Here is a 72,089-nt window from a genome sequence, read left to right as displayed (position 1 = left end):
GACTTGCTCCGTAATCAAAACTTACTATGGAAAATGAATTTCAACTGTAATTTTATGTATTTTATTTTTCATCTCACACCATGCAACAAATACAAAAAATTGTTTAGGCTCTCCTCCTCTTAACTAATTTCTTTATCTACTGCACTTTTTCACAGGAAAGAGATTAATAACCATGTTTTCAAAGTGACGATGCCCACTATAAAATGTATTCCCCTGCCACCTCTAAAAAAATGCATGCCACAGAAAAGTATTTGCCTGGCTTATAGTTCAATCAGAAAATACTATTCGGACACTGTAATTCTTGCCTGTGAAACAGAAGAGGATATAAAGGACTGAGTTGGAGTGCACACACTCTCTCTTTCTCTCCCCTTCTCCTTTCCCCTCCCTTTCCTTTCTCTCCCTTCCCTATCACTACTTTTCATCTGTTAATACTATGCATTAACAGTATCAGTAAAATTTGATCAGTAAAATATAATTACTGCATCCAAAATGCACTTATGATGAAAACTCCAAAAGCTGATTCTATTCTAAGCAACATAAAAATGCAACTGAATAATGAATATTAATTTGAGGCACAAAGTTATATGTCTCAAAGAATTTTCAAGGTATAATATTTAACATCTAACAACTGTGTTATAAAGAAGAGCATGGGTGGATGAGGAGAACATTATGCTAAAAGAAATTTGCCAGTCAGAGAAAGACAAGTACCATATAATTTCACTCATATGTGGAATTTAATGATCAAACTGAACTACCAAGGAAAATAGAGATAGATAGGGAGTAGGCTGGGGAAGTGGAGAGGTGGAGGGGTTGAGCAAAAAAGAAAAAGAAAGAGTGAGAGAGCTTATTGACATGGACAACAATGTGGTGATTGGAGTGGGGAGGTGGAAGGCTGGAGGAGGGATGTGAAAGAGGGCATAGAGGAGATAAAAGGTGATGGAAAAATTAATTTTAAAAATAATTTGATATTGTGAACTTCTACTCATAGTTCAAGGAACAGAAAATAAACTAATATACTTTTAAGATCATTTTAAGTGTACAGAAATTGTTATTTTCCTGAAAAGAAAAGGTTACAAAGAGAAGAATACTTCAGTATAGTGACTGAAAATGTTTTTCTTCATTCAAAGAGAACAACATTGGAACACATCCATTTTCTCCCGCATGGCTCGAGGGAGTAAGGCTTCCCTGGCCTAGAAATGTCTGTAATTAACTTAGACAATAAATCCGTGATTTTTTAATTCCTTTAGAATGTCTCAGAGTTTTATTCTTGGGAATATTTTGGGAAGGAAAGATCAGAAATATGGTGAGATTTATTTATCTTTCTTAGAGGGAAGACAGGAGAGGGTGGGTGGGAGGTAATCAACCAAAGACCTTGTATGCATATATACATAACCCATGGACACAGACAATAGGGTGGTGAAGGCCTGATTTGGGGAGGGGGTGTGGCACAGGCTGGAGGGGGTCCAGGGGGAAACAAAGAGGACATATGTAATACTTTAAACAATGAAGATTTTTTAAAAACAGATTTATTTTAAAATCAGCAATCAGAATGGCAATGCCAGCACCCCATCGCACATGCTCATTCTGGCAGCCCTGATTGCACAGGCAGACTCGTAGACCCTTGAGCAAAATCAAAGCGGTTTACTGATTGTTCAATGACTTTATCACTGGTCCCTTTGAATACTTCTCCTTGACACTCTCATGCCTTTGGCTCTTGATTTTCCTTCAATTACTTAGATCTACTTCTCCTTTTGGTTCCTTGCATATTTTTCTGGTTTTCAACTCTTAGCTTAAGAATTTCTGATTTCTAGAGAGAGTAGAAGTGAGGGAGAGAAAAGGTAAGGATAGGGAAGGGAGAGAGAGGAAAGGGAAGGGGAAAACAAGAAGAAGAAGAAGAAGAAGAAGAAGAAGAAGAAGGAGGAGGAGGAGGAGGAGGAGGAGGAGGAGGAGGAGGAGGAGGAGGAGGAGGAGGAGGAGGAGGAGGAGGAGGAGGAGGGGGAGGAGGAGGAGGAGAGAGAAAAAACAGTTTCTCCCACACATGCCCCCACCAGGGCTGGGGGACATATAACTGAGATCTGTGCCCTTGACCGGGAATCAAACCTGGAACCCTCTGAGAAAAATTGGCCAAGGCCAGAATAATTTGTTTTTAACTGCACACTTTGGGTTCTAATTATTCTACCCTTTTAAACTTCTTATCTGCTTTGATTCTATCTTTATAGTATATATTTAGATTTTTCTTTCCCACCCACCTTTCAGTGGGGAACATAACAAATACAACATGAGATCACTCTCTTGTAGATAGACCTCTGGGGCAGAGATCACAGGGCTAGCTGTTTCAGCATTCTAAGCCAGTGTCGTTTCACTTTCTAGATTGCAATTGTTGCGAGAGTGGCAAAAAAATATTTTCCAAAACACAGGCTGACATTGGGGACAATAGTAAGCCCCTGTTTTAGAATTCTGTAGAATCAGCAAGTTAATGCCAGTTTGCCTCAGAAAGACTTGCAAAAGTCAAAGATTTCTCTAAAGAAGTAATACCCAATTTTCCTGTTTTATTTTTTTACTTTTTTTTTTTTAATTTTCCTGTTTTAATATAACACCAAACAAGATGTAATTTTAAAAAAATTTTCCACACTAAATAAGTGTAAATGGTTTGAGGTTGTATTTAATTATTGTAAAAAAAACAAAATGGCCTTAAGGCCTGCATTTACCTTTGAATTTATAAAAGTTTAATTATGGGCAGTAGTAAAAATAAAAAATAAAAAAGATGGCTTTTATTTTCTCCTTAGTCATTGTAAGGGGTTCTTTAATGAGCAAAAGACAGTTCCAGTATTAGGAGATATTGTAGGCTGACTGAGGTGGTGATTTTGTGACCCACTCATCTTGAAAGAAAATAAAATATACTCTTTAAAAGTTGTAATGCTTTACCGAGATGCCTTCAATCTTTGTAACATATTTTCAGGCTCAAGTTGTTATATTTAAAGTAATACCCTGGAAAGTATACCCTACAAATCTATAATTCATACCCAGTATATCCCTCTTCAAATTTCAAAGTTCAATGCTGAAAACAAGCAAAGTGCAAAATATTATAAAGGGCATAGCAATCTCCAAATGCTGAGTATCTCATGGGCTACCTTAAGGAAATGGCCACGTTGTGATGGCCATTACCTGTATGCAGGCCTTTTTGTGTAATTGTTTCCTTGATCCCTCATTGGGTCGGGGTGCCAGCAAGAAGCTGGTGGCATGTACAAACTGAGTGCCGTGAAGTACATTGTAAAACCATCTATTTGAAAAGGTGTGTTCAGGTAACAGGGATCACTAATAGTGGAGCTACTAAAGGAAGGCTGACATCACACCTAAATAGGAACAAGGACTGCATTTGCCAGAACCTGGAAACAGAGAGAGGTGGGTAGAGAGATGGTGGCCTGCCAGGCACCAAGACCTTTAGCCAAGAGACACAGCCAGCCCGTGACATAGGGAGCTCATGGATAAATAAAATGGCCTCATTCTTCTTTCTTCCTCTAATCACTTGCTATGCTCTCTGTTGGCTGAAAGAGCCTGGAGCTCCAACTCAGAATAGCGTGTAGAGGAAAAAGGGCCACATGATAACCTGACAAGCTCAGGGAAGGCCTGCATGGCAGTCTTGCAAACACAAAGACCTAAAGTCACCACAAAGGATGGTCTGAAATGAAAACCTTTAAGGAAAGGCAGTTTGTAGTGGGTAGTCACGTCCTAGGCCAGTATCTTCCCTGACAAAGGTCAATCTTTACCTTAAATGAGCCTATTGTCTTTTTGCATCTAAGATAACAAACCTCTGAAATGTCAGGGTTACTTATAACCTCCTATTTTTGCGCACCCCTCAGGGCACAACCAAAAATGCTTGGGCACCAGGGCAGACTCCACAAATTCCTTCATTGTTATTGTTATCATGTTAATTGTTGACTGTTACTATTTTGCACCCAACTAAGTAAAAGAAGTACTTGTCTATCATTTTACTCTTTACCCAATCCCAAAGGTCCCCACCGCCCTTTGTATTTTCCCCCGCCTGCCTAATCTATCACCAGTGGATATCATGTAACCCACTTGCATCTCCTTCTTTGATTACAATATATAAAACAAGGTGAAAAACTGTCATTCTCTGGAGCATTACCCAATCTATCGAGATTCTCAGCAATTGTCAACAGCTGGGCTCAAATAAACTCACAAAAATTCTTTACAGGTTTGAATGTTCTTACGTTACTGGGTGTAGTGCAGTTGGATTCAAAGAAGCTCACCCAGGAACTTCGGCAGACTCAGATCCGCTGGTTCCCTGCCAATTGGATGAACATGGGTGAGTTGTCTCTTAGATCCAGGATCTTCCCTGGCTTTTGGTAGACTTGCAGATGCTTTCCAAGTTTGAATATTTTTACGTTAACAAGTGGGAAATAGATATGGAGGTGCATAAAGATACTCAAACACATATTCCAATCTAAAAATGCCATGATTCCCATTATCTAGAAGAAGCATGTCAAACTCAAAGGCTAACACAGGCCAAATAAGTAGGCATGCAGCCTGTGGGCCACGAGTTTGACATGCTTGATCTAGATTTTAACTGTGGAAATAGAGTAAATATGACTGAAGAACAGTTGTGTGTGTTGTTTTTTTCCCCTCCCAGTTCAGAAATTCTTAATTATATCCTATAATGTATAATAAACATAACAATTTTTAAGTATCTTACCCTTCCTTTCTCACTCAGTCTAGCACCCCCTTTATTTTCAACCATTTTAGCTTTCAAGTCATCTTTTCTATCATTGCCTTATTCAATGACATGTACTGAGCACATTCTGTGTTTGAGGTCCTGTGTTAGGGCTGGATGAGGGGATGACTGAAGCAGGCTTTGCCACTGTACTGTCTGGTAGATAAGATGAATATATAGATGAAATTCCCCAGTATTAAAGAGTAACATGAAAGATATGAACAAAGATTCATTGGCCTGCATCTGTAGAGTGCCTATTTATAGCCATGTTTCATAGAACACAAAAAGGTTGAAGTCTACTTTCAAGGCAATTTGTTTCTCTTTATTTAAATTTATAAAAATGGCAAACTCATTATGATTAGGCTTCTTCCATGAGTCTGCAGATGATCAATGCAGGAGCTGCCAAGCTGTGGTGACTTGGCAACAGCAGTTCTTGGGTGCCTGATTCTGGGGTGCATCACCCAAGAACTACCATCTTGCAATATGGGGACCCCTGGGGGAAGTTGGAGAGCTGGTTTTGGCCCATTCCTGCAGGCCAGGCCCAAGGACCCCACCTGCTGGAGAGACCCACTCACTCTGCAGACGCCCTTTGGGCCATGGCACTGCCCCACGGGAGGTTGGCTCCAGGGCATGTCTGGCCCATTTCACCCAGTCCTGACCCACTGGCCACCTTCTAATTTTTTTCCTTTCAATGTGCTTGAATCCGTGCACCAAGGCACTAATATATATATATATATATATATATATATATATATATATATATATAGTCACTAAGTGACTGCCTAACCTTCCCACCAACTGGTAGTTATGATTCTCACTGACCACCAGGGGGCAGATGCTCAATGAAGGAGCTGCCAAGCTGTGGTGACTTAGCAGAGGCTGTTCTTAATTGATGCACCCCAGAGAGCAAGGAGCCTGATTCCTCATAGGGCTGCATAATTCCACCTTCGGCCATGGGTCATGTTGTTGCTGGGGCACTGTTGGCTCTGAATCTGGTTTACTGCACACTTGCATTTGCATTCCACACCCTGTATGAAAACAACTGTGTAGAGTGCCTTCTCGAATTCCAGGACCCCTCGGGGGATGTTGGAAAGCCAGTTTTGGCCTGATCCCCACAGGCCAGGCCGAAGGACCCTACCTGCCAGAGAAACCCTGCTCACTCTGCAGATGCCCTTCCAGCCACAGGGCCGCCTCAGGTGCGGCTGGCCAGGGAAGGACCGCAGGAGGTTAGCTTCAAGGCATGTCCAGCCTGTTTTGTTCAGTCCTGCCTTGCTGGCCCCTTCTAATTACTTTCCTTTCAGTGTGCATAAATTTGTGCACAGGACAACTAGTGCTATAATAAAAGGCTAATATGCAAATAGACTGAATGGTGGAAGACTGGTAGCTATGACATGCCCTGACCACCAGGGAGCAAATGCAGTGTCAGTGGCAGGAGCAGACCTAAGGCACAGTGAGACATCCTTCAAGGGCTCCTGGACTGCTAAAGGGCACAGGCCAGGCTGAGGGGACCTGCTCTCCCCAAAGTGCATGAATGTCATGCACTGGGCCTCTGGTAATGTTATAAGCATCCATGAAAGAGGCATAGGGGAGTTATCAAATTATAGAATGTGTGTGGGTGTAAGAGAAAATGAGAGGGAATAGGGAGATATTATTAGTACTAGATATGTGATAGACTTGTCAAATTTTATGAAATAACTACATAAATTATAAATGACAAATCAGAAGTCAGTGTATTTTGTAGCAATATGAGATTAAAATTATTCACAGATAAAAATTAAAAAAAAAACTGTGAGCAATGAGAGAATTTGGATGGGAATCACTGTATTCAAACACTTAAAAGTACTATCCTGCAAATGAAAACTATCAGGACCATGAAGAATAGGATGCATACCTTAAATCATCTCACCGTCTACATGCCTAGGATTAGGTTCTGTTCCTGGTTCTATTTCTAATCCTGTAATCAAACGGATATTTCTTTCCCTCAGAACCAAAAGATTTCATCTCTAAGATAATAAAAGTGAATTTTCAAACCTATTTTTAGCACGTTTAGCATTCTTTATTTTCTTGTACAGAAGTTCACTATTAGGGTGACTGCTTTTATTTTCACTATTAGGGTGAATGCTTTTATTTGAACGGTGGTGCAGGAACAAATCTAGTCTAATTACCTCCACTCTCTTGTTCCTGCCCTCGAGGCCTCGGAGACACATCCAAAGTACACAGTTTGCAAATCACTGAGCCAATGACATAAGAGATTCTTTTCACTTGTAACAATCTTGAAATCAAAACAGGAAAGCTTAATTGAATATGAAGCATGCCTCCAGTCCCGATGAGATAAAGAAGCCCACCCTCCTCTTTTGTATATTTTTTAAAATAGTATTCTGTCAGTCTTGTAAATTACCACCCACACTTGTGAAAGGGAAATAGCTGGACCTCTTTCTTACAAAGAGCCAACCGTACTTAATTTGCTAAATATCAATACATGTCACTTGCTCTGAGCAGGTTGGCGTCTGGGTCAGACAGGTTCTCTTGCAGTACTAGAGAGGATGGAAACTTTTTAGCTGAACTGTCCGCACATATTTCTGTGTAAATCTTAACTACATCTGTTTATACATCTCTTACACACAGTCATAGCATGTCAATGACTCGAATTAAAGTACCAGAGACAGGAGCCATACCTGAATTTTCCATTTAAAACAGATAAGCCCACATCACCATTTGCTTTAAGCACACTTATTTTTGCTGTGGTTGTTGCTGCCTTGAGCCCACTTTGTTTGAATGCTTCAAAACATCAGCTTTCCACAGAGCAATGCCTTAATGTAGGAATTTACCCAAAGTGCATATAGTATTTACATAGCACATTAATTTTTAAAGTACACATTTTCAAAGATGTGGCGCAGAACTACAGCTAGTCCTGGAACATAGCTGATACCCAAGATGTGAATTCACACCAAGCCATGACTATGCAAAGGCATTCCTAAACACAGCCAGTTTCAGCTAGTTATATGCTTCCAAATTCTCCAAACACTCCAAATTTGAATGTTCCAGGAAGTGGACTTTTTATTCCCTTAGGAATTAGTTTGATATGGAAGAGGATGGGAGGTATTGCATTCTCTTTTAATGATTTTAGGTGACAGTAGTTATCCTCTGGAAAACTACTTAATTACTTCTTTGTCTTATCCCCAGACTCCTTCTGAAACAGAATCAATATAAGTTAGATTGGAACTCGATAAGTGACTAGAATGATAATGAAGAACGCATTAGGAAGAGTTATAAATGGGATGTGGATGCCCCCCATTCAGTCTGACGGGGCCTCTCTGTGCCACCTTCAGACATTTGAAGGCTCTAGAATACCTTCTTTTAAAAGACAAGCTGGCCATTAAAGCAGCTTGTCTTTTAAAAGAAGCAGCAGAGATTAGCACAGCTCACCAAATGCCTGAAGTAAGTGACTATGATGATGTGTACTTTTTGCAAATTTGGTACCAAATAGTAAAGTAGAGCTAAAAATATTGGGACAAGATGATTTTCATTTTGAAAGGAAGAAAAAAAATATCCTTTTACCTGCTATGTTTGGGTAATTATTTCTATTCCAGAAGTAAATTAGGCATTATATTTTACCAGTGTGTAGGTGCGTTGGCAGGAAATACTAGGAAAGAAATTACTTTGGGCTGAGGCATGTCTTTTCTGCTAGCAGACACTGGAGAGGTAATGGTGAAATTTCATTTGACGATATGTCTAGTGATTGAGGCTTGCAGGAATGCCCAAAGTTCATTTGTCCAAAGTGTGGTGTTGACCTACTTATTTTTTCTTAATCTATTTTAGGGAAAAAATAATTATTATTTTTATTGGAATATTTTTAACATAGTTGGAATTAAAAGCATATTAGTTGACATAATTATTGACCTGTATTATCTTTACATTTATAGCTATGAATAGTCCAAGTTTTAAATTTCATTTTCCAATCAACCTCAGTTTTGAAAGGCACATGACTTGATGAGTAAGCTGCATGTTTTTCTTATGGAAAAATGCTCAGCAAAACAAAGCAAAGCTCAAACTTAGCTATTTTATAGTTGAATTTATTTTATTTTTTAAAACTTTATTGTGGAAAGTATCATGTAAGTCCACTTTCCTCCTGCTTGAACTCTTCTGACCTCCTATTTATTTAAATTGATCTTTGAACAAAATAGATCCAGAGACATAGAAAGATTCACCTCCCTTTCGGAGACTGACATGGAACTTAGTTCTCAATGGAGGGAACTTTTGCTTCACAGCTACCCGTTTACCCCATTGGGGGAGAGATGAAAAAATTTATTATTTTTTATTGCTTTTGCATATTTTTTTAATAAAATGTTTTGCATGTTATCAACTAGCCAGAAAAAACATTAAGATAATGTTAGATTGCCTCTTTGGAATAATTGCTGGCAGTTTTCAAAGTACCTTCATATAGGATAGAGGAGATAATCTTTTTAAAGTTTGAGATTTTATTTATGCAATCACTTTGCTAGCAGAGTACTAGGGTGCTATTCAGTGGAAAATGATTATGATATTTTGGATTGTGGAAAACATATAGCATTATTCACAATAGATATGTGTATATATACATATATTTGAGATGTATGTCTTTGAAATATATGTATTTAAGATACATATACATGTATAAGATGCAAGCCAAATAATGATATTTAAAGAAAAATAATGAAGTCTATTCTTCAATTCAGATAGAAGAGTCTTAAACTGATATCCTTGTCAATTGAATTTAATTCCAGTCCTGGCTTTTGTACTGACGATCTAAATTCTTTACCTTAGAAAAATCATCCAGTTTCCTTTACTCCGGTGCTCTCATCTATAAAGTGAGATTATGTGAATAAACAATGCTTGCTAACCTGTGGACTACAGCTCCCTGAGAGTTGCAGGGTTAGTTTAAAAGGTCTTAATTCCAAAAAGGAATTTCAAGTTTTACTTATAAATGGTTTAATGAGTTATTCACCTAAGCAAAATACATTTAAGTGTATTTAACAAACGTTTTCCAGAAGCAGTCCTTAATTGATCGTAGCTATTTGATGTAATGTAAATTTTCAATTAATTGAAACTATCCACATCTACATATCATAATGTTTTTCATTTTGATCTTAGAAAGGGGTCTTCATATGGGAACAGGTTTGGTAATCACTTGAAGAGATGATATTTTTTACATATGGGACTCTGCACCAATTTGCATGTCATCCTTGCAGAGGGGCCCTGATACTCTTCTTTGTATCATTCCAATTTTAGTATATGTGCTGCCGAAGTGAGCACAAGAGATGATCTTTAAAGTCACTTCCAACATAGTATTCTATGATTTCAGGATAATTTCATCATGTCTACCATGGCATGATTCAAATGAAAAGTAAATTTGGCAAGATGAGCTCTATTTTATGGAATAGTTTTGTAACATATATTCTGAGATTTAAAATGTGACCTTTTCTTTCTATTACAGGAATGGCCATGTTAGACAGTCCTTTGGTCTATTACATTTATAATGTTTGACATAAAAAAAAAGACAGAGAAGCTCATATGTAAATTATGGGTAGGGCTGGTCAACTGTACGTAGAATTGCTTATTTTAGACTCACCAGGGCCTCATCAGAAATGCTTTGAGAATTTTAAAAATCCTTTTTATTGCCATACATTCTAGCTTTATGATTTTTACATCTAAGAACATCATTTATACTGTCTAGAAAATCCAGTGAAATACTCCAAGCCTACATTTCTGGACATTCACCTTCCAAGACATCAGGTTATCAGGATTATTCATCCCTCCTGTGCTCACCTGCACTACAGAATTGCCAAATACCTACTAGGGCTACGGGACAGAGATTTAACGACTTCCCCCTCCTCCAATTAGATAGATGCTGCCGGAAATGCTTACAGTACAAGTTGTAGTCTATATGTGGTAATGGAAACAGAGTCTACTCAATTTAGATTCAAATATATCGATCATCTATTGTGAGTTGAGTACTACGTGAGCACTTTTCTATAAATTGTGAATGCCAACCCTTTCAAGAACCCAGTGAATTAGATCTCCCGTTCTTTTTTCTAAAGAGGTTACACAGCTGGTGAGTAGCCACCTGTAGCCACCTGGGATTTGAAACTCAGAGTCCTTGATACTCTTTGCAGGTGTGATTCAGAGGGAAGATCCTGGCCAGCAAGGGGTGAACTGCTTGAGGGTCTAATTAGGAGGCCCTCTTAACTTAAAAGATCACTTTCTAATCCCAGTATATTAGGCAGTTTCTTTGCCACTCAAGCTCACACTTTGGTTTTCTTTCTCCAAGCACTCTCTGTCTTACCACTTTGTCTTTTGGGAAGAGAGTAGGAGTACCACACATAAAAGTATGCTACTTCAGTAATTTGAGCCTGGACAAGAGCAGATTTGTCAGGAATATACAATTTAGCACAAAGCAAATGTTCCTTAGTGAGTGAGGATGTATAAGAATGACTTGGAGAAAACAGGAGTGATAATCTGGCCAGTTTAGAGATCATGTAGTACAGCCTTTCCATTTCCCCCATGAGAAAAACAAAGCCCAAGGAAGGGTAATGAACACCCTAAAGGCCTTGAGCTAAACAATGACAGCTCAAGGACTCAAAACAAGGTCTCTTGAAGCTTCTGACCCTACTTGGCACTTCACTTCGTATAAGTGGATCCCTGGGAGTATGTTGACTGTTCTATTTAAAACCATGGATACGGCCGGGACCGGTTTGGCTCAGTGGGTAGAGCGTCGGCTTGGGGACTGAAGGGTCCCGGGTTCGATCCCGGTCAAGGGCATGTACCTTGGTTGCGGGCATATCCCCTGTAGGAGGTGTGCAAGAGGCAGCTGATCGATGACTCTCTCATTGATGTTTCTGACTCTCTATCTCTCTCCCTTCCTCTCTGTATAAAATCAATAAAAATATATTTTAAAAAATAATAATAAAAAAAATAAAACCATGGATACGTACCGATATTTTCAGGCAATTATTTCTCTAAGTCATATAAGTCTAAAATACAGATAAGAAATTACTGCTGCATCAGCATAAAGTCGATGAATAATATGTTGAGATCCTTTCCTAAGACCTCCCCTAAACTCCCAGCCTTTAAAACTCTCAAGACCAAGGACCCACTTTGCACTTTCCCCTTTGGAAGCAGGCCTGTGCCTTTCTGGTCCCTCCCTTCCTGCCCCCAGGAGCCTTATCCTTGCTATTCCCTCTCTTAAGCTGCAAGGGTCCTTCTTTTGCTTCTGTAACTTGTTTCCTGAGTCCACCAACCCAGCTGGCTCACTTCTACTACCTCTCTTTCTAAATAAACTTTCAATTACAATAATAATAAAAGGAGAAATGACTGGATAATACAATTTTCTGTAATCACAGTTGGAGGAAAAATTAAAACCGTATCTTAAAAAGTGGATTAGAGGAACCCAAAAGCATTGTCCGGTTCTTGGTGTAGAGGTTTGGGCATAAACTTCAGCATTAATTGGTCAAAATTCTCAGTTCACTTTTCCCATCAGCCTCAGCATTTGCTTTGTGTTTGATTTTTCAGATGGCATAGTCCTTTCCAACCTAGCTCATTCTCAGGGCTTAGCATGGAAGCCGGAGTCCCTTTGAACACTGACTGTCAGTTGCACACTACATTACATCATTGCTGTAGTCACATGTAGCCCGTTCTCCAACATCTAAAGAACTGGCCAGCGGAGAGCCTGGGCAGCGTTGGCCAATGCGCTTTATGTGAAGCCAAGGATAACGTAATTCTGCTACTGTGCAAGAGGAGATTTGTACTTCCCTAAGCAAATTGCCTAGAAAGGAACCATTGTGGTCTCCTCTAATAGGGCGCCTGACTTCTTCAGCAGCACTGCTGTATCTCTTAGCTTTTTGAACAGAAGTTTCTTCTAAATCCTGGCAATGCAGGTAATTAGAAAACTGCCTGTGGGATTTGGAGAAAACCCTTGCAGAGCCTTCTTTCCTTTTTCCAATTTTCAATGTGGGGTCCCTCTAGGCCAGAGATCGGCAAACTCATTAGTCAACAGAGCCAAATATCAGCAGTACAACAATTTAAACTTTTCTTTTTCTTTTTTAAATATATATATTTTTATTGATTTTTTACAGAGAGAGATAAAGAGTTAGAAACATCGATGAGAGAGAAACATCGATCAGCTGCCTCCTGCACACCCCACTGGGTCTGTGCCCGCAACCAACATACATGCCTTTGACCAGAATTGAATCTGGAACCTTTCATTCCACAGGCTGATGCTCTATACACTGAGCCAAACTGGTTTCAGATGAAATTTCTTTTGAGACCCAAATTGTTTTAAACTTAAACTTCTTTTAATGCCACTTCTTCAAAATAGACTCACCCAGGCCATGGTATTTTGTGGAAGAGCCACACTCAAGGGGCCAAAGAGTTGCATGTGGCTCGTGAGCCACAGTTTGCCGACCACGGCTCTAGGGAACCTTTCTAGGGGTTCAAATTATTCCACTTTTTTCTAGGAATGTAGTGAAACAATCCACCCCTTTATTATTCTAATACATTCTGCAAATATTTAACAAACCCAAACTATGTGTTGGGTGCATCAACTAGAACAACAGCAAATAAGGCATTTCCTTGCCTTCTGGCATTTACGCTAGTGCTTTTCAGTGGCGTGTCAGAGCTTCACCTTGTTTTTGAAGCCTTTTTAGCTTCTTTGCCTGGGGGATTCTTTCTGGAACTTTAAGAATTTATTTGGCCTGCTGGGCAGGAATAATTAAATGTAAATAAAACAATAATTTAAGAAAAGATGCCAGTAGAAATCATAATTGCTCTTGTTTCATTTTATTTTAACAGAAAATTTAAATATATATATTCTCTATTCGCTTAAAATCCATTACATCACAATGGAAATAATATTTTAAATTTCAGTCAAACTCCATATATGATCTGACTGGGAAAACAGGAGATGTGAAAGTGATACTATTATAATAATCTGGTTAGTATTTAACAGAAAAGGAGTGAAGGGAAGACTAGGTAATATAGGCATGCCATTTACACAGCTTTGCTAATTTAACACTCTGCAAGTCTGTCCCTACTTTTTGATGGGGGAAGGGACTGGACATAGGTACTTGAACACATACCCAATAAGGTCTGAGTGATGTGGGAAGGTGCTTACCTGTCTGTCAATCACACCTGGGCGCAGGTAATGGGACAGAATAGGTATGATCCCTGCAAGGGCTTGAAACCTGAATATGTAAATTTCTGAACAAAGGAAGTTCTCTCTCTTGGCTCTCTGCAGACTTCTGCTGCAAGGGGCACACTCTCCTGCATTTGCCCACATGGCTCTGAGCCATGTGGACTCCACATAATGGACTAATGGGCTTTAATAAACCTGATGCTTAGCCAGCCCAGCCCCAATACTGAACAGAAGCTTTGATTGCTGGTTTGCTTTTGGCTTTGCTGAATCCACAGCTGCCCCTCTTTCAGGCCTGGCTTAAGGGACATAAGACTTTGTAACCGGAAGGATGTAACTCTAAACAAATAAAGCCTTTTAGCATATCTCATTCTCCCAGGCAAATCTTAGAAAATTCATTTTCGAAAGGTATCTTAAGAACCTCACTCCCATGAGGGATGGAGAAGTACACCTCCCTGTAACAAAAGAGACTCTCGCGCGGACACCATCAAAGGCAGTTTTATGCTAGGCTATTCTGAGTTTGCAGTGTGGCTACTTATATTTACTCTTTCAGACAGTTGATTTTTTTTTTTTTTTGAACCACAGATCAACAGATGAGTAGGTGAAAACTGACGCTTGATACGTTTGAAGTTAAGTTTCACCTAAATATTGAATTGTATAACATTTGACAGAAGCTAAAAGGATATACCACTTCATTCTTTCAAAGAGCTTGAAGCCATTATTTAATTCCCACTGAATCGCTTTGAGGCTCAGAATTTTCATCTCCATTTCACAGATAAATAGGAGAAGAAACCATGGGAGGTTCGACAAAGGTCTTAGGTCAGGTAAAAAACTCAATATCAGAGTGGAGATCAGAACTCTGCAAACTTGGGTCCTTTTGACTTCTCTGCTTTGAGAACAATGCATTTTTGCAAACCGACCTCCTCTTTAAATAGCCAGCCACCTTGGTAAAGCCCCTGTGTCCTTTGCAAGTCAAAACTTTCTGACTTGGATTTCAGGCACTTTGGAAAGTTCCTACTCTCCTGGAAGACATGGGGTTCACAGTTAGGGAGTATCAAAGAATCATGGTGAAATATAAGTGACACAGAAACCATACATCTGATTTATCTATTAACCAGGCCGGTCTAGCATCTCCAAAACCAATATACTAATTTATTTAGGAAAGTATAAGTCACGTTCTCAGTCCCTTCCAGGAAAAAAAAAAATCAGTAAATTAACATTTCAAAGAACATTTAATTTCCTAGATTTTTCTTACATAGCCACTTCAAGTCAGGAGTAAGCAAAAGTAACTAACAAAACTAACAGAACTTTAATCATAAACATCTAAGTGATGACCTAATCTCCCCCTTCCCCCTTGGAGAGATATTCATGCTCCTCTCAACCTCATTTGGACCACATTACAGATGATATGTACACAACCCCATCATTTGACCCATATTAACATTCACATATCTGGGAAACAAAAGATCACTAGGGATAATTAGAGCAGAAAAGGCTGCCTTGAACCACCAGGGGATTCCTAAGATAGAAACTGGGATGGAGAGGCAGGACAGGCAGAGCAGGCAGAAGCAGGGGGAAAAGCATCTGTAAAGCATCAATTGGTACCTAGTAAATACCCACGGGAAAAGAAATCTCAATAGCTTCTTCTGTTCTTACACATACTGCTCATTACACTCCACTCTGTCCTTTCACTGCAGTTATACCTGCTTTCTTGAATTGCACATATTGTTATAAATTATTTCTTTAGTTTTGTCTTATGACTATGTAACAGACACCATTGTAATTAGCTAGTTATTAATAATAGGAAAGGAGCAAAGGGAAGGACAGCTATTATAGGCATGTCATTTGGGCAGCTTCACCAGGAAGCTGGTGAAGCTACTATTTCATACTCTCCAGAGAACACCAGCCTATACCCTGCAAAACACTAGGGGAAGGGATCCAACAAAGAGAAGATAGGTGGGTGCCTAGTTAAGTTGGGGTGATATATGAAAAATACTTTCCTGTCAATCACACCTGTGGACAGAGATGGTTGGCCAGAATGGGCATGGCCACTGCAAGCGTGTGAATATTTGGGGATACATAATCCCCTAAATAAAGGGGCTTGCTCTCTTGTTGCACTTGGTTCTTAACTCATAGGGTCCCTTGTTTTGCTGCTGCCCATGTTTCCTCCATAGCCACGTGGCCCTTTAGATCCCACATGCAATGGACTGATCATCAATAAGAAAAAATAAGCTAGCTAGCCTGATGCTGGACTGGACCAGGCTCCAACATGGAAAGGAAACTCTGATTTTAGCTCTACTGAAGCCTCAGCTATACTTCCTCTATAACTGGACTAAGGGTAATGGGACTTTGAAAACCCAGAATTACACATTATGAAAAGGAGTGCTTTAGTGTCAAGCAATGTTCTCCTTAGAACCATCTCGGAGAGAAGATTCCACCCAGGCTATTGTGGAAGTGTTTACACACCCTAGGATGGATCAGTTCACTTCCTATGTAAATACTTTCTTGTCCAATGAGCTGACCCAATTTAAAGTATTAGATTGTCTCATATAAGAAATGTCACTCTTCCTGTCGTCCATGCGACACCCAAATCCTCCTTGAGTCAGTGGCTAAGTACCACCTTCTTCAGAAACTACCAAATTCAGCTTCACCATGACCCGTGTCTTTCCAAGGCTAAAACCCTTTGCTGGGATAAATTAGAGATGCAGAGAAGCACATCCACTCTTCAGACCAGGAGAAGCCTCTTTAGTGAATAAACCTCTTCAGGATGACTTCATGAAGTACATGTCTCACTTAGACTGTGAGGGCACTTGGGTGCATGGATGACTGTTACTGAGCTTCCGGATGTATTAGGCTCTGCAGAATTGCATCTCCAATAAGTCCACTTTTGTTTTATACTACCAATCTTCCCCAGGAAAAAAGACAGAAAATAAACAAACAAAATGTGCGCGTGCACACATAAGGATAGGTTTTCATTGATTGAGAGGCAGAGAGAGAGAGAGAGAGAGAGAGAGAGAGAGAGAGAGAGAGAGAGAGATCAACGTTGTCTTCTGCATGGGCACCAACCAGGAATCAAACCCACAACCTAGGTATGTGCTCTGACTGAGGATTAGGCCTGCAACCTTTTGGTGCATGGGATGAGGCTTCAACCAACTGAGCCACCTGGTCAGGGCCAAAATTATTTTTGTAATGAAAATAACTTTTGTAATGAAAATAACAGTGGCACCCTAGCTGATTTTGCTCAGTGGTTGGAGCATCAGCCTGGGACTGAAGGGTCCCGGGTTTAATTCCAGTCAAAGGCACATACCTCGGTTGCAGGTTCTATCTGGTTGGGGAGCATCCGAAGGTACCCAATCCATGTTTCTCTCTCTGTGTCTTTCCCTCTCCCTTCTACTCTGTCTAAAAAACAATGGAAACAATATCCTATGGTGAATATTAACAAAAAAAAAAAGAAAAAAAAAAAAAGAAAGAAAGTAACAGTGTGACTAGCAGTAGAGATAGGCATTCTCTTTTCCTTCGTGAAAGGAACACATAAAAGATGTTCATCACAGAGATGCAAATTAAAATTCTCACACCTGTCAGAATAGCTATTATCAACATCAATAAATTACAAGTGCTAGCAAGGATGTGAAGAAAAGGGAACCCTTGTGCATTGCTGTTGGGAATGTAGACTGGAAAACAGTATGCAGTTTCCTCAGAAAATGTAAAAATGGAACTGTGATTTGATCCAGTGATCCCACTTCTAGGAATATATTTCAAGAAGTCAGAAACACCAATCAGAAAGGATATATGTACCCCTATGTTCATAGCAATGCTATTTACAATAGCTAAGCTCTAGAAACAACCCAAGTGCCCATCAGTAGAGTGGATAAAAACACTTGTGGTACATTTACACAAGGGAACATTCTGCAGCAATTAAGAGAAAATATATCTTATCCTTAGAGACAGCATGGAACTAAGCAAAATAATCCAATCAGAGAAAGACAAATACCATGATCTTACTCATATGTGGAATCTAATGAACAAAATGAATGATGGACAAAATAAATCCAGGGATATGGAAGCATGCAACAGACTGACGAATTTCAGAGGGAAGGGGTGGTGGTGAAAAAGATTAACCAAAAAACTTGAATGCATATATACATAACGCATGGACTGACAATAGTGTGATGAAGATGTGGGAGGGAGCCAGCCTGGGGTTCCCAAATGCCAGGATAAATTATCTTTATAGAAAAGCTTCTTTAGCGAGGAATTTTATTTTCTTTAAAGTAATAAGACATATGAAACAATGATTTATTTAAATAATATTTTTCTCAGTGAAAAAATAATATTTTCCCCAAAGCATGTTTCCATGCAAGATAAAAAGAGCCAATCAGAGTGGGGAAGGTCCAGGCAGTGGTTTGAGGACATGGGCACACATCCAAATGGCTGACAGAGCCTGCAAAAACATTGCTGGGCCTGCCCCTCGGGTTTCTGCCTTACTATGTCTGGGGTGAAGTCTGAGAATTTGTATTTCTAGTAAATTCACAGATAATTCTGATGCTGGCTGTTAGGAAAAATACTTAGAGAAGTCCCGGTATCAGAGTTGGTTTCTCAGAATGTGATCTCCAGAAATATCAGGTCCCACTCCAGACAACTGAATCCAAATCACATTTTAACAAGATCCTCCAGTAATTTTTTTTTAATAACAGCTTTGTGTAATTCACATGTTATAAATTCACCCATTGAAAATATGTAATTCAGAGGTTTTAGTATATTTACAGAAGTGTGCAACCATTGCCACAATCTAATTTTAGAACATTTCATCACCCTCATAAGAAACCGAATACTCATAAACAGTCACACATCATTCTCCCTCCTACAGCTCCTAGATCCTGGCAACAACAGATTTACTTCCTATTTCTGCTAATTTGCCTATTCTGGGCATTTTGTATAAATAAAATCATACCAGAAAGCCTCTTTTGTGTCTGGTTTCTGTCTCTTGGTCTAATGTTTTAAAGTATCATCCATGTTGTATAGTATACCCATAATTCATTCATTTTATGGTGCTTAATATCCTATATAATAAAGAGGTGATATGCAAATTAACCCTCATGCCCTCACAAGATAGCTGCCTATGACCAGACTGGCAGGTGTTTAGTGATGGAAGAACAAACGACTGAACAAGCAAGCTGTGTGGGACAACCAGGCTGATGGGGCATGGGGGTTGGGGGGTGGGAAGTGTGAAGGGCAATCAGGCTGGTGGGGGGGGGGGCAGTAAGGGGTGACCATGACAGCAAGGGGAGGCAGTTAGAGGTAACCAGGCAGGCAGGCAGGTGAGTGATTAGGAGCCAGTGGTCCAGGATTGTGAAAGGGATGTCCGACTGCCAGTTTAGGCCTGATCTCTGGGATCCGGCTCTAAGCTGGCAGTCTGACATCCCCCGAGGGGTCCCGGATTGGAGAGGGTGCAGGCTGGGCTGAGGGGACACCCCCTCCCGTGCACAAATTTCATGCAATGGGCCTCTAGTTCCATTATATTGATGTACCACTTTGTTTATCCATTTGCCAGCTGATGGATGTTATGATCATTTCCACCTTTGGCTATAGTGAATATGTTGCTGTCAACATTTGTGTATAGGTTTTTGTCTGGACATATGTTTTCACTTCTCTTGGGATTGCTGACTCATATATATATGATTTTGAGGAACTTACAAATTGTTTTCTGTAATAGCTACTATAATTAACATCCCCCACCCCCACAACAATGTATAATGGTCCTAATTTCTTTGTATCCTTGTCAATACTTACAATTGTCTTTTTTATTTTATTTATTTTTTTGCAATCCTAATGCATGTAAAGTGGTAGCTCATTTTGGTTTTCGTTTTCATTTCCCTAAGGACTGACTGATGATATTGAATATCTTTTTAAGTTTTCTGGCCATTTGGATGTATTCTTTGGAGAAATATCCATCCAAACCCTAAGTGATTCTTATGCCCATTAAAATTTGAGAAAAGCTTGCCTGCGGAGGTTTCAGATCACAGTCACAGTGGCTCTCAGCTTGAAGACTGTAGCCTTCCTGTTCCTGGTACTCAGAGTTGTCTATGAACCAGCAGCAATGGCACCACCAGGGACAATGAGGCATGGGGACTCTAAGGCCTCAGTTAAATGGCTGAATCAGAATCTGACAATATCCCCACTTAAGCTGCAATTATGTTCGGAGACATTTTTCATTGTTACAAGTGGGGGAGTCCTATGGGCAGCTAGTAGACAGAGGGATGCTACTAAACAGCCAACAATGCACAGGACAGACCCTCACAACGAATAATTATTCAGACAAAAATGTCGACAGAGAAGACATAAAAAACCCTGATCTAGTGCAGCCAGCTGGTCCATGCACAACACAGTGAGTACCCTTTTTGCCAGAGACTGAGATGTTTGCCAGAATGTGGGACTTCTAGTGCTAAATGTGGGATTTTCCCTCGAAATCCAGATGGCTGATCACCCTATCTCACAGGACTGTGTGCATCCCAGGCTCTTAGATTTGACCACCATTGTGAGAAAGGCAGCCTACAGTCTGAACTAAAGGCTGAGGACCTGGAAAGGCAGCTTCTCTGGGACTCACCTGCATTTACGTATACGTTTCAGGGTGCCTGCTGCCAGCCTGGGAACCACAGGGAATCTGGGCTTCCCAGCAGGGCCCTCTCTGCCTCTGCATCACCCTGTGAGCCTGGCCTAGCTGCTCGGGATTCCTGACTCTGCCAGAACTGCATGATTGAGGCTTGCTGACATGCCCTCACTCCCCTCGCTCTTCTTTTAAAAGGGGTATGACAATAGGAACCACACAGCACGGAGTGGCTGAGTGGAGTCCAGGGACAAAGGCAAAAAACCATCACAGTCTCTCTAGTTGGAGAGTGGTGGCCTCATCGGCTGTCAGAGACCCAAATGGCCCAGGAGAGGGCCTTCGGCCCCCTCATTCTATGGAGATTGTGAGGCTCGTGTTTGAACAGAGAGGAGTATGTTGGATTCGTTACCATGCAGGAATAATGCCCTTTTAATTGCCAGGAAGGAGAAAGAGAACCAAAACCTATCATTTACAAATCCTAGATGCCCCACTAGGAAGGTTCATTTACATTTAGGGAACTAAGTGTTCGCGACCCAGCTGGGCCAGGGTAGAGAGTGACAGATGGTTAGGTCCTGGAGCAAAGCAGGGGTTCTCAGACTTGAACATGCAGCAGAATCACTGTGGAACTTGTTCAAATGGGAACCTTCTCCTCCCCGCGTCCCCCCGCCCCCAGGCTTCTGACTTGGCAGATCTGGAGTGAAAGCTGATGGTTCTATGTCTAAGTTCCCGCCCCCAGAGTAGAGTGAGAGGCCAAAGCTTTCCTGACCCCGGTACTCACCGTGTTTGTTGTTCATGGACCAGCAGCAGCGGCATCACCAGGAACAGTGGCTGAACCAGAATCTGACCATGCCCCCACTTAAGCTGCGTGCACATTCAAACTGGACAAGTGCTGGTCAAGATTATTTAATTGAGGTGCCCGTGTTCTCGTTGACCCTCGAAAGCAGGCTTGACTACACATTAGGATCATCTGGAAATCCCCCTGGGGGACATACCCCAGGCCAGTTAAATCCGAACCTGTGCAGGTCGGGCTGTTGTTGTACACGGGCACAGTGTTTTTAAAAGCCCCAAGTGAGCCCTAACCTGTTTGGCTCAGTGGATAAAGCATCGGCCTGTGGATTGAAAGGTATGGCTGATCAGTGTTTTCTCTCTCATCGATGTTTCTAACTCTCTATCCCTCTTCTTTCCTCTCTGTAAGAAATCAATAAAATATATATTTTTTTAAAAAATAAAATCGCCAAGTGATTTCAAAGTAGCCACGCTTTGAACCCTTGTTTCAAGTACAATCAGCCTCCTGCACACCTTTCACCTGGGAGACTCCACAACACAACCTCTGCCAGGAAACCTGCTCACTGGCCCCACCTAGTGTCTTGGGATTCACTCCACATCTCTAATCACCTTGCTTGTAACCTTGATTCATATACCATCTGCCCTTCTCCTGTTTAATGAACTGCTCTGGCTTCCTGACCTTTGTCTCAGTTTTATCCTCTTGGTTTAAATGCAGGTGGGAAAGAGTGTCACCTTTAATATCAGTGCTGGTCAATCTGGACGCTTGAACTCTTACCTCACAATCACCTGTGATGCTTGTTAAACATGCAGAATCCTGATGCAACCCACCCCAGACCGCCTGAGCCAGAAAACTTTGAGTGTGTTCAGCAATCTTCCTTGTTTCACAAATAATCCAGTTGTTTTAGAGGCACTTAAGAGTTAGGGCACTACTGATCTAGACCTTCTGGTATACCTCCGTCCCCTCCCCGGCTAATTTCAATTTGTAATTAACTTTGTCTCTAGAAAATGTCCTGCTCAGGCACATAAATGAGGACGTGCACACTGGGGAGAGTGTTCTCAGATGGCTCTGCAGAAGTTAGAGCAGAGTTGTCTGTGCCACCCAGGCCAAAGGCAAGGCCTGAGCCCAACCCCCATCTCTTCCCTGCTGGGTGCCATCCCGACTCCAGCTCCCTGCTGAAGTTGTAGTTACCAACCGGGAACATCCAACTTCTTCTGCTGCCTCTTGTAGTTTCGTTTTCTTTTTAATAGTGTTTCTTGTTTCCCCAATAACATTGCAAGTTTTCTATGTCTGGGAATCAATTCACGTTCTCTTCCTGGGGGGAGATTTATTTCTTCTGAGTTATTGAGTGAACTCATCGTTGACAGGGAAATTTTCCTGTACAGAGGAATGGAACAATCCACAAAAGTACAAAGTCTGTTTCCCTGGCCTCAAATGTCATTGTAGAAGAGACTTTTACTATAGGCTTCAAGCTCTATACAAAACAAGCAATGCAGCAAACAGCAGCATCCAGGCAGGGACAAGGGTGCCTAGCAGGAGTGACCTTGGAGGGTCCTGCATGTTATCTAGGATCTGGCCTGCTCTAGCTACAATCTTGATCCCGCTCTCATGAGAGAACTTTCCATGTGGGCTCTGGTGTAGTTGATTTCTGACTTGTCCCCATTCCTTTGAAAACAAATAAAATAATATCGGTCTATTAAAGACATATTCCTTTTTCAAACTGAGACAATGATCAGAAAGTGTTCTTAGATTTGCAAATATCATCCAAGTGAGAAGCAGGGGTAAAGCCCTATGAAAACACCAGGCTGGTGTGAAGGAGAGTGAGCTGTGAACAGGGGCTGGAAGCCAGCCACTGGGACAATCTCGGCAAAGCTGGCTGGGTTTCCCTCGTGCCACACGCTGGCAGCAGCCTCTGTGCCTGTGCGAGCTGCAGCTGCAGCTCTGCCTCCCATTGCCCTTTGCAGACAGCCTTGCTGACAAACAGAAACAGCCCAGGTTGTTTTCATCCAGCTTTGCCATTTGTTTCCCATAGACCAATTAGCTGTGGCTGGAGGTTCACTTAAAAAGTGGAATACTTTTCTGTGGAAAATTAAATTGGTCAAAGGAGAGCCTCTGTTATTGGGGAGAAGATGAAACACCTTTGAGTGAGCATCCGCTCTGGCCCCTGCTAGGACTGTGACTGTGATGGGAGATAAGTTTCCATTTGATGCCTTCCTGGCGAAACCGCAGATTTCCTAAGTGAAAATAAACCCACAGCCTCTCTCAGGTTGGCACTAAATGGGCACCTGCTGGTGGGGAGGGGCAGTTGATCTGTGAGCCTGAGACTTCCCCAGCTGTACCCTTGTGAACTCTCACGGAGTAGTGCTTCCAATCTCCTCCAGTTGGGGGAAACACTATACTTTCTTGAATGCTCTGCCACACAAATAGGTAAATGAAGAAAATGGAAGTACCATGAAGGTCAAACCCAGGGAAGACCAAAGCATTCAAACAACACATCACCTAAAGCCAGAAGGGAGAAAAAAAATCAATACATAAATCTAGCCCTGGCTGGTGTGCCTCAGTAGGTTGGGTGTCCCCCAGTGTACCAAATTCCTGGTCAGGGTACATGCCTGGGCTGTGGGATCAATCCCTGGCATGGGGCGTGCAAAGGCAGCCAATTTATGCTTTGAGCTCACATGGATGTTTCTCTCTAAGCATTAAAAAAAATACTTTAAACAAAAAATTTAAAAAGTAACAACAAAAACATAAATATAAATCATTCAAACGAATACTGTAGTATGCATAAACCAACTCCTGGTTCCCTCTAGAAGACTCTAAGGAATTTCTTCCTTTTTAACTACTGATATTTCTCCATACAGTGGAAGCATTATGCAGTGGGCTGGACATAGATTTTTGAATAAGTCAGATTTGGCTTGGAATCATGCTAATGGCTAGCTACTCTTGAATGTGGTAGTGAACTTCATTGAGCTACCATGTTTTCAGCCATCACATGGTCATAGTTGTGACTAATCATACTCCTGTTTGCCAAATGTCCTGCTTGGTATCCCATTCCATAGCCAGTGTTACCAGTATAAGCCATTTTTGGAGATTCTGCAACTATTCATTACCAAGGCAAAAACATAGCCTATGGTACCTAGAGACAAGATGTACATGAGAAGTTGAAGGCTGCTGTTAAAAATAAAAATGCTCAAAGCACAATCAGAACTTCCCCAAGAGTATCTGCTTCTCCATGATAGGCTCCCCTCAGGAAATCTCCCCGGTGCTATTTCAGGATTGCAGTGGACCAGTAACTTCTATGTGCCTCGTATCTTACACTTTTTCGTAAGGGAGTTTACATTGCAGTTATTCTTTCTCTATCCCACAATTGCATTTTGGGTCTGTAAGGAAAGATGATATTTTTGTGCTTCCTGGAGGAGCAACACCCAAGCCTCGGGTGAGAAAACTATGCAATGCCTAGCTAACCTATTCTGGATAGGACTCTCAGGTTGTCTTCTTAGAGCAAGAAGTATGTTCTGCATTTGTGAGACTAAACGTTTGATGGCCAAATAGTGTACTACAATATAAGTAGTATCTATTATATTTCCTCTTTTCTCTCTACTCTTCCCTATGACAATGCCACTCCACCCTATAAAACTTAGGAGTGACTATCTGACTTATTCATTTAATAAAATGTGGGCAGAAGTATTACATGTCATGTCTGAGCAGAAGTTAAGAACATATAATTTTCCCTGTCTCTTTCTCCTTGGCAATTTCCTATTCAGAAGGTGCTCTTTTAGTCTAGATCCCAGAACAAAAGAAATGTGGATTAGAGTCACAGTTAATCTGCAGTAGAGCTATAGCATGAATGGAAACAAGCCTTGGCTGGTGTATGTCACTAAGTTTGGGGTCTTTTCCTACCTCTGTGTTACGGAAATTAGGTTGACTGATAAAGACGGTTGAGGTTATTATGAACAGCAAATGAGATAACATTTGCCAGTTTCTAGAATTGTCTGACACACAGTGTGGGGTTAGTAAATTGTGTTAGGATAAAGTGGTGGGTATAACTTTTAGCCCACCGTGAGGAAGTATGCACCTGATCATCTCAGCTCCTCACACCCAGTCCCAAAGAGGCCCCTCTGCTCTCCTGCCTGCATAGGGCTCTCCTCAGAATTCCCATTTCCTGTCTCAGGACGCATTGTATCCTTGGCCAATAATACTATGAAAATCTCAGTCTTCCAGCAACGCTTGCTTTCTTTTCTACAGGGATATAAACATGGAAATCTTCACAGAAGTGATAAAAATGTAATAATGAGAAGTGGCAAATTTAATATACCATTTTAATACACCAATGACATGTATAAAATATCATATACAGTATAGTAGAGTCTATACATAATAATTTCTTTATAGCCTTTCTGACTGAAACATGTTGTCTTTCTTTGAACCTTAGGAAGTATTAGTCCATCTCAGATAAAATTTTAACCGTGGACATAATTTAAAAATTACCTGAGATGGAATAATATATTCCTTCCATAGGTATTTCAATTTTAGGGGATTTTTGTGGACTTGGGAAAAACATATAACCTATCCAAGCCTTACTTTCTGCATATGTAAGACAGAAATAAAAATATTTTTAGAGAAGTGTGAGGATTAAGTGAAATAATATATGCAAAGGGTCTTACAGTGTTTCCCAAAGTGTGGTATGCATACCCCCAAGGAAGAGTTTGGTGGGGGTACGCATTGCACCGTGTTTAGCTGCGCCTAATTCTACGTTCTCATGAGTTCGAGGGGTACTCAGTGTTACATAAATTATAGAAGGGGTACACATATGTCAAAAGTTTGGGAAACACTGGGCTAAGAGAACTCTTGACATTTAATACAACTATAAATATTCAAAACCCAAATCAAGGAGTTTTGAAATGATAGGTGGTAGTGTTGCTTTACTTTTATAGTTTTTGTTTGTTTTTGGAAGGTGCTATCTTAAACTCAAACCATTATCAATTTTCATGTGCTCTAAGGCCAGCACTTTAAGGATTAATGACAAATTATCTTTTATGATAGAATGTTCTGGATTTCTCCAGCAAAAATGACCAATTCTAGAAAAATGAAAGCTTGCAATTGCAAATGATTAAACTATAATAAGGAGCCTTGATGGCTGATACATTCCAATTTCAGGAAAATTATTTTCCCTTTGTCCCATGGGCCTTTACAGCAAGAGCATTTGGACAACCTTGCTGAATTATAGTCCTTTTGGTACAGTTTACACCATCATCAGTCAGAGAGGCAGAGACCATGACTTACAGGATTAAGACATGGCTAATGTCCCAGCTTTGCAGCTTCATATTTTTCCTTTCTCAAACTCCGTGACCTGCAAATGTCACGTGACCTTCTTTTACTTGTATTTCCTTTGCTGAAAAATTGTATTTTCCTCCTCTTATATTCATTTAAGAAGAATGTGGAAAATGCTGTAAAGCCTTCAGCAGAATAACATTTTTAAATAGAGGCATATGCAAAGTAGCCAGGATATGCAAAGTAGCCAGGACTCTGTAATGTCACAACTGAACAGCAGGGATCTGATGCTGCATAGTGCCCAGCCAGGGTGAGGGATCTCAGGCCAAGGCCCTCCTCCCCCTCCCCCTCTGCTGTAGTGCCAGGCTGGGAGACCTGAGCCCGTGCCCCCCACCCCAGTGCTGGGCAGGGAGACTTCAGGCTGCGCCCCCCTGCTCCAGCGCTAGGCTGGGGGACCTGAGGCTGCCCCCCCCCCCACTCCATCCCCTGCCCAGAGGGCTTTGACAAGGTTTGGGCCAGCTGGGTCTTGATTTCACCCAATGGGAGTGGGGCCAGCTGGGTCTGAGACTCCTGCGTTTTCAAAGTGTGTGCAGGTGGTGAGTGGGTATTTGACTCTAGGTCCCACGTTGTGCTGCGGACTCTGACAGGAGGGAGAGTTTCATATACATTTTACAAATTTTCTTTCATCTCTGACACTTCTATATATTGACAAATAGCAATATTAAAATATTTCCTCTAATTAATTCCCTTTTAATGTGCATGAATTTTGTGCATCAGGCCACTAATATTAAATATTTTTCAGAAATAAAGAAGACGTGGCTTTCTTAATAGACTTTGAAAGTGTAATCTTCAGCCACACAGACATGGTTGTAAGATGTTCTTTTTAATACCAGCTTTGTTAAACTTCATATATTCAATTTTCTTTTTACTGGTCAGGTCGTATTATTGGATTATCATTTAGTTGTGTTTTCATGTCCACTTCTGGGCCTAAAACCACATTCATCTTTGGAGTTTTGAAACTTTGAAGTCTGAACCCCTGGAAACTTTTGTTCAGTTTAAATTAGCATATTTCTCTACTACACAAAATTTACCTCATAGTTTTTTTTTTTATTATTATTATTATCCCTAAGTTTTACAAGGGTAGTTTAATCCACAGTGAATATATTATTAAATTTATTTTAGAGTCATTATGTCATTGCAGAATGAATTATGATTTCTAGAAATTCACTGGTAAAGACCAACATGTATAGTTAAATTAAATGAGCATTGCAAAAATGATGTAGTGTGATGATGATAATGATAGCTAATATTTATTGACTACAAACTATATATCAACACTGATTTAAATATATTATCTTTTTATTTTTAATGAGAGCCTTCTAAGTTAGATACTGTAGCTATTTCAATTTTTGATGAGTAAACTGAGGTTTAGATCATTATTTGCAATAGTCACAGATTTAAAAAGTGAAGAAATATGACTCCTCAGCAAGTTAATAGATTTAAAAATGGCTAAAATCAAGAAATCAAGTACCCATTTTTATTTTTATGTTGTACTTTGCTTTGATTAGTATTCTTTGAAGTCTTAAAAGGGTCAGTTTGAGGAATGTTCTCGTTGATCTGTGTTGATAGTCATTGTGGATAAGAATACAGTTGACTCTTGAATAACATGGGTTGAACTTCTCAGCTCCTCTTATACACAAATTTAAAAAAATAAATAACTACTATTTTCTATCCATGGCTGGAAGATGGAAGATCAGAGGGCCAACTGTATGCGTTGATCTACACTATTTTATATCAGAGACTTAATTATCAACAGACTTTGGTGTCTTCATAGGAAGGTGGGGTGGGAGGGTGGTGGTGTCCTGAAGCCAATCCTTATGGATACTGAGAGATAACTTAAGCTTTGAGGGAATCAAAAGTTCTATGTTGATCATCATGGTGGGTTGGCACTTCTAACCCCTGTGTTGTTCAAGAGCCAAATGTAATAAACAAGGAAACATGGGGACAATTAAGTGAAAACTGCCTGAAACACTTAGTCTCTTCAGGCTGGGAGGGAGGTCACAGGATTGTTTACCAAAGTGATTCTTGCCCCAGATCTAGTCCCTCCCCACCTATTTAATGGGAACGTTTGCCTTCTGCAGCCAACTCCTCTTCTCCCTGGTATCGATGACAAGATGGTTCACTCATTTACTCCTACTCCACTAACTAGTAGGCTTGGAGATAATCTTTGTATCCAACATACTCGAGGTTAATGTTATGTTTATTGGGTTTTCTTGGATATACTGACAGTCCCAATAGAGGTATTGTTATCTACTAGCCTGCCTATAAACAAAATTTTTGGGGTATGGTTTGTTTCTACATTGCTCATGGCTGGCTATGGGGCCTGGGGGCTACCAGCTGTGTATCATGCTGAGATTTGCTTTCCACAGTCCCTTTAAATCCATTTGTCCAACCAAACCTTAGCTCTTTGTCTGCATGTTGCTGTCTTATCTTAGATCATTTTAAAAATAATGTATCTACCACTAGCATCCATCTTATATAAAAACTGCTGTTTGAAATTTTAACCCTGCTATTTTGGCTTCTTTAAATGTTTGCTTGCTTAAATAATAAGGAAAATAAGGCCACTCCCATTTCAGAGAGGCCCATTAAACCTTCCCCAGACCAAGTTATCAGTGCTGGCCCCAGGCCAAGCCTTTGGTTGAGGTCTCAAAGCCCCAGCACATAGGGACTCTTTAAGAACTTGCAAAGGGGGCCAGAAAACCCCATATTTGGGAGAGAAAGAGGGTAAAAATGTATAGATACAGGAAACTTCCTGTGTGACTTCGCCCAGAATTCTAGAGACATTTTTCTCTTGGCCTATGAATAATAATAATAATAATAATAATAATAAATGTAACTCCATCTCTCTAAGCATTGCTTGGTTCTTCTCTGTTCTTCTGTAACTCCATCTCTACCTTCACTTCCAATCGATGGTTCCGGGACAGAATTTCCTTGATTTGAGCTTGATCTGTGATTATTCTTTTCACCCTGGTAAGCAAGGTGTCCAGGACTTGTCCCCAGTGATGGCCAGATGTTTCAGCTCACTTTCAGCTCATTCCCTGCTTTCTCACCTTTGTTCCCAGTGAGAGACACTGGGAGAAAAGGCCACAGAGGTGTAGAACAATGAAGCATTGCCAGCCATGTACCAGAAAGGAAACTTGCTATTGAAAGCAATGAAAACAATGAACTTCTGCCATTTTCATATTCTAGGGTAACTATAGAATTCACATGAGGGGGGGAAAAATTCTTTCATTGAGGAAAAGGTTTATTAAATTTTTTGGTCAAGGAACACAAAGGGAGCTAAATGGCTTGCTCTGTATAACAAAATAAAGAAGAGGTTGACCTAATATGAAATGACCTTTGGTGCTTGGAGGATAGGCCAGAAAGATCTGCCTTAAAGAGAACTTAATTTTAGTAAAAAGCAAAGGTATTAAGCAGTTTGTATTAATTTTGAGGTCAAGAGCCCAGAAAGGCAAGGACTTAGAAAAGTGACAGAAATTAGGACTAATAATGCTGGATACGTAACTATCCTATTCTGTAATTCCTTTCATTTTTTCTCAAGGATCCGGCAAAGATTTTTTAATTACCCTATAAACAGTATCAGCTTTGGGTCAGTACTTCCTTTAGTAATTTTTAAAATAAGACTATTTTTGTGGGAAATAGCTATAAATTCTAGAAAACATTTGGTGGTGTAATAAAAAAAATATTAAGTGATGGAAGGACACTAGGAGAAGAGAGTAGTTGCTAAAGTTCAGAGTGGACAAATGACAACTAGGATTCATAAGATTTCTTAGGAATTTTGAGCAATAATTATGAGATTTATGAGAAAATCTGGGATGAGATGGTTTTCTGAGTGGATCAGCTATTGGGGGATTGGGTCCTCCCAAACTGGATAACCTTGTTTCGAGAGAAGACTGGAAGATTTGAAGTCACTTGGTTTCATAGATCACAGAAGGTGACAGGAAAAAAAAAAGGGATTCAGATAGAGTACAGATAAATACATGGATATAGGCATTCAAAGAATGCAATCAGAAGTTATTAAAGGTTATTTATTAAAAATTATTAAAATGTATTCAAGGACATTAATGAGATTTTAGTAATATAAAAGGCTTTAAAAAGAGATTACAAAAAAAGCCCCTACAACCTTCCATTGCTATTATTGCTGAGAATAAATATCCAGTAAGATGATATTCCCAGATGAGGTGAGTAATTCTACATTCATGTACAATTATATGCAGAGCTATAAATGGATAACATCTACCATTATTCTCTTTAATGACATAATGTTTATTACTTTTACTGCACTTTTTATGATGTGAGGTTTGTTGTGTTCATTTGCCTAGTACCTGAATCCCACCGCTAGATTTAATCTCCTTCAGGGCAAACCTTATCTAAATAGTTTACTGCTGAAGCTCAGGAAAGCAGAGTGCCAGGCAGAGAGTACATGCTCTGTAAAAATTCGCTAACTAAAGGGAAGTTAGGAAGCTACAGAAGACCTTTAAACATTTCTTGTGTACTGGGACAAAAAAGACAAAGTAATATTACAGGTAAAGGAAGATGAAATAATTGCATCACACAAAATGTGATGCATAACCTACACAGAGGCTGATAATATGATGCTTTATTCATGAGCACAGAGACTATTTTCTTTTCTTTTTAAATATATTTTATTGATTTTTTTACTGAGAGGAAGGGAGAGGGATAGACAGAAACATTGATGAGAGAGAAATATCCATCAACTGCCTCCTGCACACCCCCTTCTGGGGATGTGTCTGCAACCAAGGTATGTGCCCTTGACCAGAATCAAACCTGGGACCCTTGAATCCGCAGGCCAACACTCTATCCACTGAGCCAAACCATTAGAGCGAGACTATTTTCTTTACCACATAAATAATTAACTGCCTGTTCCTAATTGTCTGTGCCATCTGGTGCCACATTGGGGAAAAAAAATAAATAAAGCACAAGCACATATGGATTGGGCTTTGGCAATTATGAGTCTAGAGTATATTAAGAAACTACTAAAATAATTACAATATTTGAAAAATTCAGAATGTCGTCATAAATTATTACCCCATCAAAGTAGGCCACATTCAAATAATATTACCATTGCTCAAGTATTTTAAATGTCTCTCTTTGAGCTGCCTTTACCTTCAGCTAAAGAGTCCCACAGAAAAGTCTCTTTTGATCTTGTTGCATCTTTCCCCCACATTGACCTTCAAAAACATTCCTCAGAACATGGTCCTCTCTTACTCAGATATCTATTCAGATTCCTGATTTTTTTTTTTTGGGGGGGGGGGAGATGGGGGAGGAGATATCACTAAAAGTGAAAGGTATAAGGTGACTTTCATGTCTTGTTGGTTAACAAAACACATTAAATAAAAAGCCAGCCTTATACTGCCATTAACGTTGTATTGTGGCCAAGGAAATGGAAGGTGCTAATGCTGCTCTCTTGGGTACTGGATGGTTCAGTTTGAGTCTCACACTTGAAAAATAAAGTGATAATTAAAATATTAAAAGGACTTACAGATTAATTGAAGGACTGGAGAATGTGTTGCCTCGGAGAGAAAACTCAGGAAGAACGTGATTCTGAATACAACAGAGAATGAATTTATTCTGTACATCTCAAGTGGTACGATTAGGATATATTATAGGCATGGGGTTATTGCAAGAGACAGGCCATAGCAGGAAAGAGTTATTATCCCCAGTGGCTTTCACAGTTGCACCTCCTTGGCCGTCCGATCTCTTACTGCCCATGCTCTGGCATCTGTTCTCTCTCTTGACCTCGTGGGGCACAATCAATTTTCCTATCAGGACAAACAAGCCAGGGTGGCGCTCCCTTTCTTACACAAGTAACAAGCACTGGGAAGTATAAAAGACACATTTTTGTTTGGCTGTTTTTGTTTTGTTATTATTTGGGGTAAAGATAAAGGTGCAAAGTTTGGTAAAGTTTATAGGTGAAAAGGACAGAAGTATAAAGACATAGTAAAGACTATATTTGCAATGAATAAGTCTTCCAATTTGTTTGCATAAGAGACAAAATAAATTGTAACCCAAAATGGATTTAAGCTGGCAGTGTTTCCTTACTTGGAGGGAACATAATTCTGCCTTTTTAGTCTTTTTTCTATCCCTTTTGTCACAAGCTATGTTAAAGTTCTATAGTCTCCAGCTCACCTCAATGGAAGTACACCATCTGTAAGGTGGAAGGTTTGTTTATCTGCTCTTTTCTTTCTCAGTAAAAGGATTTCTCATGGTCAGATAGAGTACATTTAATTGTCATATCTATCTATATCAGTATGTACCTAGACAGGCATTCTTTACTATGCTATTTTATAAATACAACAAAATTATCTTTCTGTTTCTTGTTACATAACAAAACCTAATGGCTTAAAACAACACATATTATATCTCACAAATTTGAAGATCATAAATTTAGGCAGGGCTCAGCTGGACAATTCTTTTTTTAAAATATATTTCATTGATTTTTTACAGAGAGGAAGAGAAAGGGATAGAGAGATAGAAACATCAATGAGAGAGAAACATCAATCAGCTGCCTCCTGCACACCCCATTCAGTGGATGTGCCCAAAACCAAGGTATGTGCCCTTGATCGGGATCAAACCTGGGGCCTTTCAGTCTGCAGGTTGGCACTCTATCCACTGAGCCATACTGGTTAGGGCTGGACAATTCTTTTTATGTGTTGTCTACCAAAGTCACTCCATGTTATCAACTGACATGTTGGTCTGAAGGTCCAAGATAGTTTCATTCACATGCCTGCCACCTTCGTGGGAATGGATGAAAGGCTGGGCTCATTTGTGGTTATTGAGTGCCTAAATGCATTTTTAAAAAATACATACTATTTTTATTGATTTCAGAGAGGAAGGGAGAAAGAGATAGAAACATCAATGAGAGAGAATTATTGATCTGCTGCCTTCTGCACATCTTCATACTGGGGATCGAACCTGCAACACAGGCATGTGTCCTGACTGGGAATTGAACCCTGACATCCTGGTTCATAGGTCAATGCTCAACCACTGAGCCATGCGGGCTGGGCCTAAATGCATCTTTTTCAGGATGACATTCTTAGGGTGATTTAGAATTTATTCATGGATATTCTGTACTCTCAAAAAGGTGTTTCACAGTAAGAAAATATACTTTTATATGGATTGTGTACTATTTTAAAAAGGTAATCCATATTTATGCATTAATTCAATAGTCATATATGTACTAATATGGTACAAGTTCATTATATAATACTAAATTATCATATAATTGGCATAATATTATTCCATTATTGTAACAATTATATTTGTGTATGTGCATGTATAGCTACACCTAGAAAAGTCTATAAGGTTGCATAAACACTCTGGAGTGTGGAATGAGGTTGAGGATCCTTTCATTTATTAAATGTTTGAAAAGTAAAAAAAAAAAAAAAAAAAAAAAAAAAAAAAGGTGTTTCAAATTACAGGAAGTAGAAGTGATCCATCTCTTAGGTCTTGGGCCCAGAAACTGTAGTCAAACAATTACACATCCCTTTGAATTTTAAGTGGAGGTGACATGGAGCCCACCTCTTGATGGGAGGAAAGTCAAAGAATTTGCAACCATCTTTAATCTTCCACAGTACTACCTGTGTAAGTCTATGGGAATGTACATATAAATATATACAATAAGCTCCAGCATGCACTCTTAGCTCTCTTCTCATAAAGAATTAATGTTGATCTGGCTGGTCTTGTGTCCCCTTATTCCACTGTTAAATTTTGCATATTTTCCCGTCCCTTGTGGATCTTATTTCATAACTTTTTGTTATAGGATATCACTTTGTATCACAATATCTTTATATTTTGCAGAAAATTTTAATGATCTTTTACACTTGCTGAAGGTTCACTCTATTTACCACTTTTATTATAATAATTCTGCAGAAATTTTGTTCCTTTTCAATACATTCTGTGAAGTGCTGGCTTCCAGCTTCAAATTGCTGGGAATGGTACTCTCATCCCTTTTTATTTGAGTTCTTTACTCTTTGTATGACTTTATGTGTTTTTATTTTTATTTTTTAGAGCAGCCTTGGGTTTATAAACAATTGAGAGGGAGATATTTTCCATATACTTCCATATATATTCATAGTCTCTCATATCACTCACCAGAATGGCACACATTTTACCCAGGATGAACCTACATTGACACATCATAATCACACAAAGTTCATAGTTTATCTTAGGATTCACTCTTTTTTAAAAATTTCATTTCATTTCATTTCAATTTTTCATTTTATTGATTAAGGTATTACATATGTGTGCATATCCCTCTATTGTTCCCCCCCCACCCTACTCCCATTCATGCCCCCTGCTGTCTCGGACTATTGGTTATGTTTATATGCATGCATATAAGTCTTTTGGTTGATCTCTCCTATACAGCCTATGGGTTTAGACATACCTTAATGACATATATCCATCATTCTAATATCATACAGAATATTTTTGCTGCCTGAAAAATGTTCTCTTCTTTGCATATTCACCTCTCTTCCATCCCTCAAGCTCCTGGCAACTACTGATCTTTTTTATTTTATCCACAGTTTTGCTTTTCCAGAATGTCCTATCCTATTTTATTTTGTTGGTTTTCTGCCAGCTATTTCTGTTGAGATGAGGAGGCACTGAATACTGCTCACTCTAGCAAGAGGTTTCCAAATCTTGACATTACTGGCATTTTGGGCCAGATAAGATTTCAATGGCACACTGCCCTGTGCGTTGGCTGTCTCCCAGGTCTCTGCACACTACATGTGAGCAGCACTCCCCTCTCCCATTGTGCCAGTTGTGTCCAGACAATGTAGCATGTGCCCAGAGCTACAATTCCCCCTGATTTCAAACCACTGCTTTAGAAGAGAGAGTAACTCCTTAATTAGAATTTCAGTTGAAAACAATAATTCTATGAAAACATGCTCAAAGTCACTAATCACCTGAGAGATGCAAATCAAAACACCTGTCAGAATGGCTATCATCAACAAATCAACAAATGACACGTGTTGGAGAGGATGTGGAGAAAAGGGATCCCTCTTTCATGCTGGTGGGAATGCAGACTGGTGCAGCCACTATGAAAGACAGTATGGCGTTTTCTTAAAAAATTACAAATTGAACTGCCATTTGACCTAGTAAAATACCACTTCTAGGGCTATATCCCAAGAAAACAGAAACACCAATCAGAAAGGATATATGCATCTCTATGTTCATAGCAGCACAATTTATAATAGCTAAGATTTGGAAACAGCCTAAGTGCCCATCAGCAGATGAGTGGATTAGAAAACTGTGGCACATATACACAATGGAATTCTGTACTGCTATAAAAAGAAGGAAATCTTACCATTTGCAACAGCATGGACAGAACTAGAGAGCATTATCCTAAGTGAAATAAGCCAGTCAGAGGAAGAAAAATAACACATGATCTCACTTATTTATGGATAATAAAGAACATTATAAACTGATGAACAAAAATAGATTCAGAGGTAGAGAAGCATTGAATAGACTGCCAAACTACAGTGGGAAGGTTGGGGAGGGTTGTGAGGGGAGGTAAGAGATCAACCAAAGGACATATAAGCATAATCAATGGATGCAAGAGACTTTGGGTGGGGGTGGGGGGATAGAGGGGGTGGGTTCTGAGGGCATGTGCCAGGGGGTTGGGGAGGCTGGGGGAAAGTCAATGGAGGGGGGGGGGGGAAGAGACATATGTACTACTATTTGTAATACTTTAAACAATAAAATAAAATTTAAAGCAAAAAAAAAAAAGAAAAGAATAATTCCACTACTAGTTTAAAATATAGACCTCATGTAACCCCCCTGACACAGAAAGGCAGAAGCATTACTGTTTAACCTAATCATGATCAGAGTCCCGTGAGCTCTATGCCATTGCTCTGCACCCGATATGATTCCCAGAGTCCTTTTCTGGTCCATGGCCTGAGTAAGGTTCTACATAATCCTTCATTCATAGCCACTCTATTTAGTGATCTCCTAATGCCCAAGAGCTTGAGCAATACTTCTTAGATCCTGATTGTATCACATGTATTTCTACTTCAATGATGACGATCCTGTAGAAACTTCCATCTAATTCCCACACCTGCGATGAAAGATATTAATCTTTAATTAGACACAGATGGCTGGAATTCCATGAATCAAATGAATTTTCTCCTGTCCCTCTCGGACCTCCACTGATCAGTCACAAAGGTTTTCTAGGTAAACATCGCTATTTGATTCTCAACAATTCACAGCAAAGAGATGATTGATTTGCTAGAATTTTATCATAAAATGTTGTTTTTAAATACTGCTTGTTTCCAGTTCTGACCAAGTTGGAGTTAGTTCATAAAGCATATTTCCCTTGCTGACTACAACTAAAAACTCTATAAAGTAGGAAAAACAACTATTTTTGTACACTAAAAATGAGGTAAAAACCAATGGCTTATACAGGGGAATGAAACTTTTGAGGGGTGACCTGTGTTGGGTGTGTTTCTCATTTTATCATATATATAGCTTGAACTTAATGGAAGACCCAAGTCATAGATCTGTAATAGAAGTAAAAGCTCTGATAGAAATTCCACTTGTCTGTCCAGATGAACTTGTCAAAAGGACTTCTGTGGTCCAAAGAGTTGGAAGAAAACCATGTTTTAACCTTATTTCCTCCTTTTTTGACTCCCAGCTTTCCACAGAAGGCAGAATCCAATAGCAAAGCTGCATTGAAGTGGCAGCATGGGAAGCTAAAGCTCTGAGTAAATCTCTATCTGTCTATTCAAAAGGACTTGGAAAATGGGTTTCTGTAGGCCAGGCAAGATTGGGAGAATTCTAGTGAGTAAGATTGAAGAAGGAGATCAACTAATTCTGTACAACTACAATGCACAGGACAGACCAAAATCAGCATAGCAAAATCTATTAGAATTAAATTAAGATTTAAGTCATCATGTAAATTCCAGAATAAACCCTGCATAACCCATATGTGAATAGATCAAGAAGACAGAGCAAAGGCTTTATAAATCTAAACTGAGATAAGAATCCTGCATAGAAAAGATAAGGCATTATTTGAAGTCTAAAAATAAAATAAAACAACAGCAACACAAAATCAAAAATAGCAAACATTCTTTAGAAGATTTTAGCAGGACTTAGAATTTATACAATTTCGTATTTAAAATTACCACAATGTGCCATAGCTGATTTGGCTCAGTGGATAAAGTATCGGCCTACAGACTGAAGGGTCCCAGGTTCTATTCTGATCAAGGGCATGTACCTTGGTTGAGGGCACATCCCCAGTAGGGGGTGCACAGGAGGCAGCTGATCAGTGTTTCTAGCTCTCTATCTTTCTCCCTTCCTCTCTGTAGAAAAAATCAATAAAATATATTTTAAAAATAAATAAATAAAATTACCACAATGAAATCCAAAATTATTTAACATTTAATAACCAGAAACATGAAACTGAATTTTAAGACAAAATAGACATTATTAGAAGCCAACTCTGAGATGGCCCATGTATTAGAATTACCACACAAAGACTTTAAAGTAACTGTTACAAATATGCTTAATATAAGGTAAAGGTAACCACATTTGAAAGAAATGGAAAAAATAGAATCTTTTAGCAGATAAATTGAAATTACAAAAACAACTAAATAAAAATATTAAAACTGAAAAATACAACCTTATACAATAAAAGCCTAGTATGCAAATTGACTGAAGGGTTAAACACCTGGTCACTATGACACATACTGACCACCAGGCCAGCCAAGGTGGGTGGGGCCTCTGATCACCCCCAAGTCACCCCACAGGTCAGCCCTGATCATTGGTCAGGCCTAGGGACCATACCCGTGCATGAATTTCATGCACTGGACCTGCAGTAATAGAAAACAAAAACAAAAACAAACAAAACAAGAAAAAAAAACCACCAGAGTGCAATAGAGAATAGAAGAAAAAATATGAAATAACTTGAAGATAGATCAATATAAATTATCTAGTATTAACACCATAAAGAAAAAAAGATTGAATAAAAATTAGCAAAATCAGAGACCTATGGAACAATAACAATAGTTCTGCTAATCAGGTCCTAGGAGTCCCAGAGGAAGAAGAGAAAGAGATTGGTGCAGAAACATTTTTTAAAAAATTATATTTTATTGATTTTTCAGAGAGGAAGGGAGAGGGATAGAGAGTTAGAAACATCGATGAGAGAGAACCATCGATCAGCTGCCTCTTACACACCCCTCACTGGGGATGTGCCCGCAACCAAGGTACATGCCCTTGACTGGAATCGAACCCTGGACCCTTCAGTCCGCAGGCTGATGCTCTATCCACTTAGCCAAGCCCGTTTCAGCAGAAACATTTTTTATGAGATAATAACTGGGAACCTTATAAATTTGATGACTGACAGATTTACAAATTCGGGAAGCTCAAGTGAACTCCAATCCAAATAGGTGAAACTTAAATAAAATCATTCCCAGAAATTTATAATTGTTAGACGCACTTCTCACAGACTCTAGAGAGGTGTTATTGGCCAGCTCCCTGAGTCAAAGGGAGAGGGCTGTCTCCAACCTCAGTTCTTGTCTTCCCATATAAATGAGTTTAAATGAGAAAACTCCAGATGATTGGATTGCGATGAAGCCAATTTTATTAGAGCAATTAAAGCATGGCCCTTTATAAAAGAAGCAAGGCAAACACATCTATGCATCTGGTTTATGAAGTGTAGATGGGCTCTCGGTTAATCTGAGGAGCAGGTTGGGTTGGTGGGTCTGAGGTGTTATATATCCTCCTATCGGTTTGAGAATTCCCCTGCTGAGTATTTTGGTACAAATTAATTAATTCTCAAGGTCCCATTCTACTTCGTTGTGGCCTTCCCAGAATTCTTGAGAAGCACCTGGTAATTTTATCTTGTCAAGCCCGGAAACTCCTGGCTTCTCTGCTTAAGGTAGTGATCGGCTAACTGCGGCTCTCGAGGCACAGTTTGCTGCTCTGTTGACTAATGAGTTTGCCGACCACTGGCGTAAGGAGTAACACTGCCTATTTTTTTTTTCTTTTCCCTTCCCCTCTTTCCTTCTGCATTCTCTCATTAGGAAGGTTTTTGGCCATTTGCTCTCCTGCCCTGGGCTTTGGAAGATAATTGTTTGTTAGGTACAAGCTGGCTGCAAATTGCTCACACTGTTTGGCCTTGTCTTAACTTTCCTGTGTCAGTTTCCTCATTCCACTTGCCCTGCAATTTTCGGAGCTTTTCACTGCTCTGTAACATAATTACATGTTTAAAAACAACAATAACAAGAAAAAAAACACCTCGGAAAAGGTGGTAGACAAAAATGACACATTCTCTGTAGGGGAACAACAATTCTTATTACCATAAATTTACTATTTAAAAAATGGACACTGCCCCAGTCAGTTTGGTTCTGTGGACTGAAGAGTCCTGGGTTCAATTTCAGTCGAGAGCACATGCCCAGGTTGGGGCTCAATCCCTAGTACGGGGCATCAATGATTCTCTCTCGATGTTTTATCTCTCTCTCCCTCTCCCTTCCTCTCTGAAATCAATAAAAATTTATATATATAAAAAGAAATAGTGAAAAAAAGGGACATCACAAAACAGTGAAATAACATCTTTATAGTACTGAAAGAAAAGGCCTGTCAATATGGCTATATATCTAGAGAAAAATCTTTCAGAAATGAAGATGAAATAATATTTTAAATTTTCATGAACATAATTTTCCATAAGGGGAAAATATACCTTACACAATAGATAGGGAGAAGGAAAAATGAAAGATTATCTATGATAAAATTTCTCAATTATGGCTCATCATGTTCTTAAATCCATGGCTTCTGATCTTTAAACTTTAAACCTTTCTTCTAATGTCAATTTCTTGTGTGTGTGTTTGTGTGTGTGTTTTTCTCTCAGAAATTGCAAAAATGGAGGATCTGGTTTTTCTTAGTAAGATAAAAATAAAGTGAAAATGCTTGGGATTGACTTCATAACATCTTATCTAGCTATGTTTGATATTAACTGGTCTTTTTCTGAATGATTAATATAATAAAATTAATAAATGCATTATTTAAAATTTCATTATAGTCAAAGTATCTTTTTTCTAAGAAAAACTTTGACTGCCTGGAATTTGCTGTAAGAGTATGATCTGGGCAGTGAGAAATCTGGAATTAAAGTCAGGCATGTAAGAGAAGGAAGGATGTGGTGCAGTTTAAGGAACAACAAAACAATTTGCATTGCTTTTCAAATCAGTTAAATTGATCTTTTTTTTCCCTTGGATGTCTTATTTTAGTTGGTATTGCCTCTGAAATATACATTATATAGTGACTGTAGAGTCAAAGGCAGTATCCTTAAGCCCTCTTAAATTGTTTTCCCTGTGAGCCTGTGTTTTGCTGTTTAGTGTTTCTGTACATTTTCTGAGACTGAAAATTTCTGTGCTGGCAGCACCTTGTTCCATTTAAGGTAGGCAGCCCAGGGACATGTTGTCAAATGATTGCTCTGGATATCACATTAGGAAATTTAACAAAAGATTAGTGGATTATAAACTGATTAGAAAATAAATATTTTTATAATTTCACCCAATAACCTCCTTAGGTTCTAGTGGAGCCATGAGAGTAATCCCCATACACTATTGGATTTGACCTTGTAGTATATGGCTTGAGAACAATATTTATAATACTAGAGGCCTGGTGCACAAATTTGTGCATGGGTGAGGTCTGGCTGGCCCGACCTGATGGGGGCTTATGGAGACTGAGCCTATGGGGGAGGAGGGAGAAGGCTGAGGGAGCTTGGCTCTCCAGCCCACCCCATCAGAATGGGGGAGCAATTGGGGGCTGGAGGAGGGGCCATGGATGGTTGGGGGCCTACTGGAGCCCCGATTAGGCCAGTTGGCCCCCACTGTGTGAATCATAGTGACAGGCATTCCTGTTGTTCCAGTCTTTCTATCATTCTAGTCACTTGGATTTTATATATAATGACACCATGCCATCAAGCTATTTGCCACATTTATGAGAAAAACAAATCTCATGGATATAATTGTCCAAAAAGTTCACTAAGCATATTATGCGTGGGGTTCATGTGATTTTCACAAAAGAATAGCAAAGGATTTTTGCTTGTGTGTTTTTAGCCTTTGTCCTTTCAGGATAATTTTTTTCCCCCTAATCTATCCCAACATTTCTCACATCTCAGTCCCCCATAGAAATTTGTCCTTCTTTTGCTTCCAAGGTTGCTACTATCTGACAACTCCCATTAATTATGGGGGGGAATTGACTTATTTTTGCCCACTGCATTAGTTATACCAGTTTTTGGTTTCTGATACTGTATCTAGGAGTACTTCTTATTTTCCAAATATGCAACTGTTTTTAAAATTTGTTTGCTTTTCAAATTCTTCTACACAAGTATTCCCCGAGGTAAAAGAAAGCAAATCTCTTTTCTTTAGGGACATTGAGAGAGTAGGGGAGGAAAGGCACAGCTTTTAAAGACATTTCATATGAAACATTCAATTGATTTCTCATTTGGTTTTACGATTAATGTAATATTTGCATATATCTGTTCCCAAAGTTATTCATGTTTGTTGGGGAAAATATGAGACTTGGTTGGAAAGTTTGTAAGGAGGGTATTCTGATACAAGGGAAGTGTATGGAAGGCCACCTGCCCTGTTTCCAAATTAGGAAAGTGTCAAAGGCAGTGCCCCTAATTATTCCTTGACTTTTCCAAGTGAGTCTGTGCACTAGCAGACACCCCCGCGCCCCCCCTGCATCCTGGTGTTTACTGGAATCCTTATGCTTAATCCCTAGAGGACAATGTAAACACATGTGTCCTCCCATGGTTACTCACCCTACTGATTGTATCTAAAGATAAAAATTCCAGTGAAGGCCTAAGGAGGCAACTGAGGCTGCTTGGCTCCTTCAGCCAGGATGTCCCTTGGCCTCTCTTTCACAGTGAAACTGTCAGATAATCTGTTCATCCGGCACTCAAGGGCTGCTGCTCAGCCCCAGCAAAGTGGTGTCTCACGTGAGGAGCCCTGGCAAGTGTTTATGTAATATAGAATGCTATTCAGAGTTACCAGTTCAATTGTGTAATGATACCACTACCATACCCTAATCCTTATTTAAGACTGACACCTTATAAGGAAAATACCACATTTGACTCCCATCTGAACCTTGAGTGGCAGTGAAAAGAGTACTATTATCTTCGTTATATAGATGAGAGGTCTGAGGCTCAGAGATGTTGAAAAGCTTTTTAGGATCAAACATATAATTATAACTATTTTGATATCATTTGAGTGATTATGTCCCACAGGATTCTTACTTCATTAGCACATTTAATCCTAAATACTATTATTGACCCTGTTCTACTTATGAGAAAACAGACCTGGATAGGTTTAGCAACTTGCCCAAGCTCATATCTAATAATTAGTAGAAATCAGGACACAAACTTCTGTTTGACCTCAAACCTACACCATTAACTTGTCAACTGTGCAGTAGAGTTTAGAACTCGTTAACTTCTCTTTTTTTTTTTGTTCAGGCCATTCAGGCTATTTTTAGTCTATTTCCATTACAGTCGTTTCATCTTTCACTAAATGTCCCATGTTATTTTGGCGTTTCCCACAAGCTCTTAAGAATTTTACACAGTTAGCATGAGTTGTTGGTTGGCCAACCCATTTCAGATCCAGCCACATTTGGTTCCTACTTTGAGTCCCTAGTTTCTGAGTTTCCTTGAGCAAGGAGAAATGTTGATGACTATAGAAGCAGGGCAGGAGGTAAATTAGGAGAATTGTGTCCTGTGGGAGCCTGTGTCCTGGGTGGACATTTCATGTCCCACATGGTTCAGGGTCCCGGTTCAGGATTTGGGTTCTGGAGAAGGCCACACACAAATGAAAGAGACTAGAAAAGTATCAATTTGGGAATAATGGAGGCCAGGCAGGAGCCCACCTCTAGTGGGTGGACTACTCACTGCTCTGGCCTTGCTGTCCCTTTTATTAAGACTATGGGGTACACCCATAGCCCTTGGGCAGGAAACTCCAACAACAGAAAGTTACATAAGACAATAGAGGTGGAGGCTGCTTCAGCTAACAATGTTTCAACTAAGCAGCGAGCAAACTAGCTTTAATCTTTCAGAGCAATGAAGGTTGTTGACAATGATCAGTTGCCTCAATGTCCTCTAGATTTCTTTCAATTCTTGTTTCTTTCTGTCTTTTGTCTCTCTTTTGAGGCATTGATTTAGCAGCTTCCTATAACTCTGAGTCACACTTTAGGCTGGATACAAGGGTTGGAAGCAGAGGAGTGTTCCTGGGTTGCCAATGCCAAGAGCATAATCCAAAGTGAGAGCCATTTCAGAACCAGGCTAGAAAGCTGACAAGCCCAGTAAGAGTTTGTGGCTAAAGCTGCAACATGTTGGAGATAACAAAGGTCAAGAGAGAAGGGTAGAACAACAAAAACAACAAAAGTGTTTAAAAACACACAAAAACATATCCAAAACTTTATTTTATTTTTTAAAAATATATATTTTATTGATTTTTTTACAGAGAAGAAGAGAGAGTGATAGTTAGAAACATCGATGAGAGAGAATCATCGATCAGCTGCCTCTTGCACACCTCCTACTGGGGATGTGCCCATAACCAAGGTACATGCCCTTGACGGGAATCGAACCTGGGACCCTTCAGTTCGCAGGCTGACGCTCTATCCACTGAGCCAAACCGGTTTCAGCCATATCCAAAACTTTAAAATAATGCTAAGGAAACAGTTTTGTCCCTTCACTATCTTACTGGGACCTTATGTAATAGACAACCCAAGATTATATCTAAGAAGATATAACTGTTTGACTGCTATTTACTATTTTACTAAAGTCCTGATATTGAAAAGTTATGTGTTAACTCGTTGATTTTTGACTGCTAGATATGCACGTGATTTTGTTTTTTTGCTAAAAAAGATAACCCCTCAAGGATGTAGCTTTATAGCCCTATAGAACATTAAGAAGTTTTATAACTCACTTCACAGTCTTATTTAAACTTTATTATCTGCCTTGCCCATTTCAGTTTCTCCTATTATTTATATCAGTGTAATATTTTTTACAATTGCTGAATCAATATTAATACATTATTATTAAATAACCTCATTACTTTTAGTGACCAGTCTTCAAATGCTTTTTGAAATAGCATTATCATCTTACCAATACACTATTTATGAGTTAAATAATTTTTATACTTTTACTAGAGGCCTGAAATTCAAGCCCGGGTATGGTCCGTTAGGCCTGGCCTGAGATCAGGGCCATCTTCCCAGGCTGCCTGCAACCAGCAGCACCCACCCCAGTTCCCCATTCTCCATCAGGGAGCGGAGAAGGGACCAAGAGGTCTGCTCTCCCCAGCTGCTCACCGGCCCTGCCCCCGCTGCAGGTTGGCCTCTGTGTGTGGAGAGACGTGACTGGCAGGGCAGGGGCCTTGGCCTGGCACCACCCACATCCCCCGCCATTCACCCCCAGGTTCCCAGTTCGCCATCAGGTGATCAGAGCCTGTCAGCCAGGGAAAGGGAATGAGAAGTGGTCCGTCCACCTCATAGAGACTGGTCAAGAGGTCGTTCTGGTCGTTCTGCCATTAAGGTCAATTGGCATATTACCCTTTTATTATATACTATTATTATATAAGATAATATGTTTTTAAAATATTATTCTTTGAAATAGGAAACTGAGTATTTTATAGATAAAATACATTATCCAAGGTTACACAGCTAGCTAATAATGCCAGCAGGTGGATTTCAAGGAGAAAAAGCATGAAATCTTTTGCTACAAAATCTAAAGATGAATTTGTAGAGAGAATGTTTCTCTGTGGCATGGATTTCTTTAAGCACAAGGATCAGTCTCTACATTTCTTTGTCTGCCTCCCTGTTCCTTAAAAAATGTGGGGGTTGGACTGATTCAGAGAATGGTGTAAACTTTTCTTGCCTAGGATGGTATGCCTAATTGTATTAACTTGAATAAAAGCTCTTGTTAATAACCTGAGTGTATTAATAATCTTAATTATTCAATGTAAGCTATTTAATATGAACGCATACTGTATACATACTGTGTAAGTCCAGGAAGCAATAAGATTCATCCATTGTTATTTCACTCAGTATTTGTGAATATGAAACATGCCAGCAAACCCTCATATCATGGAAATTATTTATAGCTCATTAAGCAATTGCATTCATGGAATTAACACAAAAATCAAAGACAACATGTCTTTTTATTTTATTTTTTAAATCCTCACTAGAGAATATTTTTTCCATTGATTTCTAGAAGATGGAAGGGAGGAAGGAGGGGGATTGAGAGAGAAAAAAACATCCACCTGAGAGAAGCAATGGATTGGTTGCCTCCCACACGTGCATATCCCCACCACTGGGGCTGGAGAACCTGCAATGGAGGTACTTGCCCTGGACTGGGAATCAAACCTGTGACCCTTTGGTCTGCAGGCTGGTACTCTAACCACTAAACAAAACCAGCCAGGGTTGCAACATGTCTTTTTAAGCTTGACAACATGTTGTGAAGGCAGAGAGCAGTTTTTCTCTGCTTTCTATGGAGGGGCACATGAAGCTGAGAGTCTAAGTGCCTAGTTCAATGTCACATATTTAACTCCTGTGTCAGGGAACACTTCACAACACAATGTGAAATACAACAGGCATGCACTTACACAGCACACTGTTCCTGACCATAGGGAGTTTTTGTCCTTAGAATTAAGACCCATACCTGCAAATTAATTCGTAAGTCACCACAGTGGTGTTTACTGCATGTATAATGCAAGCTAAAGAAAGAGGGATGTCTGGGTGGGCTGGAGTACTCAGAGAAGATTTCATTCTAAAGATGGAGCTCCATCCACCTAAACTGTGACTACCAAACAGCATTTGGATAGGGAGAGAGTAGAGGACACTAAGAATTAAGGTTCCCATCAAACTTTTACAAGTGTCCCAATAAACTCTTTGAAACACTTGCTAATTCAGTGCACTGCTGGCCACTTAACACTTGTCCTAGGCCATTTTTGCATCCTTCTCTTTTATTCTTTCAATTGTTTTACTCGATAATATAGAGCCCCAACCTTCTGAAGAAAAATTTGTATTTGCCTTTTACACCCATATTTATAATCTCACAAAAGGGCTTGCTTCCAAGTGTGATAATGGTTTTACTCCCAGGCTCCTGGCCTGAGATGAAAATTCTGCCTCTAGCATGAAATCCAAATCCTAAGCTTTAGACATTTAGTAACAAGCTTTACTCTAATCGTCCCCAAACACCAAACTGCTGTTGAAAATATTTTTAAAGCTACAAGTTAATATCCCTCAAGTTCTCTTCCAGTTTTCATGCTGTTCAACACAGTAAAAAATATTTTATAATGTCAAGTATAAAGATCCTAGAATATATTTACAGAATAGCTCTCTGGTGATAGAAAGAGAATATGTGTAGAGAAATGTGATTTGGACTACAGAGTTCCCCCACTGTGGTAGAAACAAAGGCTTATACCAGAACTAATTTACTGGTGTGCCCTGAGATCATTTTGTGTGCTCTTAGAGCAGGGGTGGGGAACCTTTCTTTTTTTTTTTTTTTGCCAAGGGCCATTTGGATATTTATCACATTATTCTCAGGCCATACAAAACTATCAATTTAAAAATTAGCCTGTTAGCCCTAACTGGTTTGGCACAGTGGATAGAGCATCGGCCTGTGAACTCAAGGATCCCAGGTTCGATTCCAGTCAAGGGCATGTACCTTAGTTTCGGGCACATGCCCAGTAGGGAATGTGCAGGTGTCAGCTGATCTATGTTTCTCTCTCATCGATGTTTCTAACTCTCTAACCCTCTCCCTTCCTCTCTGTAAAAAAATCAATAAAATGTATATATATTTTTTTAATAAGCCTGTTATTATATTTGGTCAAATATTTCATTAACTCACCCCTAATGCCTTGGCAGGGCCAGACCAAATGATTTCTGGGGCCTTACTAGTATAAGGCCCGCGGGCCAGATGGTCCCCACCCCTGCCTTAGACTGGGTGTCGGGGAAGGAGGGATACTGTAAGAATCCATGTTTTTAGCAGAAACTGGCTCAGTATTTTAAATGATTTGTGAATAAGAGGGCTAAGTTAAGGTGAAGAGGAATAGAGCTGCCTAAAAATTTCCCTGGGTGTGGTGCGTGTGATTTTTTTTTTTTTTTTTCTGTTCTGTAAACGTCTCCTGTCCATATCTTATTTCTATAAACCTGTGCTCAAATGACGCTGTCAAATATATCTCCAACTGTAAATCCAGGTGCTTGCTAACATGAATTAATCCCTTCTAAAACGAAATGAATTTTTATACTAAGCTTAAAAAACACAAAGCCTTAATCCAAATGAATGACTATACGATGATTAAAATTACATGCGATGTGGCTGGCATTTTGGAGCATGAGGTTTTGTCCAATGCCCCATCAAATTAAATTATTTAGATGAAAACATACCCTTCCTGTTGATAACTACAGTCAGTCCTGCTGCAGAGTGGTTAACACTTTAAAGTCATTGTAAACAACAGCCTTATGTTTAGAAAAGATAAAAGCTTTAGAGCAACACTTTGAAAGAAGCTTAGAATCTGGATTGGGAACAGGATGCAAAATTTCTGTTTAGAAATTGAAATGCCCTTCACTTGGAAGCATTCTCATTTATTGTTAAAGAAAGAAAAAAAAAAGGAAAAGTAGGAGACCAGGAAATGTATATCCCTGCTTTTGATATAGAGGATACTGGAGCACAGAGAATGTCAGTGTGTGGAGAAAATGTCTTAATTAAATACAAAGTAATCCTGCAAAGAATGATAAAATAATCCAAAAGAGTTGCTTAATCAAGTGTCTTATAATAGCTGCCTGCAGCTTCTAGTGATTTACTTGTGGTGTTTACCTAATCTAAATGAGTCATTTATAATAAATCTTGCTGATAAAATAAGATAGTATTGAGGTTTGAGGACATTTACAAAAGATAAGTAAATAATTACATCTCATCATTTATTTCCAAGGAATGATAATTATAACTGTAAGACTGGTATTTTATACTTGGATTTCTGAAGATTTTGCCTACAGAAGATAGGAACAGATATTAGTAGACCTATGAGTGCAGAATTGAACTGATCTCACTGGCTATTACTAGTATAAACACAGGTTGTGTGTTATGGTTACAATATAAGAGAAGGTCCTAAAATAAAGAGGATCAGAGTTGTTGTGCAGCTGAAATTGAAAAGGTAGGGGAAGTCAGAGAGATGGAACATGAACCTTATACAGTGGTGCCTCGCATAACGAACGCCTCGCACAGCGAACTTTGGACAGGTTTTTCATGAAACCATCGGCCAAAAAGCAGAAAATGGATGAAGATGTGCAAGATTCGGTAGACTCTACTTAGTCTGTCTTAAAATTTTAAAAATGTGTGTGTGTTTTTTTTAAAATTATGTTTTTAGATGTATCTAAATAAAAATATGTCATCTTAGCATATTTTTTTTTATGTCATCTTAGCATATTTTATGCTACAGAACAAATTATTTTTTTTAACATGTATTGTTAGGGGAAAACGTGTTTCACATAACGAACTTTTCGCATAACAAACTTGCTCCTGGAACGAATTAAGTTTGTTGTGTGAGGCACCACTGTATAGAATAAACAGCAATGGAAAAACAGACTTGAATGTGGGTGGAGTGAGGTTTCCAGAGAAAGCACCAGGCACTGATTATCACTATGAGTGTCTCCTCTGCTTGGAATGACGGAAGGAAACGCTGGCGTGTGGCATTTCCTCCAGCCTGAGGATCTTCCCTCAGTCAAATCTTTCTTGCGGCATTAACTCAAAGACTTTACAGGAGTATACCAGAATTAAAATAAATGAGAACATAATTGAGATTCCTGTGAAATGGACACACATCTTTGCCTCATTGTGAACACAGTTTATTGAGTAATTAGTAATCGGTATTGTTGATGTTCAGTTGCCCTAGAGACCCTATGCTTGAAGGAGGTACATGACTAGCAATCCAGAAAAGCTGCAAAGACCTCAGAAATGACATCTTCCCAGAGGAAAGCAGACCATAGCCACTCAACCTTTTTTTCTCATGCCCAGGTAGGTCCTGAGTGTGGATGGATATTTTGACATTGGCCTTTGCACTTTTGAGTCATGCTGAGTTGCCAGCAATGTGAGTTATGGTTTGGCATGTACCATTTCTTAAAGCTAAAGTTGCTTTGGGTGTAGACTTTTGTGTTTGTGTTATGAGTTTGATTGGGCTCCACCAAGCTGCTGCTGCTGATGGAGCTCAGAGCTGCAGGTAGCATGACTGGAAATTGGAAAGTAAAGCCTTTGGACTCTGAGAAATATCAATGACCTTTCTTGTAATGCTTTTGTCCATCCTTGTTTGCAATCATCTTGATATCTCTGTAGCATTTGAACATACCTTTCATCACTGGGTCTGTTCTCTTCTTAAATTCTATGATATTGTTCTTGAGCTTCTGTTATAGATGACAAAAAGTCTGTGGAGTACACCTTCTTTCTTAACTGAGTATTCTTCTGAGACACAGTCTTCTGTTCCTATCTTCCTACTTGCTGGCTCCCCATAGGCAGGTTATCTCTGCTTGTACTTCTATTGTCATGTAATAGATTACCACGATTCCAGCTGCTTAAAATCGATTATTATCACAGTCACCATGGGTCAAGAGTCTGGGCACAGCGTAGCTGGGTCCTCTACTCAGGGTCTCATAAGCCTAACATCAAGTTGTCAATCAAGGCTGCAGTATCAGCCGACTCTTGGTGTCTCCCCCAATCTCTCTCATGTTGTTGACAGATTTTATTTTCTTGAACCTGTGGCATTTCAGAGCCCATAGGAGAGAGTCTCTGCTGCTTCGAGTCATCTCTAGACTTCGTTTTAAAAAGCTTATCTAGTTTAGGCCCACATTACACAATCACAGGGATGATCCTAGCATTCTCTCTGCCACAGATTAAAAGTACTAAATCTGTGCTGATAATTCCAAAGTTGGCATCTACACCAAGCACAAGGACCTCATTTCCTAACACTGGAATCTAGTTTAAAATAGTGCCTGGTTGGCAGCTCTTGTTATAACATCTCTAAACTTTCTATAGAAATGCATATTCATAAAATACATAAATTTTTATAAATCTCACAATAACATATCCCAAACCTTAAAATAGCAGTATTAGAAGAACTCAGGAAGAATTTTCCATAAATCCAAGGTTGTCAGAGTTGACTTGGTGAATATAAATACCAACATTCACTTGATTTTGAGGGGCAAGAAAAACAGTGTAACTGCTGTCCTGGAAAAGGGTAAAATATACTTTGATCACATGCCTATCCATATCCTAACTATGGTCCTAAAGTCATGACATGCAAAGAATTTGGTGATTGTCTTTAAATACTTGAGTTCTGCTTTTGATGTTACCAATACACATTGGTCTCTACATTTATTCAGAAAAACAGGATAAGATTTCTGCTGGTACATTATGTCTTGAAAGCAATTGTGCAAAAGTAGAATTCTTCAGAAAGAAGAGAATAGTAGCAGTGCAGTTTGGAGGTGGTAGCTTCAATTTAGTAGTAGAAAATCAGGCATGTGGTAGAAGGAGATCCCACCTTACTCTGACTAGATAAATGCATATTAGACATTGGAAAATTAAGTTAAAGTAATGCTATGACACTGCCTTAGTGTTGTAGATTGGGGAGGAGGCTGTATCTATCCAAAGTCTATGTGTATCTCTCCAAATGTGAGGGACATAAAATGCATGTTTAAAAACGTTGCATTTCAAGTTAAAAGACCCATCATCATTCTTTTAAATATATATATTGATTTTAGAGAGGAGGAGAAAGATAGAGATAGAAATATCAACGACGAGAGAGAATCATTGATTGGCTACTCCTGCACACCCCACACTATAGGGATTGAGACCACAACCAGGGCATATGCCTTGACAGTGAATTGAACCCCTGATTCATAGGTCAATGCTCAACCATTGAGCCATGTTGGCTGGGCCATAATCATTCTTAAGACTTAAAGAAAGAGCATACCAAGAAAAAAATGTTGTTCCATAGCAACCATAACATTCAAAAGGCTGTTTTGTTTTCTCACATGGAAGTGAGAAGATTATATATATATCACATGACATATATATGGCTTACTTTGGAAGCTATATAACATTATGTTACTGTTTTAATATCCTTTCCCCCTTGGGTATCTCACTGAGCTTCTTTTCCATCTGTATTCCTACCCTTGTTTCCCATCTAGCAGTAATTTTATTTTATCTCATTCTCTTTTTACAGTCCTCTTTATCAATAGACTAACAAATTCACCAATCTGGAGTTCATGAAATTCTCCATTTGCATAGTTTCAAAAGTATAATTTTGTTTTTAATAAAAATTGTGTTTCCGTTTTCTTTTGGGTGTTGTACCAGTACCTCAAATACAGTATATATAAAACAGAATGACTTTTTTCCCACTCAAATCATCTTCAGTTATCAATTTATCATTCTCAACCATGCTATTCTATTCCTAGTTACTTTAAAACTCACAGGATTAGAACATCTGAGACTTCTTTAATCAACCCCTCTATCATTCACTTGATTCCTTTACTAATTATTATTTAATCATTATAAAAATTATATTTTTATGTCCATGGGTTTTGACATAAAACAGTTGAGTTTTGCATACTCCTTTTATTATCATGCCACTAGAATCATAAGTCCATGTAAAGTTCCTTTGTTATCTCTAAGCCATAATCTGGTTTTCCTATGTTTACTCAAAATGTTTACTCAAAATATTTGATATGTGCTTCTTCATAGACCTGTATTTTTAGAAAATATGCATGAGTATGTATATAGGTTTAATGTATGCAATTCTATGAGCTAAAGAACTTATTTTGCTTCTTACTATTTTGATGCAATACTATTTTTAAGACCTATGGCTGAACAGTAAGGACAAATAGTTTCTTGCTCTGACTGCAGTAAGATAATATATTATGAATGTATCTCATTTTCCTTATCTACTTCCCTAGCAATAGGCTCTGATATTGCTTTTACCACCCTGAAAGCACAAATATCTTCCCACAGATCTCCATGCAGACCTAGTTCATTAAAAAGTGTCACACACACACACACACACACACACACACACACACACACTTAAAGCACCCATATGAAGTTCATTTGGGAAACCTTTGCAAATATAGAAGTACAGAGAACACAATCCCCTGGACTCACATTGCCCCAAGGCTTAGGTCTTGCGCAGGGGTCTAAGATGGCCAGCGTTCCAGAGAGGCCCATCTCTGTAATGCTCTACATATTTACATAGTTGAGGGCAAGAAGAGTCTAAAAATGTCCTATTAGAGAAGCAGAACTTCTAGAGCCGACCAGTTGAATTACACTTTTCTTCTTGCTGTAATCCTCACACCTGCCAAACCAGCTCAAAGCATGAGATGGAAGATCGAAGAACATATGGTGACAGCCATAAGCTTGCTGAAGAATTTCTCTAGTATATAGAGAAGAATTGTCTCTAGTATATAGTGTGAGTGTGGGGACATAAATATTCTTACTTTTACTTAGTGTTGGTCATTGCTTTCCACAAAGGTTGTGCTAGTTTACAATTTTACCAGCACTGCCTGAAGGTCCTTATTTCTTCAAATTATCATCAACATTTCCTATTATCCCACTTTCACATTTTTGTCAGTTTATGGTGTCTAAACTGGTATCTCATTTTAATTTTCTTCTCTTTAATTTTCACCGAGATTGAGCATATATTCAAAGCCTGCAAATCATTAGATTTCTCTATCTATGAATTGCTTGTTTAGTTTGAGTTTCCAGCTTTTTCTTATTGATTTGCATGACTTTTTGGTATATTCTAAATCAGACTGTTCAATAGAACTTTCTATGGAAATGTTCTCTCTCCGCACTGTTAAATATAGTCGCCACTAGTCTCATGTGGCTAGGGAGCACTTAAAATGTGGCTGGTGCAACCTGGCTGGTGTGGCTCAGTTGTTTGAGCATCCTATGCACCAGGAGGTTAGGTTCAATTCTTGGTCAGGGCAAATGCTGGGTTGCCGGTTTAATCCCCATTGGGGGCATGCAAGAGGCAGCCAATCTATATTTTTCATCAGTGTTTCTCTCTCTCCCTCTCCCTTCCTCTCTCTGAAATCAATAAAAACATATATTTTAAAATGTAGTTAGTGCAACCGAGAAAACGCAAATTTGTTTAATTGACTTAAATTCAAATTTAAATAGCTGTACATAGTTAGTGACTATATATTAGACAGAATAGTTCTAGATACTTTTTGTCACTTTTGGAGATTGCAAATATCTTTGAATCTGCACAGTTTCATTAATTGTGTCTATAGTTGTAATATGTTAATAGAAACATAAAACTTTACCTTCTAGTTTTATTCTTGTTCTGAAGACATTTCTCACCCTTAGGCCCAATACAGTTATATATTTTCCTATTTATTTCATAATTTTACTTTTACATTTAGGTATTTTATACATATTCTGCTCTATGAGATAGTTTCCCAAGAACAATTTACTAAATAATCTACCTTTTTCTCATGGATTTGTGACCCCCAACTTTATCACATATTTCAGTTTTCAACACAGGTAAGTTTCTGTGTTCTTTATTCTCTTTCATTGTTCTGTTTGCCTGTTCTTGGATAAGTTCAATTTGATTTCTGTTATTATGATTTTGTAATATGTTTAAATGCCCAGCAATATTATTTCTCTTCCTTGGCTGTCTTGGAACTTATATTTTCCATATAAATTTTTAGAATAAAATTTATCAAAATCCAGCTAGAATGCTAATTATGATTACTCTGAGTTATAATTTAATTGAGGAATAAATGGACAATGTTAAGAGATTTTCATATCTTCTATTCATGTGATATAACCATCCATTTTTCACATTTCTCATCATTTTTGGTAAGCTCTCATGCATCAAGTCAATTACTATATAATTATCTATTTTTGCTACTATAGTTAGTTATTTGACTAGAGAACACTTTTTATAAATTAGGCTTTTATTGGAAAACTTGGAGAACAATTATATTAGTTCTAATGGTATGTCTAATAATTCTTCCATGGAAATGATGATATCATCAACAAATAATTCTAACTTCTATTTCTTATCTTCCTTTCTCTCTCATTCTCTGCCCCTTCTCCCTCCCCCCCCCCACACACACCATCTTTGTTTTTCTTTTATTTTAGATTGGTTTTATGGCATTGATCCCAACCTTTTGTACCATGTTAAATGCTAGTACATATAGGTAGTGAGGATCATTGTCCTTTCCTGGTTTTAAAGGATGTGCTTTCAAAATTACCCTTTTGAAGAACATACATGCATAAACCATAGACACAGACAACAATGTGGTGACAGCGAGAGGGAAGGAAGGGTGGGGACTGGGTGGAGGTGGGCAAAGAGGGGGGAATGGAGATATCTGCAATATTGTCAAAAATAAAGTTTTTTAAAAAAGTTTCCTTTTAAGAGTAATGCTTGTGGAAAGATACATGAAAAAAAAAAAAAAAAAAAAAAGAAACTAGACCACCAACTTACATCATATACAAAAATAAACACAAATGGATAAAGGACCTAAAGATAAGACATAAAATATAAAACATAAAAATACTAGAGGAATACACAGGCAGCAAAATCTCAGACATATGCTGAAGCAATTTCTTTACTGATACAACTTCTAAGGCAATGGAAACTAAAGAGAAAATAAACAAATGGGACTACATCAAGATAAAAAGCTTTTGCACAACAAAAGAAAACATTAACAAAACAGGAAAGCCCACTGTATGGGAGAATATATTTATTTGCCAATGTTATCACCGATAAGGTGTTAATCTCCAACAAATACAGGGACTTATACAACTTAACAAAAGGAAGATAAACAACCCAATCAAAAATGGGCAATGGACCTAAATACACACTTTTCGAAAGAAGACATAAAGAAGGCCAAGAGACATATGAAAACATGCTCAAAGTCACCAATTATCTGAGAGATGCAGATCAAAACAATGAGGTAGCAGCTCACACCTGTCAGCTATCATCAACAAATTAACAAAAAACACGTGCTGGATAGGATGCAAGAAAAGGGAACCCTCCTGCACTGCTGGTGGGAATGCAGACTGGTGCAGCTCCTGTGGAGAACAGTATGAAGTTTCCTCAAAAAATCTAAAAATGGAACTCTCATTTGACCCAGTGATCCCACTTCTAGGAATATATCCCAAGAAACTAGAAACACCAATCAGAAATGATATATGCATCCTTATGTTCATAGTGGCACAATTTACCATAGCTAAGATTTGGAAACAGCCTAAGTGCCCATCAGCAGATGAGTAGATTAAAAAACTGTGGTACATCTATAATACATAATGGAATACTACAATGTGGTAAAAAAGAAGGAATTCTTATCATTTGCAACAGCATGGGTGGAACTGGAGAGCATTATGCTAAGCAAAATAAGCCAGTCAGAGAAAGATAGATATCACATGATCTCACTTATTTATGGAATACAATGAACAACATAAACTGATGAATGAAAACAGATCCAGAGACAGAGAAGCATCAATCAAACCATCAAACCTCAGAGGGAAGAGAGGAGAGGGTGGGCCTAAGAGGGAGAGATCAACCAAAGGACTTGCCAATGGACACAGACAACAGGGGAGTGAGGACATGAGTGAAGGGGTGTGGGGAGGCAATGGGAGTATAAGGACACATATGCAATACCTTAATCAATAAAAAAAGAGTAATATTGTTCCAGATTTTATATATAATTTTTATCAAGTAAAAATATTGTTCATTTCTAAATATCTCACATTTAAAAGACATAAATAGGCATTGAACTTCATAAAATTATTTTCATGAGATAATCATGTGATTTTTCTCTTTTATAATTAATTAGCTAAATGTAATCAATGTAGTGATGTCAAACCATCCTTACATTACTGGAATAAACCCTACATGATTAGTACTACAGCTAGTACCTCAAGAATAAGGAAACTAAGACAAGGGTTAAAATGCTAGCAATTTATGTAGAAGATGCCAGGTCATGGCTGTAGGAGTTAGTGAAAAGGAAATTGAAATCTGCAGAGATGCAAAGCATCATAGTGTGATGCAGTATAGCACTGGCTACTGCTTCACCATGAACTCCAAATAAAAAAAGACTAGAAGGATTATTTGTTGGATTTTTTATTTAGCATGTACCAGTATATCTTCTCTGGCAACACTTCTGAGAAATCAGTTAGAGAAAAAAATAGGAAGACTTTATCTGCTAAGCTCCTTCTCATTGGTTAAAGTTCTTGCCATGAGGTACTAATGCTCCCACATATTTATATTGTGCTAACTGCCTTGGTGGCTGCTCAGAAAGGTAGATCTCATCCTCCAGTGGTTCATCCATGTTCCCTCCTTTACCTTGGGAGACAGCGTAGAATGACCTAAGACCACTGAACCTCTAAAAACTTACCTAAGGTGATACTCTAAGTACCTTTGGCTATTTTTATTCTGCTCTCTGAGACACATGCGTTCGGTGGGAAATTTAGTATACATATCAATTAGTTCATAATTGCATGCCATTACCAATATAAAAAGCCCAGTAATGTTCTTTGGAATGTTAAAGCAATCAAGGTTATTACTAAAGCCAGTTAATTAATATAATTCTGAGGCACAAAGAAGAGGTTTAAAGAGACAAATTTAATGGACATGTGACCGAAATTATCAGATACACATCTTTTAAATTTTTAAGGGTAACACTAATCTCTGTTATTCCTCTAGGAAGTAGCAGTAATTAGAAAAAGCATATTTTAAGGTAAGTGGTTCATATAAACTGCAGCTACTATTGGGAGTCAGGGTAATGATTAGGAAAGGCATAGAGAAAAATCAGTTTCCTGCAGCTCACCCATATGCATTATGGCAAAATTTCAATCACAGGTCTGCTTGTTTCCCAAATTGCCTATGCAACTATAGCACTTGCAGATCAATTTCACTTTTCCTTGCCTCTTTTCCCATATCCTTATTTTCATTAAATATCATAGAAAATTATAGAGTTTATATTCCTATAGTTAATTTGGATTAACAGCAGGGATTCAAGCCAAGAGAACTTCAAATTAAAGCATTCTGATTCTTTAACTAGTTCTTAAGGCTTTGCATATTCCCTCAAATTCACCCATCCATTTATTCATTCATTTGTTCTATGAATTCTTATTAAATAAGTATATGTGGAGTTCTGGGTCTAGAACTTCGGAGAATGTTGATATTTTCAAAATATAGTCACTGTGTTATAGAATTTACCAGGTGTCTATATATATATATATATATATATATATATATATATATATATATATATATACAGAAGTATCGGAGACACATGAAAAACCCATTTATTTCCAGACATTTCACATGTACCAGTACAGTGTCTCAGGGGAGTCTGTTTTCTCCAAATCCTGAGCCCCCGAACATGGAGGAAACTTCCCTTTTATATCCCGTTGGATATATGGACCATACTTCTTAACCTTTCACGGGCTTTGCAAAAAGCCCTATGAACTGGGATGGAGGCAGTGGGACCACATCTCAAGGCCTGGATGGAGCCAGCACTGATAACTCTGTCTGGGGATGGTTTATGGCCTATCTAAAATGGGAGTAGTATTTTGGGTACACAGGTCTTGCCAGACCAGATAATTAAAGGGGCAATGTCTAGATTCAGATTGCTAGCCCCCCCAAAATGTCTCATTTTTCCCATTAACTGGACTAGCATTTTTAGGATATCTGGAACTTGTTAGAGACACAAAGTTTCATCCCACCCTAATGAGTCAGAAGTCTGGGGTAACACTCATATGTTTTTAACAACCCCTCCATGTGATTTGGGGCACACTTGAACTTGAGAATCACTGTTATAACAAATTGCATCCCTTGGCCTGCAGAGGTAATCCATGATGATTCTCAGGTTCTCATGGAGTGTAACATAGTAATAAGGGATGAGATAAATTCAACTGCTTGTTATAAATGTACACTTTCATTAATTGAGGAAAAATGTATCCACCTAAAGTCAGAGTTCTGCCAGGCAGAAATAGGGTGTATTTTTTTGTTTGTTTTGTTTTTATATTTTTATTGATTTCAAAGAGGAAGGGAAAGGGAGAGAAAGATAGAAACATCAATGATGAGACAGAATCAATGATTGGCTGCCATCCTGCAGGGATGGAGCCCACAAACTCGGCATGTGTCCTTGACCAGAATCAAACCCAGGACCCTTCAGTCCATTGGCCAACACTCTTTCCACTGAACCACACTGGCTAGGGCTGTATTGTTTATTTACTTGTTTGTTTATTAATTTTACCAATTATAGCACCAATATAGACTTAAGATATATGAAGAACTTCTGAAATGCCTGCTGAATTAGTTCAAATGAGAACAAATCCATATTCGAGCTTTAACTAGACATGTAAAATTCAATAATTTTGTATTAGTTTAGAAGATGGTCAAACCTAATCCTCTATCCGATCTTTCTCCAGTGCACAAAAGCATGAAATAAAGCTCAAATAAATGTCCCTAGAGTCCTGTGAGTAACTCAGTGATGAAAGATTCAATTATGCTCTGAACCCACTAAAGGAGAAACTTTAAAACAACATTAAAAAGCAAACAAAACAAAACTCAACAGACACTTATCGTGTTAAACCAGGAGTTTGTGCATACATATACTGCATTTTAGGCTATAGAAAATAAATAAATAGTCTTAAGGTATACTGCAAATATGAAATATAATAGTTCTGATGACATGAATGACTGTAGTTAAGTGAGTGCCTATTGGGCCTTGTGCTAAGACTGTTACTTATGTTATTACATGAAAACTTGCCATTTTACAGATGGGAAACCTGAAAATCAGAAGAGTAAGGACTTATCCAAGGCCATCTGTTAGTAAGCAGTATAGAGTCAGGACTCAACATAATCATACCTTAAATCAAAGCCTATGTCATCTACTGTCAGAGCATACTGCCAACGATCTGGAGACATCAGACTCCTGATACTCCAAGCTTCTACTTTTTTTCTTTTTTTAATCTTTGGTGTGTGTACAGTGTGCATATTGAAACAGAGTAAAGTCCATACTCCATATTATCAGGAAAACAGATTGCTAAGCTCCTCAGATAGCGCTGCTTTAGCTTTTCCAGAGCCGATAGGACTTTCCCTTTTTATTAATCACAAAGTTGGAGTTACATGAAGGACTCCTGTCTGCATGCACCAAGTGCTATTCCTGGGGCACATTTGGAATGGAAATAGAGATGTGAAGAAGAACAGATTCAAATTTTGGGGAGACGTTAAGGCATCATTGGAAAGTTTTCTCTTCTTTCACCTGTGGTGTTTTCCGTGAAAAAGTCCATCTTGAATCCACAAAGGAAAGCCTTGGAAAAGAAGACTTATGAGAAAAAGTACACAGGACCATAACATTCTGGTGGCCTTGGCCACCACTCCAATCTGGGAGTAACTAAGAGTACCTACCTTAAAGCGAGCTTGTGAGCACTACAAGGGGAGCACTGTGTTGATCACAGAGGAGATGGCCAAGAAGTCTTAGTTGCCATTGTTGTCATGTTCACCGTGGGTTTTTATGCACAAACAAAGCCTTCACACAGGCCCATACTGTCCCTCACTCACTCACAGTGGCCAGTTGGACTTGGCTGAAATAAGCGGTAGTGTCTATTTGAAATGAAGTTCAAGCCTATGGACCTGTAAACAAGACCTAAGTGTCTTGTTTGGCCTTTGTGCTATCTCAGACCTTTGATAAATGGAGTAAATGTCAGTCTTTGACCAAAGGGGCAGGATCTATATGCTTTTGGCTGTCACTGTGCTTTAGAAATTGATGTCCTCCAGGGCCAGGAGGGCATTGGTAAGAATGAGGTAAGAAAACTGATTTGTCCATCTGTATCTTTAGGCAGAGGATATATTTAATCTCCATGTGATGCATTAACTCTACTTCCAGGTTTGTGTTTTTAAACCAATGTAATCTCAAGACACTTTTCAAAGTACGCATTGCTCATTTCTTTTTAACCTTTTTCTGTTTTTGTTTTTTTTTAAATTCTGAAACTTCTACCATCTAGTCATTATCCAGTCAAGCACTAGTTATTACTTTATTAGTGAAATAGGCATGTTTTTTAAGGGTTCAGTTTTGGAAGGGTCTCTCACCATTTTCATCACAGAAGTTTCCTCCTGAGGCAAAATACAGGGTGAGCAACTGCTCGCTGCCAGGAGTAGTCCCTATGCCTACGGTTCCCCGTTGGTAACGGAATGTACGCAGAAGAAATGCAGTGATTGTCAGGAGTAAATGAAAACACACACAAAAAAAAAACGTGTCCAGAATCTGCCCCGAGCGCGTGTATCATGCATGTAAAGGCTTCTCTCTCCACCTGAGCTCCCCATGGGTGAGTGAACGAGTTTGCTCAACCCTCATGTTAAACATGAGAGCAAAAATGAGAGCAAAACTGGGTGCCTGTATCTAGAGACCACAATGGAAAGTGGCACTGGGACAATAAGATTTCTGCCAGCAATGCAGCTAAATAACACAGGTCAGAGGTTCCCCTTTGTTAGACCTGGGGCCAGAAGTTGCCGAATGACCCTGAGCAGGGAAGGTGGCGCCTGGGAGTCTAGGCAGCCCTGCAGGACTGGCAGAAATCAGGGAATTAAAGGGGAAGCATGACATGAGAGGTGATCCTGCAGGAAGCAGGGCTTTATGGTTCATTAAATTCATTTCTGATATAAAAATGAATCCGGCGGTAGGGAGCTGGAATGGAGTCTAGGTGTAGGCTGAGTTCTATAAGCAAAGGAAAACTACAAGGTTTGTTCATGCTCCTGGTCCTCAGCTCTAGCTCATTATTGGAAATTCAGGGCTTGGGAGAGCAACTTTCTCTTTCTCAGAGAGCATCTTCTTTCATCCACTGCCGCTGATGTGCATTTTTCCTGGGCTGGAGGAACTTTAGATGAGGGGCTGCCAAACTTTTTCAGTAAAGGACCAGATAGTAAAAATTTTGTGCTTATATGTCTCTGCCACAACTATTCCATTTTGCCAGGATAGCATAAGAGAAAACATGGGCAAATAGGCAATATATGAACAAATGAGCATGTCTAAGTTCAAATTATACTTTTAAAAAAAAAGGTCTCAGTTTAGTCTGTAGTACTTTGTTTACTGACCTCTACTCTAGAAACTGGTTCTGTTTTCCAAGCCTAACCTACTGATAATAATAGATGACTAACATAGCATCCTTGGTGATCTTTGATGTTGACAGTGCTCTAGTCTCATGAATAGCCTCCTTTAACTCACCTGAAAAGAGAATTGGGTAAACTTGCGATTAAGGTATGATCAATACTGCCTTCCGACTGCACCCAACCTTAAATATACATTTACCTCAGTGAGCTTTTGGCTCAGGACAAGGTTTCCCCAAGTTTTGATCATGTCCCCTGGAGTCCAAAGGTGAGGTCAGAATTTTCATTAAGCAACGTAGAAGTGTGTGAGGTTTTCCTGGTTGCATTCACAGAATTTATAAAGAGATTAAATACGTTCAGAGTTGGCTTCAGCCATGTGAAAAATCCTTAAAAAGCCATTACCTAAAAGCTCATTATTTGGAGGAAAAAATTGTTTTATGTCACTGGAGATTTTTTCCCCAGAAAGTTAAGAAATGATAGTGCTGTTAAACAGAATATCATGAAGAAGAATAAGAAAAGAAGAGATTGGAAATGTGAATCAATAGCAAAACAGGAGAAATCATGACATCATCTGAGATTTCTATTGTGTTTAAGAATAGTTAGAATCAAACAAGTAAACTAAGAAAGCAGATTTCTTTCCAAAGAGGAGCTAAATTTTTAGGGAAATTAAGACAGAAAAGATTTCTGTTGTTTACATCTGTAGTAAGAAAATTAGCAAACAACAAGACATTTGATTAAAAGATGACAGATCACTTAACAAGACTGTACTTTCTCCTGGGTCACTCAAGTAAACAGAAATAATGACTCAAAAATAAGCTTGGATTTCAGACAAAAGGTTGATCCTCTTCTTAGGGTCTACTCATCCTTTATGTTAGTGTATTTTTGAGTTTTTTGAAGGATCCTTGCCTTACGGATGCTTACATAGCCTCGAGCCTTACTCTGAAGCTATTGAGTTAGAATTTCTATGAACTTGGACATCTGTGATGTTAATGACATTTTTGTGAATCTCAGTCACTTTGGAGTATGAGAACCTCTTCTATTCCCTTCGCTGGGACAAAACCTTCCCCTATTCACCGAGCAAGTATTACAGTATTCAAAACACCATTATTGATTGAATTGTGTCCCCCATAAATTCATATGTGGAAGCCATAGCTTCAATGTTTAGCCTTTAAAGAGGTAATTTAAACTTAAATGAAGTTATAACCTTGGGGTCCTAATCCAATATGAGTGCTATGCTTCTAAGCAGATGGAATTTGGATACACCCAGGGACACCATGGATGCAGGTGTACAAAGAAAAGGCCATGTGAAATCACAGACTGCAGGCATCTGCAAGCCAGGGAGAGAGGCCTCAGAAAAAAAAATAAACCTGCCAACACTTTGACCTTGGACTTCTAAGTTCAATAACTATGAGAAAAATAAAATTTCTATTGTTGAAGCCTCCCAGTCTGTGGTATTTTTTTTTTTTTTTTTTTTATGTTAGCGCTAGCAAACTCATGCAGGCACTGGCTAAGAAAATACAAATCTAGCCTTCAGGGAGATGAGAGCGCACAGTGTAAGAAAAGGTTCAGCCAGCACTTTCCACTGAAGACTGCGCTTCCCTGCTTAGAACTGAAACGTGGGAGAAGTCTCGCTGGAGCAGAGCAGAGCGGAGCGGAGCGGAGCAGATCACCCGGAGCACAGCAGAACTGCCTAGCGGAAGAGGGTCTGGCCCAGGGCCGCCTCACAGTCGGACTGTTTTCACAGCCATGCTGCATCCAATTGAAACAGTTCGGCTGTGCTGTTTACACAGCCATGCTGTATCACTGTTGAGCTGTTGGCACTGAATAAAGTTTCCTTTTTCACTGCACCACATGAAGAATTCACAAGGAAGCCTGGCAGAGCATGGCAGACATCAGAGGAGCAGCCATGACAGTAAGGTAGAGGGCTCCCACTCACAGAGCTTGTTGTGTGTGTCAGTGCTTGAGGTAAATTACCAGTGGAATGCTTTCCATGACCTGCAGAGAGAAGATTTATTATCATCTCCATCCTATGGATGAGGGAATTGAGGACCGGAGAAATTAAATATTTAACGCAAAGTTACCCAGCAAATAAGAATCAAACCAAAGATTTGAACCCATGTTTTTCGGTTGTCATAGGTAGGTGATATTCTTAAGAACTCAGGTAAGCCTCTTAGTACTCGGCAGGGCAGGGCAGGAGGTGGAGCTCTGTGGTTGGCCTGATCAAGCACTCTCCCAGGCTGGAGGCAATGCTAATCACTCAGCTGTTGGCCCGACTGGTTTGAAAATAGTGACAAAGTTTGGAGCATTTCTTATGTGGTACAGACACTACTAGTCATCACACCAAGCAAGGACTGTGCCCTGGGTAGTATGGCTCAGTTGGTTGGGCCTTGTCCCTTGCACTGAAAGGTAGCCACATCTATTCCTGGTCAGGGCACATGCCGTGGGTTGCGGATTCAATCCCAGTTGAAGCTAGTGCAGGAGGCAGCAAATTGATGCTTCATTCTCATGTTGATGTCTGTCTGTCTTTCTGTCTCTCTCTGTCTCTGTCTCTCTCCCTTCCTCTCTAAAAGAAAAAAAAAAATCAGTTAAAAAAAGAAGCAAGGACTGCTAAGATATATTAAGACATTATAGGGCCTAGTCTCATGCCAAGGCCTCCTGTATGGTAAAGACACAACCTCACTCATCAGCCCTCTTCATTGGTGCATTATATATATTGAGAGCGTTAAATGACATAATCTATTGTAAGAACTCAGCAAATGTTAGCAGAAGTGACAGTCATGATGTGGGGTAGGGAGAAAGGCAAGCAGGGCCGAAGAAAGGGAGAGAATGGGGAAAATGGGCCATGGTATCTACTGAAGTGAGAATCAGGGCTCTGCTTATGCCTAGTCCTGCTTTTCTCCTTCTCTCTCCTTCTACTCTTTCAGTCTCTGGTTTCCTCTCTGGACCCCTCATTAAAAATATCTATTTTTTTTCATTGATGAATTAGTCAATTAATTCAACCATATGTTCTTTTATTTATGAATTAAGCAAAGTTGAGCATCAATCTTAGTGGGGATCATAAAGATAACAGGATGATAATTTCTCTTCTAAGGACACAATGCCATTTTTGTGCTAACATCCATGGCTTAGGAAGCTCTGTTATGTACTTTGTCAAGGATGGATGCCACTGCAATCTTGAAAGTTATCATTCTTCTCTGCATATGAGGGGATCAAGGCTAGTTATCAAACAACTATTAACAAGGGCTGCTTGAATGGAGACTTACTAGTACTCTGACTCCGTTGAACAGTGTCCAACTAGTATTATTCAAATAACAGTCATATCATGCTATGTGTGACAAGTGTTGTAAGTGTTATCAGAAAACTATAAAGTCTGTATTGGGATTTAAGGTAGACAAGAAAAGTTCATTTAGATGAAGTAATCACAAAAGGCTTAATGGTTGATATGAAATTGAAACTATAATTTGAAGGAAGAAAACCCTGACATTGTTTCTTTGATCTAAAAAAAACAGAAATCCCTTAAGTCTGGGGCCTAAAGTACATGTATTTACTTATCTATCTACTGTATTTATCATCTATCTATCTATCTCTCTATTATCTATCTATCTTTCTATCTATTTTTCTATCTTCCAGTTTCAAAATTATTTTTTATTAAATGTATTGGGGTGATATTGGTTAATAAAATTATATAAGTTTCAAGTGTATAATTCTACAACACATCATTTGTGTATTGTACTGTGTGTTCACCATCTAAAGTCAAGTCTGTTTCCTCACCATTTATTAATCCTTTACCATCTTCAGATACTAGTATATTTATTCCTAAAAGTGGAATCATTGGGTCATAAGGCAATTCCATTTTAATTTTTGGGGTAACTTCATACTGCTTTCTCTAGTGACGGGACCAATCTGCATTCCCACCAACAGTGCATGAGGCTTCCCTTTTCTCTGCATCCTTGCCAGCACTTGTGTGTTGATTCATTGATGATAACCATTCTGCCATGGATGAGGTGATATCTCATTGTGGTTTTAATTAGAGTTTCTCTGGTCATTAGTGACATTGAATATCTTTTCATATGTCCATTGGCCAACTATATGTCCTCTTTGGAAAAGGGTCTATAAAGGTCCTTTACCCATTTTTTAATTGGACTGTTTATGTTTTCTGGTATTGAGTTTTCTAAGTTCTTTATGAATTTTGGATATTAATCTCTTATCAGATGTATCATTGGCAAATATGTTTTCCTATTCAGTGGGATGTCATGTATCCTACTGTTGATAGATGAAATGCAAGATAATTATCAGCTAGGCTCTGCTTTGTTGCTTGTTTATTGCTATTTAACCAATCAAGTTTTAAATAAAACATTGAAAGAGAAGTGCAAAGTGCTGCTGATAGAAATAAATCAAACTTAATTCATTTCCAGGTGCACACCTCTCTGATCCCTGTCAGTTTGAAGAATGGCGAATGACCAAGTTAGCGCAGACACTCAGAAGGCCAAAGACAAACAGGTCTACTTCTCAAAGTTAAGAGGGAAAAAAAATGGCTTTGTGGATGGTTTATAGAATTAGTCTTTTATGCATTTTAAGGAACTGGGTGCAGTTTCCTAGAATGCTTCTTCTCAAGTGATCATGAAAGTAATTGGCTACTTTACACAGTTATTATCACTTGAGTATATAATTGTGTAATAATATAAAGCATCCCATTAAATATTACCCTGTGAATGAAACACACATATTTTCCTCCACAATAGCCTCATTCAAATAAGAAGAAAAACAAAACAAAACAAAACAAAAAAACCACATAGCTGACCCATGATGTAATGTAATTTTAACTCATCCCACTCTTTCTTTGCTGTTTTAAAATGCCAAACCAGCTCATTCCCATTGTATAAGTTGAGACAGCAAAGCAAGAACAGCTTTCTCATTTTCTGTGCACGACACACATAAGTATGGGAGGAAACACAATTTCTACCTCATGAATGTACCCTTGTTTTTTTGGGGGGGAGCTGAAGATGACAAGAATTCACTGTTCACAAAACCTATACTTACTAGGCATAAATATGCTTTTAACTTATAAAATGTGCAAAAGTCTCTCTTTTCTCTTGTTTCTGAACATTGCTTGCTGCTGCAGATTTTTCCCCAGGGTTTTTATCTGTGAAGTGCAGTGGCTCATTTGCATATTTCTGGTGTCATGAAAATTTAAGGTTATAGGACCTAAGTGAGTGATATTCTATTTTACTTGGCATTCAGGCTGCAAATAGCCCCTGGATCTATCAAATGTTAAGCTATTTTTCTTTTCTTTCTTTTTTTAGTTGCACAGTGGACTGGACTAAAAATTATGTATCCTATTGGAAAGCTTTATAGCAAATAAGATTTTTCAGATAAATTATGTAAACCATTATGTTGATTTTTAAAAATATATATATATTTTATTGATTTTAGAGAGGGAAAGAGAGGGAGAGACAAAAACATCAATAATGAGAGAGAATAATTGATTGGCTGCCTCCTACTGGGGATTGAGCCCGCAACCCAGGCATGTATCCTTGGCTGAAATCAAACCTGGGACCTTTCAGTTCACAGGCTGATGCTCTATCCACTGAGCCAAGTCAGCTAGGGCCATTATGTTGCCATGATGCTGAAAGCATCAGTGCCAACCAGTGATGAAACAGGGATGTGAGGACATGCTCCCTTGCACTTGGAGATTGTCCCATGTAGCTGTGCCTTGAGAGACAAGCGCTGAAGCTAGATCCAGCTTCCAAACGCGGACTTCACCAAAGATTACCATGATCTTGCCTCTTTCATGCTGGTCCCATATGGTAAAATGTGACCCATGTGACTCAGAAGCAGGTTGGGAGTGGATAAGAGAATCCCTGATGAGTGAAAGTGATTTGGAGAGCTTATTAAGTAGCCCAACAGAAGCATAGTCAAAGCAAGGTCAGGAGCGAAATAAAGAGAAAGAACTTCAGGTCCTGAATGCTAAGAATCAAGAAGTGGACTAGCCAAAGACCAAGGCCCAGAGCCTAGGCTCAAGAAATATGATCATCTTTGTAGTGCTAGCTAGCTCTGTCATTCTCTTTAACAGCAAAAGCTTTTTAGTGTGATTTTTATGTGACATTTGGCCACATTTATGGCACAAACTTACATGAATGTCAGCTAGTCTAGTCTTCTCTTTAATAAGCAGTGAGATTAGAGGTCATGGAGACAGGGTGACTGGATTTGCGATTGGGTATGATTTTTGAGAAGGGAAAACAGAATCCTGAGCAATGAGGTAAATTCACACAAATGCACCAAGAGGATGCAGAGCAAGTGAATAAATAGCAAACAGCCTTGCAGTCACATTTTCTCTGCCTTTTAAAGATATCAAAGTAATTCCTCTAAATTGTTTCAAATGCCTCCTAATGCATCCATTGTTTATATTCCTTCCACTTAGTGTATATCAGAGCTACTCTGACTCCTACATTCCTTATAACCTTTATTTCAGTGTTTGACATCCTAGTTGGTTTTAAATACCTTAAAAAAATGCATTACTTTAGAATGGGCTGAAAGAGAGAGAAGAAATATTCATTCAAATTCCCAGGGCAAGTATATGAAATGGTTTCTGAAAATGAAAATCAAATCGTCCTAACTACACATATGAAAGCACTGGAAGATTCAGTAGTCACGTTTAACATGGAGAAAAGAGATGCTCAAGTTGGAAATGATGAAAGGCTTTTTAATTAAAGCAGCATGAAACATGGCTGTGCAATTTACTCTGATTGTTTGCATCAGACACTCCTTCGAACTCCAGTATATCCTGGGGAGGTTGTGAAGCTAAGTGCTCCATTTCCTCTGTCGATCCTGGTTGCTAAGTTTCCCATTCATTATAATGCATCGCCTGTAAGAGTGGTCCAGTTTCTCTCTGCTCTCTCCACTCTTTGAACTGTGATGATTATGAATGGGCCTGGATAATAGTGCCTACTTTTCTCTCTCACTCTCTGTCCTACTTTCAAAGATAACAGTTGCTTGTTACCATCGTAAATAGGGCTGCCATGCAAACACAAGAAAGCTTTTCTCTGTGCCATGTATTGCGGCCAGAAAGATAGCCAGCCCCATACACCCAACGCCAGCCAGGGGCTGGTGTATTTGATTGTCAAGAAACTGCTTTGCAAATTGATTACACAGAATGCAGGGGATGGTTTCCAACATCAAATTGGGTATGATGCTCTTATGGCTGCTGCATATTAAAAACTAAGGCAGCACTTTGAACCTACTGCCCAGATAGCAGGGGGATGGGTGTGTTAATGATCTCAGTCTTGGTCATCATTCCACAATGTATATTTCAAAACATTACATTGTATGCTTTACGTATATGCAATTATATTTATAAATTATTTTTCAAATTTATAAAAAGGATAGCAGGGGATAAACTAGTACAGAAATAGGTTCTTTTACATCCATTTGCTTATGTACCACATTATGTGATGGGAAATTAAAAAGTAAATATCTGCTTCCCCAAACATCATCTCACTGCTTTGGCTCTCATACACCAAACAATTTTGCAGCAGTCAACATTCTAGTTTCTAGAGTATTCATGCTCTCTCCTATTAATCTTTTATCTCTCCAATAATTCTCTCCAAATTTAAATCCTATGCATTCTTTAAGGGTTATTCTAAAACCCAACCTTTCCATTCAGATATGTTTTTTACTTCTCCAGACCTTATAGAATTTGTAGATAATAGCATCTAATTTGACATGTATTCATATGTTAGTTATGTTATTCTTTAAGAATTTTAGGTGACTAATTCTTTTCTCCTAAAACATTAATGAACACTCTGTTCTGGAAGGAATTCTATGTTCCACTGTTTTGATTCCCATATCTAGACTTACCAGGGGAGATTAAAAAATACTTATTGAGCCGGGTATCAAAATACTTATTGATGTCTCAGTGGTTGAGCATCAACCTATGAACCAAGAGGTCATGGTTTGATTCCCTGTCAGGGCACATGCCTGGGTTGCACACTTGATCCTAATAGGGGCATGCCCAATGCAGTTGATTGATGATTCTCATTGATGTTTCTATCTCTCTTTCCTTTTCTTTCTCTCTGAAATAAATAAAAAACATAATAAAAATATTTTTAAATGTTTGTTGATAGTTTGGCATCTAACTTTTTAAACTAGGAAAACTCATAGAATGCTAGCACATTAAAGTTAGAAAGTTGAGTGCAATTAATGTGATATTCTTCTTTTCATTTATACACTATCTCGGACAGGTGGTCCTTCAGGCTCTGTTTGAAGTTTATTAAACTTCAAGATAGTTCATTTCATTTTTGGACAGCTTTAAATATTATAAAATTCTTCCTAATTGTGGCCTCAGGTTCTCTTTAGTAACTTCCACTTAATGGCCTAATCTACTTTCTGAAATGATGTAAGTCAATTTCTCCTTTTTGTAACAGTCTTTTATATAGTTGAAGTCAAACAGGCATGTATTGCTAGGAGCAGAATCAAAATGGTACCTACCAGCAGAGAAAGAAGCAATTATTTCTGCAACCAGGCAACTCCAACTCCTCACCTCCAAAAACAGAAATATTAGCTCAAACCACAAGATGCTTGTGAGTAGCCTGTTATGCTCTGGAGAGCTGTGAAACCCAGATAGTCATCTGTTTATAGACAGACAGGAGGCACATTCTACTGGAGCCTCAAAACAAAAAGGAACCTTCCATCAAAAAAAAACCTTAAGCTATTTCCCAAGTGAGATATGAACTTCTTTTCTAAAATGTCTCTAATGTAGTCTTCACTGCTTGACTTAGAAATCGTCACTGAATGAGGAGCAATAATCTTGATGAAGCAAGCAGGTACTGCAATAAAGCCATGACATAAAACAGTTAGATGGAGTCCAAGTGTAATTAAAATTGCCCTGATAGATTTTAATCTATTGAATCAAACCTATGAAGATGCAAATACATTAAAGGAAATTAAAAATTATAATACCAATCATATCAGAGGTAAAATCAGAGGTTTTCACTGACTAAGAGCATATTGAGGTATGTTGAAAGAGCATTGGCCTGACTTTTGTAGGATCTGGTCTCTAGGCTCTGTTTTGTTCATTAAATTACATGGGTTATTGGGTATGTGGGGCTCAATTTCTTCAATTATATTATAGATTGAGCAAACTGAACTGGATGAGCACCAAAGCTGTTTGAACCTCTAATTTTCTCTGTTGTTAAGCACTCTTGAATTCATATATATATATATATATATATATATTCCTTTTTTTTTAGTTCTTCAACACTTTGCTAACAAAAAATATCCTGTTAATTGTTGCTTTAATTAATATTATCAATCTGTCCCTGAAAAGAGCTTATGAAAATCAAACCATGTTATATTATAAACTATTTTCATTGCTAACTGTTTTTTCCCAAAAATTCTAGAATTCTCAAAATCTAGAAATTTCACAAATTACTAAAATAATGGAATTGTAATCTCTAAAGCTCCTTTAAATTCCAATTCTATGTGAAATATGTCGGGGTCCAGAATAAATCACTTAAGAAGTGTCTTCCTTATGCAGATTATTTTGAGCTAAAGATCATTTTAGCTTCAGGCTTAAAAGAACTTCTGTCCCTCCCTTTAACTATCTAGAAGAACTTGAATGGGGGCTTGGCACAAAATGGGAGATTAGCAGAGATAACCTCTTTTGACCTATCCACAGGGCAGGGCAATGTCTATTTACTAAGCATCTGCTCTTCTTTTCATCCTGCAAGGACCTCTTGAGGCCCCCAAAGCACCTTACCTAATCGCTCGCTCAGGATTCTTTTATGTCCATGTTCCCTTTCTGTCTGTGAATCTCTCCTACGTGTGGGGACACTTAACTCCTTAAATATGTGGGGTTGCAATACATATGTATGCATTAAGTTTGGTTATTTTCTCTTGCTAATCTATCTTAAATATATTTGATTTTTAGAGCAGCCAGCAGTACCTTGAAGGTAAATAAAAATGTGTATCCCTCCCTGAAAACATATAATTTAATTAAAAGAAACCTTGGAGATTCAAAGTTCAGGTATACTGAGTTCTAGGTCAGAGCTTCTTCCACTAAACCATCACTTAATGCAATTTTCATAAAATAGTGAATTCATTCACAATGTTAAAAACCATCTTCTAATTTACCTGTTTTATTCACTAGGAAATTCCTGCTGTGGAAAACCTACCCTCTATCTCTGGAGCAATGTCTAATTGCAGTTTTCTAAGTGTTATAGACCTTTAAAATCCTGTTTTTATCTATAGTTGCTTGCTTAATTGAAGGGAAAGAAAAGTAAAAACCCTGAAGGAAAGGTAGTCAAAGCTTGAAATATGCATTTAAACTGCTTAGAGTGACTGAATTTACA

This window comes from Pipistrellus hanaki, assembly GCF_964339955.1.
Source record: "Pipistrellus hanaki genome assembly, chromosome: 12".
Lineage (NCBI taxonomy): Eukaryota > Metazoa > Chordata > Mammalia > Chiroptera > Vespertilionidae > Pipistrellus > Pipistrellus hanaki.
The sequence above is the reverse complement of the archived record's forward strand: the minus strand, read 5'-3'. Positions refer to the sequence as shown.